General features: G+C 35.7%; 1 protein-coding gene and 1 long non-coding RNA gene across 2 annotated transcripts; one reads left to right on the top strand and one right to left on the bottom strand.

Annotated features, from left to right (window-relative positions):
* Positions 1-19,107: 19,107 nt before the first annotated feature.
* Positions 19,108-68,004, top strand: LOC104863185 (retinal dehydrogenase 1). Its single transcript, XM_010625517.3, has 13 exons — positions 19,108-19,231; positions 31,862-31,966; positions 42,113-42,253; positions 43,407-43,536; positions 45,083-45,144; positions 46,816-46,944; positions 47,479-47,592; positions 50,590-50,692; positions 52,283-52,467; positions 55,963-56,127; positions 58,620-58,777; positions 62,568-62,642; positions 67,509-68,004. Exons 1-13 carry the CDS (start codon positions 19,166-19,168, stop codon positions 67,579-67,581), a joined length of 1,506 nt encoding a protein of 501 aa, XP_010623819.1. The 5' UTR covers positions 19,108-19,165; the 3' UTR covers positions 67,582-68,004.
* Positions 39,395-44,610, bottom strand: LOC104863179. Its single transcript, XR_780506.1, has 3 exons — positions 44,364-44,610; positions 41,466-41,555; positions 39,395-39,631 (listed from the first exon to the last, which is right to left on the bottom strand). It is a non-coding gene; the product is annotated as an uncharacterized LOC104863179 (long non-coding RNA).
* Positions 68,005-72,089: the final 4,085 nt, after the last annotated feature.

The raw sequence follows: 72,089 nt of genomic DNA, 5'->3' as shown, positions 1-72,089 counted from the left end.
CTGGTGTAAATAGTTCTGTGGCACTTGCTGCTCCTTCGTTGCAAAGCTGAGCATGGTCAGTTATGAGGTCACCCAAGCTAGGACCCACCCCAGGGAGAGGGTGACTCACTGCTCTGCATCCCTGCCCACCACTGCCGGGAGTGGACAGGAGCCTGGGCTCTTGTCTTTGAAGCCTCTCTTTGGGGTGACTCCAAGCAGACCAGCAATTCAGCCTGCAGTTCCCAGAGTTACGAATGAAGGTGATTTCAGAGGGATGATGCCTCGTCTGTGCCGGGTACAGTCAGAGGAAACCTACATTGCCTTTAGGCAAACTTTCAGGATTAACCAAGGATGATTTGTCTCTTATGACAGGATAAATACAAGTGGCAAAGCAGAGTCTGAAGTGCACAATACTTCTGGAAAAAAGATCAGACTATTTCACTGTGTGCTAAAACTTATTCAAATCTGCATGCAGACACCAGGGTCTCAGTAGAAAGGGCGTGAGCAAGAACACACGGGCACAACAGTCAGACTTGCAGACACTTGTAGAATCACAGCAATTGAGTGAGTCTAAATTAAAACAAAACTGATATACCACTTCATTTCTGATAACTTGAGCAGAAAATCAAAATACTAAAGTAAAATCACCAATTTGGGAATTAAATATCACAATATAGCCAAAAAATATAGCCTTATTCTCACCCAACATTTCTATTCTTGAGATTATATTGTAAGACCATTATTTAAAGAGAAAAAATGCATGAAAATTTCATTATAGCATTCTGTACAATAGCAAATATATTGAAGAAAATTTAGCTCTTCAATAATACCCAAATGCATAAAAAAATCTACAAAAATATGTGTGGACATAAATAGAAAAATAGTGTGAAAATATAGAAATTAGTTATAATAAGTTTTGAAATAAAGAAGTAGTATATTCAACCACATATGTATTATGAATTTTAGTATCTATATTTGGATAAAGTTGAATCAAAGAAGAAAACAGAAAAAAAAAAGTAATGCAGGAATTGAAGGCCAATTTGTGAGAATAAAAAAGAAACAGGAACTCTTTGGTAAATCGCGTTTGGATAACAGAATGACAAAATCAGTTCTGAGTGAATGAAAAACTTAAATGTAAAAGGTGAAACTGTTAGACTTTCAGAAGTGAAAACATTTCCTGGCCTCAGAACCAGGACTATCTCCATTAAATTTTATTTTAAAAGCATTTACTATTAAAAATAAATTAATATTAAATTATATCATAAAATTAAGAAACTTCTGTCAGTAAACAATAATCAAAGAAGAATAAAAATTCAATCCAACAATGGGAGTAATATATAATATTGACCAAGAGTTCATATGTAAACTATGCAAAGAATTGAAAAGTGAAAAAATTCATGATATATAATTTACAGATGAAGAAACATAAGAATTAAACGTGCATAAAGATTCTAAAATTTATGAATAGCAAAATCATTTTAAATTAAAGCTGCTCTGAAATATGTTTTGTACAAGGACTGCTATGCACAGCTGTATAGCTTATACATTGTTTAGCTACCAGGAGAACCATTCATATGCGTATGACCCAAATGACATCCCCTGGAATTGTGCAGTGATTTTCCCTCACATCCACTAGACTGGCAGAATTCAAAGTTGCAATAGCAAGTTACTACAAAGATATGAGACAATGGAAATCTTAGCCACTGCTTACAGAAATATAAGGTGACTCAAATCCCTTGGAGAACAATTGGTCATTATCTACTACGACAATTGGAAAACATAAAGGGGAACTGGAAAGAGGGTCGCCCAGTCATGAGCACAGAATTGAGCAGTGGTCCAGAAATATTCAAACTAAAAATGCACAATAACATCAATGAGCGTAGCTTTTCCAAACATTCTTGGAACCTGGCAACAAAAGTGAAAAAAAAAAAGCAGTTTATAAAGAAAATATAACATTGATAACAAAGGCTAATAATAGTGGAAAAGGTTAAGGCTCAGGAGGGCCAGAAAATTGAAAGTGTGGGGAGAAACAAAGTGGAAGTAATTGTCCACTGTCCCATACTAACACAAAAACTAGGGATGAGTAAGCAAACTATACCCCGTGAATCAAATCCAGCCTACCACCTGTTCTTGTATTAAAGTTTTATTGAATGCAGCACATATGATACATGGTTGCATTTCCTTAGCAATAACTAGAGGGACTATATGAACCACAAAGTCTAGAACATTTTCTATCTCACTCCTACAGAAAAAGTTTGCAATGTCTAGGCTAAGAGATTAGGGAAAGCAAAAAAATCATAAATCTTGGTGGAAGAAAGTCCAATATCGTATCGTATAAATATAGATATGCTTGATTCAATTAAAATATTTTTAAATAACAATAGTTTGAATTTGTGCTATACTTTCTGTTGCCTTTCTGATCATTGTAGTTATAACTATAGTCTACTACTGGGGGATCTGTTCACAGACCAGTTGCTCTTTTCATAATGCTAAACTAGTTAAAAATGATGTCCAATATCCAGTGGCCTAATGATAAAAGCAGACCATATCAGGATCCTATTAAGGTCCATATAGTTTATGCTGTTTGCAAGGCTGCCCTACTCAGAAATCATTCAAAGATCAAATTTCTTACAGATAGGCACACATTTGCTCTTCCCTTTGTCTTGGGGAAGAGAAAATGTAATACAGTATTTTCTCAGCCATTGAAACCTCTATATATGCAGTTATTTTAAATATGAGAACAAAGTGAGCAAAATGACAACATGGTCATAGAACATACTAATCTCAACCTAAATGGAAGACACTATTGTAATCCCAGCACTCGGGAGGCTGAGTCAGAAGGATCACTGTGAGATAGATGCCAGTCTGGGCTACATAGCAAGTTAAGGACAGTCTAAACTGCCTAAACTTTCTCCAAAAAAGAAAAGGAAAAGAGAAAATATACTTGCAATGTGAAATTGTCACAAGTTAATACTAGCAAGGTGACATGCTCATGGTCTCTCTTCTTACAAGGCAAATAAATGTAGGTTTGTGGGAAATACCCTTGTCTAGTAACTAAAAAGTAAAAGCAGGTCTCTTATTTTGTTAAAACAGTTTAACCAAAGTTCTGGAAGTGAAAAACTGTGATGCTAACTAATGACTTTTTAAAATGCTTTGATAGAAGTGAGCTAGTTGGGGATGTTGTTTACTGTAATGTGAGCATCCCATCTGTTCCAACCCATATTCGACCATGGTCCAGGAAATCATGAGCTACTAGCTATGCATCAAAAGATTCCGTGGTCTATCCTCAAACCCACGTCCTTTTCTTTAACATGAATTTAACATGAACTTTTCAAAAATAATTATGAAAGAGTCTGTCAAATGCAACGTATTTCTCCTTGCACTACACTTGTTACAAAGCTGGGCGTGACCAGCTGTCTTTCAAACAGTTGGAAGGATCAGTAAGGGTGTGAGTGGAGGCTGGACTAAAAGATATAGATCAAGCTAAAAGTCACACAATTTATAGTGGGTGTCAAGTTATAGAAAGTAGCAACTAAATTGAACTGGAACTGGAGGAAAGGTTAGGAAGACAGTAAAAATTTGAGGGTATCACTGATGCCTCAAAACTGCACTATTCTTATCTGTGCAGTGGACAAAAGAGCACCCTGAACTCAGAGGTAGAAAGCACTGAGAGAAGACTTATGCTTGTAGCAGTTAGAAATAACTGAATCTCATTGCTTCTGTTTTCGTCATGGTTGACTTAATTCTTTGAAAGTATGGTTTTGAATAATGAGCAATACTCCAATGAATGATAATGATAAAAGTGTACAGTGCTAGATCGAGGGACTAGAATGACCAGCTGCTGGATACTCTTGGTAGGCATCCAGCATACCTCGGGGTGCAGTGTGGATTTACTAAGCAAAATAGCTTTCCTAAACCAGAAGACTAAAGTGACTCTGAGGCACGAAGATTTACATATATATATCTTGGTCTATATTTAGAAGCAATGATTTTATCGACCCAACTTGATAAATTTCCTGTTTAAATCTTTAGAGGGAGAATTCCAGTAGCCTCTTTCTGCATCGTGATTGGTGAAAAATAATTATTCCACAGACATTATCAATGACCACTGACATATGAAAGCACATAAGAAACACTTCTAATCAGGTCTTTTTTGGGGTTGACTCAATTGGCAACTAAAATAAAAATAGTTACATAATGTCAACTTCAATTCCCTTGAAGTAGTGTACGTAAATCAAGTGACAAGAAAAGAATAATTCACAATTCAGTGTAGCAGAATGAAATATATGTACACCGTGCTTCTTAAAACCCAAAGAAACTGTTTGGCATTAGCTATGCACTTCTTAGAGTTTTTCAGTTTGGAGGGACTAAATTTCAGCCCTAATATCATATGTGACAAAAAAAAAAAAAAAAACCTCATGAAAAAAATAAACTAGTTAGTTTTAAATGAACTGTCCAGAGTCCTTCCCAGACTTTAAACTATTGAAGTTCATTTCCTTGGAGAAATAGTTTGGATTACTCACAGATAATTTTAGAAGATTATATGTGTTTGTGGAGTTTATGATCCACGAATTTGAGAAATCGGATTTCATACAGGGATGAAGGGCAGAGAATTGTGCCATTTCTTTTTGACTAAGAAAGCCATATCCTACAAGAGGCATTTCCTGATGGTTTGTTTAGAAGGAGCCTTTGAAATCTGGGTCCATGATACTATCGCCTGAGAGAAACTATTTCCTATGTTCACACACCATTTGTTTTCAAAATGTTTAAACTCTGCATGCTCAATTACTATCTTATGCTTTAAAACTTTAATAGTGTGACTTGAGAGAAAAATGGATTCCTGATTCTCAGAATATTGCCCAAACCCTTTCCAAAACTAATGTGACTACTTATCAATGATTTTGGATTATTATTTACTTTTGTTTTCAGACTTTGAGAGAAATGTGAATGAACTTACCTCCTCCTTCAGAAGTGATTAGAAACAACAATAAAAATACACAAAAATTTCCCTTTTAGAATATTCTTGACGTGCTATTCAATGCATGCTAATCATTATTTATATTGTCATAACATCTAAGAATTGCAACAAAAACAATAGGACGTGGGAGCAAAACATCTTTTAAAAATTGTGAAATTCATACTCCCCGAGGGCATCCACTCCTGGTGCAGTTTGAAAATAATCAAAACTGTGTTTCTCTGGCTCTTGACATCCACGGTGTTGCATGGTCTGCAGTCCTCATCAAAGAATCATCCACAGCTGGGGTAAGCCTTGGGTTGTCACACATCGTCAAAATGGACATTTTGCTTCCTCTTTATAGTTTTAAAATAACCAAGGTGAAATTCACAGGCTAGAAACTTGGAATTATAGAAAGAATTATTTTAAAGCAAGTAATTCTGTGCCCTTAGTATATTCATAATCTGGTACAACCACCACTTTTATCTAGCTCTAAAATATTACCATCATTCCAAAGTAAAACTCCTTATTCATTAAATATTTTCTCTCCATTCTCGCTTTCCCTAAGCCTACCAATAATCTGCACTATTTCCCATCTCCTTTCCTCTCCCATTCCTTTAGTAAGCAGTCTTACCAAAGCTTTTGCTCTCCATACACCCTTCTCACAGCATGTCTCTGCTGCTGCCATTTACCTTAACAGAGTTGCTACTACAGCAAAAAGCACAGTCTCTCTTGGCTGCTACTAAACTGCCAACACCCACCCCTGTACTATATTATCTCCCTGGCTACCCTGTTTCCTGGGCACTGCTGTGGCCCCTGCATCTCTACTGCCATGAGTGATTCATAGCAGTTCAAATATGCCACTGATAATGTATTTTCTGGGTTCATTAATACTTCTCAGCCACTGTGAGGAGGAGACTCTTCCTGTCTCATCTCCTTTGTTTTTCTGTTTTTCATATGGGTAAGAGATAAAGCAAATACTCTTTGAATTTCTTTGTCTATGTGGAAAGGATCGATTAAGGAATTTTCATTGACTAAATTCAGCCAGCTTTATCCCTACCATTATGACCAGAGACCATGTTCGGAAGAGGGACACTAGGTCAGAAGCCAATTCCAAAAGCAATCGGCCAGTTGTAATGAGAGTCAACTCTCATTTCTGGCAACCAAAGTCTTATTAGAAACCCAAAGCCACTTTACTGCTGGTATCTTCAGTCAGTGTTCTCCTAGGGAGATCTTCACCCCTCTCTGAAAAATACACTTGATAAGGCAATTATAATTATCTCCACACACATTAAAAAAATAGTCGAATACTGGAGGATTTTTAGTGTGAATTGGTGCCCAAACTTGGACTCTAAACATAAGCATAAAACTTCATTTTGCAACAATAACAGCCTGAGATAATCTGAAAAGGAATAGGCATATCAAGATGTTTCAACACTCTTGCATCCATGCATGCAAGTAATTATTAAGCAAAATAAATCTATAATGTAAGAGAGTAAACATCTTCAGATACTGATTGTTGTTCATAACAGAAACTTTCACAAAATACGCAGAAAATAAAAATAAACCATAAAAATTGAGCATTTTAAAAATAAAGTAAGTTTTTAAAAAATGACTGCTCTCAAAGGCTGGGAATTTAGTTCAGTGGGGCCTCGCAAGAGCAAAGTCCTGAGTTCGATATCTGGTACCAAAAAAAAAAAGGCTGCTCTCTTTTTTCTGATTTAATCAGCAATATCCATTTCAGTCAGAATAGCAGGCCAGATTACATGAGAATTCATAACCAAAACACAACTCAAAATGTAAGCTAAGGACATCACAAGTAGGCTATGAAATGCATACTTGTTTCAACAAGAAAGGAAGAAAAACTTCGTCAGAAGAACAAGAAATACCAATTGGTTGGTAAACAAAGCATTATTGTCCTTGACAATTTTCAGCCTTGATGGAAAAGGGTTCAGTAGCTGAAAAGGAAGAGCAGCTAAGGTTGTATGAAGACATGGTAGAAACTAAAACCCTAGATTTTTGAAGGGCATATTCATTAAGGAATGTAACAGGCAAATATATTTGAATGATTACAAGAGGAGGCAATATGGCCGTAGTTCTTCAGCCTAGACTGTGGATGGGGGAAAAAAATCTCCTCCAAGTTTTCATAAACAAAGACAAAGACTAATACTCATTGTCAGTGTCCCAGCCCTCAGACTTTAAACTGGAGTCCTCCCAAATGCCAATGAAAGGGACATCAGAAAGATAAGAATAAAATGTTTCTTCTTCCTGGACAGTAACTGAGTGTCAGATATAATTTCATATCTTGAATTTAGTTGTGATAAAGTGATAAATTGAGAAGACTTATACAAATGTTAATATGATTCTCTTTCCATATGTGTAATCCTTCCCTAAGTATGTAATCCTGCTTGATTCCCTAACACATTCTTGGAAGTGTTATTTAAACAAATGAGCCTTTTAAGATATACAGACTTTAGAGATTGTTGCTGTGTTTTATCAAATTATCTTTCTCCAAATGAGCTTATACGTATTTTGTAAAGCAATGCTGTTTAAACAGATAAATTAGTTTGAGATTTTATTAATGTTAGTCCAGAGAAGGACTTTGGACTTTCTTCTTTACCATTCAAACATAAAAATATAACACAACTCTTAACCCTCTTCAATCCTTCAGTTAAACATTGATTTGAGACTATTTGCCTTATTTAAATCAACTCAAGACAATCTCATGTACAACATTATAATGTTTGAAAGATCAAATGATGCTCTAGGAAAAAAGTCATTGAAATTAAAAATGCAATGGATGATCTAAGCAGCAAATTTAAAATGGCTGAATATAAAATAAGCAAACTAGAGTCCAAATTTGATAAATTTACACAGAATGAGGAAGGGCAAGATCAAGATATGAGAATTTTGAAATGGATTGAAGAATACAGAGATTAGAGATAAAAATACAGGCTAAGAAACGTGAAAATTCAAGGAAGGGCAAGAAATCTAGGTTCAGGAATCAAAATGAATCCTGAAAAGAAAAAAGTAAAGCTGGACAAGGTGGCACTCTCCTGTAATTCAAGCACATGGCAGGCTGAGACAGGAGGATCCCCACAGGTTCCAGGCCATCCTGGGCTAAATAGTGAGTTCAAGACCAGCCTGAACTATCCAGCAAGACCCTGGCTCAAAAAATAAAAAAATATGAAAAAACGGAAAATATACATTTAGACATATTGTAGAAAAAATGAGAATATCATTTAAAAGGAAGAGAAAATAATTATAATATCTGGGAGAAAAAATATGGCAGTAACATAGAATTATGATTTTTTACCTAAATTTTTAATCAAAAAGATTTCAGAACAAACGTTGAATTTTCATCACTTCTCATTCTGGTAATTGCAGAAGAAATTACTATGGACTGGAACCTCCACTGAAGGACACTTACAATGATTGGATAAAATATTTATGTAAGCAAAAATCTTAAAGGTATAAAATTTGCTAAATGCATGTTCAAGCTCTGTCAAGTCACATTCTGTATGTAGGAGGTGTTCCTGAAAAAACGGGCTGTCTTTTCCTTAGGGCATTTTCTTTGTGATTGCAGAAGGTACAACTGAACAGTTGAGAAGCTGTGTTGCAGTCTGCAGCCTCGTGGTAGGTGGCCCACAGCTGGAGAGAAGTGGAGGACAGCTCCAATAAAGCTCTTACTTTGACCCCAGTCTCTTGCTGGTGTTCACAGTTGCCGGCACAACAGAAGGGAAGGGAAGAAGATGGCAGTGAGATCCTTATTAGATACTATTCGAAATACAAGAATGAGGTAAAATAAAGTTATCTTCAGACCAAAAAGTTTGATAGAATTCATCACCAGCAAACTCACAGTAAAAGAAAAAAAATAAATCACTAGGGAGTATTTTCTGGTGTAAATAAAATTATTTCCTTGCTATGGACTTGGAGACGCAGATATAGAGAAGAATATCAAGAAAAATGCCAGTGCGTCTAAACAAATATAAATGAATGATGTATAAACCAAAATAACTATGTCTTGTATTTGAAAAACCTGTTTGAGGTGTACTTGAACCTTGGGGCTCATATAGTGTATAAATGATTAAAAATTTTTAAAGTGAAGGGCTGGGGCTTTAGCTCAGTGGTTCTGCCGCCTGCCTCATAAGCGCAAGGATCCAAGTTTGACCCCGATACAAAAACAACAAAAATTTTAAGTGAAATATGACAGTAGATTTCTACTTCCAACTAAGTTTACATTTAAAAAAATAAAACTTGCTTTCCGGCCTGTAAGTTAGCTTTCAGCTACTTTAGCAAAATATCTGAGTTAGTTGGAAAAAAAAGAGAATTTGTTTCATTGACAGTTTTAGAGGATTCACGTTCATGGCCAGTCTGTCTCTTTTTGTCTGAGCCAGTGGCAGAGAAATAGATCATGGAGAGCAAGGGTAGTTGTGGAAGCTGCTTGCCTCATGGTATAGGGAAGTCGAAAGGGACACAGGAAGAGGAAGTCCCCTTCTAGGGCTCTCCCCCAATGACCTAAGACCTCCTGTTAGGCCTTACCTTTTAAACTTACCACCACCTCCAAATACTGCCAAACTGAGACCAAGCCCTCAACATGCGAACCTTCAAGGGTCTCTCCAAATATAAACTATAGCAAGGTCATAACCAACTCTACGCAAATGCCTTCAGAAATTTGAAGGGAAAAGAAGACTTTGAACTTATTTTACAAAGACAGCATGACACTAATTTCTAGAACTTTCTCAAAGGGGAAAGAAATCAAGAGAAGGAGGGAGGTGAGCATGAGGGAAGGAATAGGGCTGAAAGAAAAGGAACTGGGATGCATCATGTGTGCACCAACCTCACATATGTCACCGTCATGTACTACAAACGTGCTTAAGAAGAGGAGGGAATCAAGGGATGGGTGGGTGAAGGAGGGAGAAAGCAAAGCAGGCTGAAAAATGAAATTAATATGCAGTATACACATTACCAACTCTCCAGATGGAATGCAAATATAGTTGACTACAAACATGGGATAATAATAAAAACCTGAACAAAACTGTAGACTAGGATCCTTCTGAAACAAGATGTAAGCATTCATAATTAACTATTAGAAATCAAACCCCAAAATTATATAAAAAGAGTATTATGTTATGATCAAGTAGAATTTATCCCCCAAATAGAAGTTGGCTCAACTTTTGAAAATCAATCAGTACAATTTATATTATGGTCACCTCAACATAAAATCCGCCACTCACTGATGAATAAAATTTCAAAAGAACCCCTCAGCAGGCTAAGAATAAAAATGTCTTCTGCCTCATAAGAGACACCCAGAAAAACTTACGACCAGCATTTTAATAATGAAAAAGTGAAGGTCTTTCCCTATGGAAAGAGATATTTTCTTTCACTAATCCTACTCAAAATTACACTGAAGAGTCTAGACAATGTGATCAGGTAAAGAAAAGAAATAAAAGACACAAATTAGAAGGAAAAAAATAAAATAATCTCCATTTGCTGATGATATACTTATCCATGTAGATCAGAAGGAATAACAAATCTATATAATACTGAAAATGTGTGTTTTGCAAGGTTTCAGGCTACTGACCAATGCACAAAAATTGTTTGCATTTCACATGCTAACAAGGGATATGAAATTGAAATTAAAAGTATCATTTATAATAGTAAAAAATGAAATATGTAGAGATAAATATGGAAAAATAGGAGGTATAACAAAGACCTACACAAAATATTAGTGACAATTCCTTTAGATTCCAGCATTTCCACTTTGGAATACACATCCAGAGGAAATAGTAATTTCAAGAGTCTTGAAATTACTATCCATGCAATGGATAGCACATTCATGTTCAACACAGCACTATCCTAAGTGTCTGTCCACATATGGAAAGATTAAGAAAATATGAGGTGTATATACAATGAAATATTATTCAGTATCTAAGAAGAAATTCCTGCCATTTCCAACAACATGGAAAATCTGGAAGACATAACGTAAAGTAAAATGAGCCAGATACAGAAAGATAAACACTGTACGATCTCACTTATATAGAATTTAAGCACATTAAGCTCATAAACTCAGAGAGTTGAATGTTGGATACCAGGGTCTGGGAAGTGGAAGAAATGGGAAAATTTGATTGAATTGTACAAAGATTTAGCTATTCAGGATGAGTAAGTGTTTGAGACTTGATGTAAAACAAAGTGACTATAGATAATAATATTATTTCACATACTTAAAAATGTACTGAGTTGTTTTTTAGTGTTCTTACTAAAAAACAAATTAAAAAAAACAAGTACAACAGCTACAACAGAGGTGAAACAAATCTGGCATAGCAAACAGTATTCAGTATTAATATGAACTCAAAAATTTAAATATATTTTCAAGGACACGTACATTGGGAGTGATATAAATGAAATTTAAAGTGTGTTAAGATATTTGGATAAGCCAATTATTAATTAATTTTAAACTTTGATAAGTAAAAAATACATATAATTTCTGGAATAACTATTAAAATACTCACAAGCACAACATATAATTTCCAAGCTAATAGAATGAAGAATTAAAATCATAACTATGCGAGATAATTTATATTTTAATTGGTTTCACTGTAGTTATTTCACAATGAATATGTTTATCAAAACATAATGTATACTTTAAACATATACAATTTTTATTTGTCAAGTATTCCTCAGTTAGGCTGGGAAAAAGAAATTATCAAAATCAATTGTAATATTTAGTCCATATGTAAACAATACAAATATATAATTGTGATAAAATTATGGAAGAAATAAATAGAATTATATATATCCTTTGTGTAGATATATATGAGTATATATGAGTGTGCTTACAAATTTCTATTCTGTTCTCTTCTATTGTAAGTAAGAACTACTTGGGGATTATTTATTTATTGCTACAATACAAAATTGATAAATGTACCTCAAATGCCCATAAATCAAGAAAGAATAATAATCAAAATTAGAAAATATTTGAATTGAGTGAAAAGGAAAATAATATATCCAAAATTGTTGATGAAATACTTAGATGAACATTTAAAGCTTTAAATAAAAAGGGTGCCTGAACATAAAATCTAAGTATATAGGAATTAGAGAAATAAACAGCAAATGATCAAAAGAAATTAAAACTGGAATTGATTTGATGAAACAAAAATATACAATAGAGAGAACTGATGAAGCTAAAAGTCCTTCAGAAATTTAACAAAATTCACACGATCCTGACAAGACTGATCAAGAACATGAACTTCTGACTCTCAGAAAAAGAAATTAAGCTCAGAAGAAAATGCTGAGGTCAATGACTAAAGAGCAGACAAAAAAGTTTTCTAATAAATAGATAAAATAAAGACTGACTAGATATAATAATAATAATAGAATCATGACTAATGGAAAGGTCTAAACCAAGGAGGAACAAAAAATTAATGATAGATTGGAATAACATGCAAAACAGGACTAAAAAATTTATGCTTTAAGTCCTCGAATGAGTGATGAAATTTAAACACATCTACAAATATGTTCAAATTTTGAGGTTTAAGTATATAAATAGACAGCATTGCTTACAGACAACTATAGTTAAATTAAAATAGGAAAAAAGACAAGGAGACGAAAAACAAGGGACAGAAACTGCTAGTTATCTCTGCAATAATCATCCTTCTCTGTCCTCATTACTGTAACTGCTGTTTCCTATGTATGAACCTGCTACTTAGAAAATGCTTGCAATCTTTATTTTGCCTTGCAACTAAGTGTGGACATGTGTCTAAGCTCTAGTCAACCAGTTTTAAATTTGGGGGAAAATTCAAAATGTAGAGAGGCTCTTGGTCTTTCTCATTTTTCTTCCCCTTTCTCCATTCTGGATCCTGGGTTTTGAGGAGCTTTCTCTTATTAAGAGGCCAAGAGCAAGACCAGGAATGCCTGAGCAGTAATCTTCAAGAAGCCTCACTGTATGTCTTTCCCTTCTGCAACCAGGTCTGCCCCAGACAACCCACTAGCCATCCCTCTTTATGGAAGAAAAGATTCCATTCCTACCTAGAATATTTATTTTGGTCTTTCTATCACAGGCAGCCAATCCTAATCATAACTGATTTAAAGACAACTTATATAAATAACCGTAATAGATATAAAAAGGATGAAATATATATACACACATATGTATGTGTGTCTGTGTGTGTGTTTGGAGAGAGAGAGAGAGAGAGAGAGAGAGAGAGAGCACATCAGTTACGTTTTCTTTAAAATCCAGACCTAAAAATATCAGAACAATAGAAGAGTGAAAGTAACCAACTAAATAAAATAATAGGTTTATAGAAAAAGAACAAGAAATCACCAATGCCTGAAACTCGTTTGCTGGTATTTTGCTATAATCAGAAATAAGAAATTCAAGTAAAAAAACTGGGTTTTGGAAAAAAGGCAAGTTGGGTAACTCAACTGAGTGAAAGATAAGAATAACAGAGGTAGGTGGGCACTATGTGGTAGTACAGCACACACTGAAATCGCCGAGAGTGTTCTGTTACAGGTGGATGGGCCCCACCTCATTATTTCTGATTCAGTAACTCTAAAATGAGGCATGGGACTGCAGTTCTGAAAGATGATGAGCAATGTCCGCATTGCTCTAACTTTGAGAATCTCTGCTACGCTTCTCAGTGCCTGTTGGCTTCACAAGAGGAAGTGGAACCTGGAGCTGCTTCAGGGTTCCTGAGAGCCGACCACACGTGTTAGAATTACCCAAAGAGCTCAGGTGCACACACCATACCTGGGCTCAATCCACACCTATTGAATCGGAATCTGCTTTGTTGGGATTTTAATTGATTGTGTGATTTCAATGAGCAAACGGGCTGTAACGACTCTTCGGGTCTTCCAACTTTTAAGTTAAAAGCTGAGACTTTATGTAAATGTTTCTAATTTGCATGATGTTGCACATTTCATCTAAAACAAACATGCTGCTCCCAAGTTTGTCAATCGAGCTGCGTGACTAGATGTAACATTTAGCTTCGTAATCCAACAAGTAGCTAAGTGGTAAAGCTAGGACCTAGATGGTAAATTTGCACCATGCTCACAATCTGGGTATGTACGTAAAAGTTTAAAATGGGAAAACAAATTCAAGCAACCAAATGCAGACCAAAACTTTGATATTGTCCAAATAAAATGATTGTTAAAAAAGCATAGCTTTCATGAAAATTGCTTTTCATTGCATTTTATCTTTGCAATAAATATTCATTTATACTTCAATTGAAACTGGAAGATTTTCAAGATATCAATGCCTGAGGAATTTTTTCATCTCAAAGTAGAGATAAAAAGTTGCCTTTATTTAAATCTATGTGTTTAAATATTAACAATAAACTAAAATGCTCTGCAGTGTGCCTGTTGTATGACCAATGACAGAATGTACATTTTTTTACATCTCTGAATTTGAGCTGTCTGTGATTAGTATATTAATGTCCCATTGCTATTATAACAATTACTATGAGCTTGATGGTTTAAAATTACACATTTATTCTTACAATTTTGCAAGACAGAGATCTGAAATCAACTTCACTGTCAGATATCAAAAAGGTGAGCGGATCTGTTCCCTCCAGAGATGCTACCGTTCACTTCCTTACCCTCCCCAACTTTTTCATTCTTGGCACGTGGCCCGCTCCGCCAGCTTCATCTCAGTAGCCACACTGCCTTTTGTTTTTGTCTTTGAGTCTCCTTTGTGTCCTCTTATAAAAATATTTATAACTGTATACAGAGCCCACCCTGAAAATTCAGGAAAATTATCTCAAGATACTTCATATCACTTAAGCAAACTTTCTTTTGTCATATAACATTCAGTTTCCATTTCAGTTTTTTAAAGGGGATTTTCTTAGAATAGAACAACTATATAAATATAATCAAGGAAACTGCACCATTTTTATCATGCATAAATTCCTTGTACCAGTAAAGGCAGTGAAGCACAATTTCAGCAGTTAGAAGCAAAGGAAAATCTAAAGCCATCCACTTTCCTTGCTTTTAATTACTCACTTTTAGTTACAATAAAAAGCACTCCATTTGGCGGGTACCCAAATGAGTATTATATGCTTAGTCTCTCGTTGTCTTTGCTGTCAGTGAAACCTCTGTCATGCATATTATGATGATAGTGGTTTCCTAGGTAATGTTTTATAAACATGAAACTTTCGTCAGAAACACTGCATGCCTCATATGTGACCCAATGACATGAGAAGGATGAAAACTCCACCCTCCCATCATGCTAAGGCTGCCATTTCTGAATGTGGATAGTACAAACAGGCGTGGAGATTGATTAGATGTGTGCAGACCACTGATTACTTCACCTCCAGTCACCTTTCCACACATCTCAAATCAACCAGCTGCTTTATCCCATAAATATCCCTAAACCATATATCCAGAAGGCAGATTGGAGACTTGGGTCTCCCCTTCCAGCCTCAGTTGCCTTGAAAAGAAACTCTTCTTGTTTACAAAACTTACTGCCTCAGTGACTGGCATATTGTGCAGCAGGCCAAATGGGTCTGGTTTAGTAACACGTTTAGCTTTCCAAATGCTGAGTTTGGGAACAAAGGGAAATTACAGATTTTAATCAAATACCAGGCAAGAAACACAATTTCTTGCTATCCTTCCTTATACCCAGATTCCAAGGTTATAACTTGCTTTTAATTAATTAGCAGAATATCACAATAGTTTAACAGGATCTTCTTGAAGTAGTTTTCTATTTTTTCACCTAATCATTGGAGATATTTTTCTATTTAAAAGTAATGTTAAAGTTGTTGGCCAGGCACAATGGTACATGCTTGCAGGCCCGGTTCCTTGGGAAGCTGAAAAGGGAGGAATACTCAAGGCCAAGATTCCCTGGCCTCATGTTGAGACTGTCTCAAAAAGCAAATTAATGTTATAACTGAAAAAAAAAAAAAAAGAAAGAAAACTTTAGCAGCAGGGAAGAGGTCGGGAAAAGGAAAGAAGGGAAAGGAAAAAATACGAGACTAGGAAAAAAAAACCCCAAAGTCTTTGTAAATATAGGGAGAGGTGGAGAGGTTGGAGGGAGGCAGGGAATGGGGAAAAAAATTAAGAACCAAGATGTATCACGAAAAGGCACAAATTCCCAATGATGAATGCAATCATACTGTATACCTAAAATGTACCAATAAAGTTAATGAATAAAAAAATAACAAAGCTGTGCATATTTGATTATTTTCTTAAGATAACTTGAACAAGGTTTTCACTATTTCTAGTATTTTGATATCGATTTCCACGTGCTATCACTACATTCTGACAAACCTTATAGGAACACAGCCATTTCTGTGTAGCTGTATATATTTTATTATTGAGATGAAAAGTGTCCCTAGCTGATAAAATTGTCAGCTCATGGCTGCTTATTTTTCACTTGTGGTTTATATTTATCAGAAGGTAATAATTACCTCTCTGGTTATACTGAGGTGGGACGTACTCCCTGGAAAACATCACTTTAGCTAACTTGTCAGAGTACTTTGTGCTCCCTGGATTCCCTTTGTAGAAACATTCTCTTTGTGTGGTGTGGTTATATCAGATTCAAAATGAGGAGAGAGAAGAATGCAGTGCACTTGAAATTACCATTCTGATAATTTAGGGGAGAAAGAAGAAAAGGAAAAGAGCAGACAGAAGTCTCTCTCTAAAAAGTGGTCAGAGTAGACTATCAAGTTCTGGCATTTCATTTCTTGACCTGGGTGATGGCTGTGTTGTTTTTCTGATTTTACAGCTATCCATTGAATTATGCACTTACAACTTTTGCAGTTTTCTCTACATGATGTATTTGACTTCTACGCAGTTTTAATGAAGTTAAAGTAAGTGTTCTTCCTCTGTTGGTTAAACCTGTCATACAATCAAAGTAAACAAACCTGAGTATAATCTTGAGGTTGGCTTCTACGGCTCCCGCGTTCTCATCAAAGCTGTTTTTCTCCTTGTAAAGGGAGGAAGGGTAGAAATAGTCTTTCACCCATGTAACCATTCCCAGGAATATACAGTATTCTAGAAAATAAGGCAACTCTTCCCTCAGAAATTAGAAATCATAGATCTTGTGGTTTCCAGGCAGAAAAAATCTGACCTTCAAATGAGATTAAGGATGAAGAATTACTGGTGTATAAATGATACTTGGTATATATTTGTTGAAATTAAATGAGTAGGTGTGGTAACCCGTCTCCAAAGCTGCTGGTTTTACCTACATTCAGTGAAGCCTGCTTTAAAGAAGCTATTCTTATGTAATTATCCAGAAAATACAAAGATGTGCTCATCCAAAGAATGAGATGACATGCCAAGTATGTTATGAAGCCTAGTGATTTCACTGCCTGGACATCAAATAAGCCAGTGTTTGAATCTCCAAACAAGTGTGAAACTGAGGGCAGAAAAAAGCAGCAAAACACAGCTGCCTGGGCCTGGCTGCAGCACCCCCTGCATATTATGAAACAGCTGTTGTGTAATTGTGCATTTAACTCGAAGCACATTTATGAAAGAGAAAACAATTAGACTCACCAGAAAGAAAAGATGAAAGAGAAAAGAAGAAGTGTTGAAATGACACAGAAAGTTCTATCTGGTCTTCCAGCAGGAGGGTGAGGATAGTCTAGGACTTTGGAATGGAATGGAATCGCCTTAGTATCTAGAGGACTGGCACATGCCAACAAAATCTGGCCTGGCTTCTGGCTTTTTGCAAATAAAATTTTATTGAAAAACATTACAGTCATTAATTTACTTGCTGTTTACAGTTTCATTTAAACAAAGTACAAGAAGTTATAACAGAAATCATATGGTCCAGAAACTTGAAGATATTTATTATCTGTCTCAAAAGAGAAAAAAGAGTATATGTGAATTCCTACCTCACATGAAAGGAAAGTTAAGCTTAAATGCTTGTGAGGGTGAGAATTCACTTGGAGAACCAAAGCAGCTGATTCTTGAACCTGAGATTGTTCTTGCGAGCAGGGGTTTGGGGTAAATAACAGCTTGGGGCTTTGGAAACAGACAGGCCAGAAATGAAATTAAAATTTTGGCCTTGTACGCACGAGGTCTGTGATTGTAAGTAAGCTACTCACCCTCTGTGTATCTACAAAATTGGGATAACAATTGTGGATGGAAAGAAAACTGAGACTCCCACACTTGCTTTGGAAACTCAGCAAATTTTAGTTTCCCTATCTAAATCCCATATTCAGGGGAACTAGAAATTTCACTAAAAAGAAATGTTTGTTAATTCATTAAAATCAGAGCACCAAAAAATTTTTGTCTTGTTCCTATTATAACTTTAGCTATAGCTTCAGTGAAATAAAGCATTGTACTTAGTATGAAAGTAGTTCACTTTCAAATAATCCTTTTTGATAGTTCCCAGTTTGAACATCAAGAACTTGAATTATTTGAGAGTCCTGTTTTAAATTTTTATATGCTTGTCTATAGCAATGATTGATAAAAGCAAACACCTTTCAAAACTCGAGTTTCCTTTAGTTTTAAATGAGTTTTCACAGGTGATATTGTCACGTTGCTGGTTGTGGTGACTCTACCCTATGTCAGTACTCTGAAATCCCTAAAAGCCCTGCTGACTTTACTGTTTCCACATAGAAAAGGAATATAATTTAGAGCTTCTGAAATCACAGTAGCTATAGTCACCAGCACTGAAAATATAACTGAATGATTAGGTTTTAAAAAGCTGGCTTAGGGCAGCACCTAAAAGGCTTTTATTCCCCTCCAGCCCCTGGTTCTCTGGGAGATGACTGTTTTGCTGCTGGCCTTGTCCTGAGACTCCTGGCTAGGGTTCTTTCCTCCCATCTAGTACTGAGAACAAGTGCCCTTTTGGTCTCTCCATTCTCAGATTCTCTGATTCCAAGTCTGTCAGAGAACAGAAAGTTACACAGTAGCACAAAAAGCCAAAAAAATAATAATAATAATAACTGGGTTTAGTGGCCAGAGCACCTGTGCTGCATATCCTTATTACAGGTTTCGGCTTTGTAAATTAATTCATCTGCAAATAGTGCCCTGTCTCCAGATGCAACTTCAGTGTGGGAGTGTTGGTTTCTTAAGGATTTAAGTTTAAAGTCAAAGGCTTCCTGCCCTAGGTGTTACAAACAAGTAGTGTCCTTTCTCTTTTGCTCCGGGTCTGTTCATCCAATCATATCCCAATATGCAAATAAACTTTAGCCAGTGCAGATAAAAAGGAACAAATAAAGCCGAGTGCTGTATCAGAATCAAATTGCTGAGCCTGTCACCTGTGTTCCAGGAGTCGAACCAGAAATGTTGTCCTCCGCAAAGCCAGACTTACCTGTCCCACTGACTGATTTGAAGATTCAATATACTAAGGTTAGTACAACTTGTATGTGCTGCTTTGCCTTGGGTTTCCATAAGGTTACATCTGTTTGAAGCATAAAAGGTCAATCTAACTAACTTTCTATGAAGAGCCCTTTGCAAATATGAAAACAAAGACTTGTTTAAAATGAAGGTCTGAGTTTGGTGTCCTAATCAAATAATAAATTCTAAATCATTTCAGACAAATTTTCATAAATTTCTTAAAATATTTCTACCCGAAAGGACTCTTCTTCTATGCTAAATATTCTTATACCAGCATTTAGTGTACTTTAGTAAGCAGTTTTATTATCTCAGGATAGCCAGCACATATGATGAGTGGGTCAAACACTCATTAGAGGAACTTACTGGATACTGCAAGAAACCAGAGAGAGAGAGAGAGAGAGAGAGAGAGAGAGAGAGAATACTATAATAATGTAACTTTTCTATATGCTTTATAAAATGAGTGTAAAATCAGAGGACTTAACTCTGATAATTAGATGAAAGATGTTTAAGAAAACTTCAAATCAACTTGTATCATTTTGCATATTTTGGTTAAAAAAAATACTTATTTATTTCTGCAGCCAAGTTTGTTGCTGCTGCAGCAAATGTGTAATTGTTAACTGATAAATATTTAGAGAAACAAGGACAGGAGCCAGGCACAGACTTCAAAAGCCACATCTAGGGAGAACTAAGAAATGGGCCAGAGTTGTCCTGGGATTCCTGTCCACTTTGCCTGGTTCACAGTTACATGCCTGCTTTCCTGTTAGACGGTAGGACTGCAAAAAAGAAAGAAAAATCAAGGAAAAGTAACAAATAACATACCAGTCTAACTCAAATCACTTAAGGTTAGATTTATGCTATGACAAAGAAAGGCAGGAGAAAACAAAATCTGTGCAACTCAGAATGAGCCATTTTGCCTTCTGAATTAACCAATTTAAGAGAAAAGCATTAAACCTGCTAACATAAAATTCTCATCTCTTGTTTGCTTATTTCTCACATGCAGCTTGTGTGGTTTTGAAATTCTAAGTTCTGTTGCTTTTGTTGACATAAGCACAGAGCTGAGGAAGCTGCTCAGTGGATTGGGAAAATGTCAGCAGGGATCAAAGTATGCCTTTAATAGGGTAGAATTGCAGCTCTGACGTGTATAAAGATATTATTATGCCAGGATTAGTTGAACAGAAAATCATTTTCCAATGAATTTTACTATAAATCAGAAGATTAAATATGTAAATAATTTTAAACAGTTTACATTTGAAAAAGTTATGTCTAAAACATCACAGGTCCAATCTTCTTGACTTTCTCATCCCAAGTTTGCTGTTTGCAAGCAATTTCAACTTAAAGTAGGTGTATTTAAAAATACATTCCATGATGATCAAAATTGCTAGAAATGTTTTGACTATTCCACTAAAATTATTGGAAGGAATGTATTTTCTGTGATTCTACCTGCATAGATATTTGGGAGTCCAGATGTCTCCTCACACTTTATTTAATTTGGCTTTGCAAAAGGTTTGCAATGTCTTTCTGATTTGGATATCTCAGGGCAGCTATAACATGAAATAATCTCTCTAATGAATTACACTTTATTCAGCAGGTATTAATCAAAAATGTAAATAACAGGACTACACAAATGAGATGTTCTTTACAAGCTAATATACAAGCATAGAATTAAGCATTCCTTAACATAAAAAGGTATTTTTAAGATGATTGAAATCTGCTTACTTTAAAGTCAATGCACAACACCCTTCTGGGGAAAATGACTACCCTAAGTGTTCCAAAGAAGACAAGACTGAAAGAACAGGCACTTGCTCTCTGTTGAAGTACATCTCTGGGTAAACACACACAATGCAATTCAGTGAATTTGGTATCTCATGCATCATTTGTATCAATCTAATCTACTCTGATAGTGTTTTATTGTTTGACTTATGGATTACAATATTTTCATTCTTGGGAGGATGCCAGTTTTGTATGTAATTAAATATAAATGGGTGAAATTTTTCTTTTTTTTTTCTTTTTATTGAGTTTATTGGTACAATCTAGGTATATAATACAGTTACATTTATTATTGGGATCCTGTACCTTTACATAATAGGTCTTGATTCTCATTTTTTCCCATTGTCCCTGCCCTCCCTTCACCCCCTCCTCCCCTCCCCATATGAACTTTTTCAGATGCCTTTGCATTTTCTTCATTCTCTGTCCCACTGATGAATTATACTGGACTGGCACTTGCAATAAGAGTTGGGAAAATGTGGTTATTAACTAGGTTTCCTGTTTGCAAACCGAGTAGACAATGGTTTTATAGTGACTGAGGAATTACCTCCTCTGATAAGCGCCTAAACTTCTGTATTATTTTCTTTATTTTAATGTCCTACATTATTATCTGTAGAAGTATATTGGCTGTTGGGGCAAAGAATAGATAACTGAGAAACAGGGTTTTATACAAAAAAAAAATTACAACTATCTGCATACTCTTAAGCTTCAGACTGTTTTTCTTCCAAACAAAAGAATTCATTGATGCATATCTTTTAATGTCTTATGTTCTAGTACAGTCGGATTATTTCTTTGTTGGGGTAGATGAAACAGATTAGAGTTTAAGAAATATTTTCTAAAATGATGCAAAACCTTTTGGAGCTGAAAAACCTCAGTAACATAAATCCACACGAACTTGGATCCCAGCCCTGTCCACACTATTCCTCTTTCCAATTGTGAACGAGTCTCACATCTGCCAACCCTTCCCTGGTAGTGAGCTTTTAAATGAAGAGCTGCTTTGAAACTTACATGATCACTAGGCAAACTACATTAGCTCTCTCTGCCTCCTTTCCTTACACCTCAAATGGGGATTATCAAAGTCTCTATTTCTTGAGCTTGGTGAAAGTATTAGATGGGTGGGATATAAAGCACTTAAAACAATGCCTAGCACAAGGAAGTGGATGATTAACATTAGCGATCCTAGTCCGAAATATATTCCTGAATCCTATCCAGTTTTTTCAGAATTTCCTTTCACCCAGCTTTTCCTCTACCTGTTTCCCATAACTGCTTTGCCCATCCCACGTTTTTTCCCAGTGTCCCTCTCACTAGTGCACAGTCACGTCTCACCTGACAAAGGTGGCACTGGAGCAGAGTTCTGGGTTTCAGAGCTCAAGAATTTTACCGGGTTTGGGTGAATGTTTTCCATCTTTCTTTCTCAGTACTGCTTTCTACATTAAAAATAAAAATGACAAATAGGAAATTCAACTTAAGAGGACAAGCTTTCTTAGATAAGGTGTAAACCCAAAATGTCTCTTATTATTAAACTTAACTCATTAAGCAGAGTTTGCTAATGCCAGGAAAAAAAAATCTATCAAATAAAGACATTTTTCACACACACAGACTCACAGAAAATAATCAGAGCTAAGATTCATGGGGTTTACTGTGCCAGTGACTGTTTAAATTCTTTGCAATGATTGCACTGATGCCTACAACAGCCCTACGAAGAGGTTACTATTTCCTCCTTACCTATGAGGGAACTGAGGAACAGAGGGTCTAAGTAAGCTGCCTAAAGTTACACAGCTAGTTCATAGCAAAGTTAGACTTTTAATACTGGCAGGCTGATACCTCATACTAACAAGTCACTTGCCTAAGGTCAATATGCTACTTTGGGTTGTGGAATTGCCGGTTTTTTGTTTTTTGTTTTTTTCTGTTTTTTTTCCGATTTTCATTTGCCTACTTGTCATGACCAGATGACGCATGACAGTGAGCCTTTCCAGTTGCTGCTCAGTGGCTTCCAGGCCGACAGGTGAACATTTGTCCCCAGTTTAGAAGAAAGCCCAACAGTAGGGAAAGTTGGAAGGAAGCAGGCTTTCTGCTTTAGATGGAAAGATAGAATCTGGGTCTGGAGAGGCTGTGAGGAAGAGCCGCAAACTTTCTCTATTTCTTCAAGACGTATAGATTGCACTTCCATTATGGTAAGCTATTGCTTTCCCAAATTTTTGGTTTGTTTGACATTTCTGTTTTAAAATGTTTTTCACAAGAAAAAGTTACTCATCATTGAATACTTTGTCCCAGGCACAATTTGAACTGTTTTTTTTTTCTCCATTCTCTATTTTTAAATTTTTAATAGACAAATTCAAGCCACATGCAATTACAAATTTTCTCCCTTCATTCATTCTTTTCCCAATTTTTCCCTTTCCTTTATCTATCAAAGTTGTTTAGTGAGTGCCATGTGCTAGGTATTATGAGACATGAATGCTAATTTGATTTTTGTCAGCCAGAGATTTTATTCCTAGAAGATATGTGTGGCAGAAAAGAAGGCAGTAAGGCAATACTTTAATCACAAACTGTAAGTGCTAAGACAAAGAAAACTGAGAGCTGAGGGAATCCGAAGGGTAGAGCTCACTTCTGATGAAAGTTGTCAGGAAGAATCCTTTTAAGAAAGGGCATTTGAGGTAAGCCTGCGGGTTGCAGAGAATAAAGTGGTCACGTAGAACAGGGAAGAACAAAGATCCAGGGTAACAGAACATACAGGACTCTGCAGACAGTGGCTTGTTGTCTTTGAAGAACTGTCAAAAGGCTAATAAGACCGGGGTAAAGTGAAAGAGGGAAGGCATGTGTGAGAGGCGGGTGGAGAGGCGTGCCGGGGTCAGGTTAGCTCGCGGAGTCTATCTGAGGGAACCACTCCGGGGTGCTTGCAACAGGACAGGACTGATGTTTCCCGCAAAGCTGAGTGTGCTGCAACACCGCTTTCAGTCGAGAGACCTTTTTAAATTTCTGACTGAAGCAACATTTTGTTTGCCTGGGGCTTGGAAGCAGTGGAACAAGTAGCTGAATGTCTGCAGGGGCAGTAGTTTAACGAGATAAAACTGACTTCAATTTCCAGTCCTTCTACATGTTTAATAATATGACCTTGGGCAAGCTTGTAATCTCGTTCAGCATCAGGTCCCCTCCTGTGAACCTGGAATAATAATGACCGCCTTAGACAGTGGCTGTGAGAATTAAATCAAATAAAAATTGTGAGAAGTGCCTAGAACTTGTCCAGGTGGTCCCTTCTTGAGCTCTCCTTCCTTGAGTTTTCCTGAGAATTCCAGAATGATTCAGGTCCCAGTGTTAATGAACTCGCTTGTATACTGTCACAGCTCAAACTGATTCCATCCACTTATCTCATTTGAAGTTCATAATTAACCAGTGTGAAGTAGCTGGAAAAGATGTTACCAGGTCCCATTTTACCGCTTAAGCAGCTGAAGCCAGAGAGTGTGGCTGATTTATTTGCTCATGGTGATCCAGATTTTAAGAAGTAAGCCCAGAAAATATTGGACTTTGAGTCTTATCATTTCAGAGCTGATATATTTCTACTTGAAATCATTTTCCTCCTGATTTCCAAAAGCAGAGGTACTCTAACCTCACTCAAGAAAGCCAATGATACTGAAGTGAGGAGCACAAACTCTAAGAGACGCTGTCATTGCAGTTGCTAAGATCATGCATATTGCTTATTCACATGACTTTTTAAACATGAATCTCACCTATAAACTTTTTCACTCACTCCTTGCCAGAATGAGAGAGATGGGCAAAAACATCTCTCCAAGACTGTGAGACACAACTCACTTGGAGAGCAACTCAATGTTGAGGTAATCCCTCTGAAATGCATTATAGGATGGCATAATACAGATCAGCAAAAAGAAAGCTCATGGTAATTCACACTGATAAAATGAAGATGCTTACAGAGCAATCATCACGAGACTATCCTAAGTGTGGTCAGGGGATACATCACATGCTTACCACATGTAGGTGCCAACAGAGAGACATGCTGCAAAGAACTTGAGAAATGATTTTCATAATCAGACATTTAATTAAAATCTAATAAATCAGAAAATAAACAAAACAGTCCATCTCTTCTTATCCAAAGTTTGACTTCTTATGTTTTGGGTACCAATGGATAATGACTATCTGAAAATATTAAAGAGGAAGTTGCAAACATCAACAATTCATAAGTTTTAAATTGCATGACATTCTAAGTCATGTAATAAAATCTGGCCCATTCTACTGTGTCCCACTTGAGAATGGAATTGTCCTTTTTTCCTGTGTATCCACAGTACAAAAGCTACCTACCCGTCAGTCAAGTAGTAGCCATCTATGTTATCAAATGATTATTGAGGGATCACAGTACTTATGCTCCAGTAACAATGGACTTTGTAATGGACCCAATGTCTAAATGTAGCAATGCTGAGAATTTGTGTTTACCAAAGAAAATGCAGAAAGTAATTTCTTTAAGTAAAGAGGTAAAAGTATAATATGACATTATGAGAAAAAGATTATGTAACTTTTATATAAATATGTGTATGGCTAAGATTGCTCTATTTTATTTTATTATTTTTATAAACATATTTTTTTCAGTTTTCAGATGTTTAAACTGTTATAGGCCATCATGGTTTAAATAAGAGAAAAAAATTTTCAGAAAGGATAAGAAAATGTGTATAGAGAATATAAACTGTTAATTCACACTTAAGAAACAACAACCAAAGTCACTGTATCTTTTTTCAATGTGGCCTGGAAAAAATCATTTTTTCTGAAATTGAACGGAGATGTACATTGAGTGCAAGAAGATAAAAAGTAATTTTCATTTTCTTGAGTCTGACTTGATGAAAGGTCATATGATGTTCCCAGAAATGTCTGATGAGTAAGGACATTAAAATGATTAAACTGATGGATATATTTAATGAACTCACAATGAAAAGGATGAAGAGGATATGTCTCTGGATTCAAGGAATGATATTTCACATATAGAACTACGCAGCAATTCTCATTCAGGAATATTGGTGAAAGAAATCAAAGGATCGAGTGGAAGAAATAAAAAAATGAATACTCAAATTGTGTTGCAGTCATTTCTTCCCATGATCTATTTTGTATAGTTGTTAATATCTTTGCCTAATTTACAAACAGTTATCAGAGTACAGGGAGAAACACGGTGTATAAATGGCTCAGGCATCCACTGGGTGTCATTGATCATTTTCCTTATAGTCAAGGGGAGCTCATGAATTTATATAAACTTGCAACTCACGAAACAATTATAGTTTGAGTATGTTTATGTGCATTTACGTATGTACCTAAGGTTCCCACAAACTTAGCTACATTGTTCATAAGTGATATAAGGAGTTGATAATAGTCTTTTGATGATATAGCTTTTCGTGATTTATTATAATATTGAAATGTTAAAGGAATTTATGCCTTGGGAATTTACACAAATGTCACAGCTCTCAAAATTTTGCCTGCATTTAGCTCTGCAACCTAAGTCCCATTATTTAGCTCATTTTCCCTGATCTTGCAATATATTTTTGAAAGTTGAAGAAATATGAACAAACAGCTGAATGATGCTCTATGATGTTGTTTTAGAAGGAAAAGGACTTCTCACAAGCTATTATTTTATGAAGCCTTAAATGTGAAATATGTACAGAATTTTGAGTGCTTGTACAGCTTAAATCTTCAATGCATGACAAACACATATGATATATATATATAGATATATATATATATGTATACATATATATGATGAACAGTAATAGCTGATGATTACTTTTGTAATGATGACAAAATAAATGCTGTAGAATCTTTTCTTTTTCCCTGTCTAAACTGAAAAGACTGAGGCCATTTTAAATAAGAAGGAAGAGAGTATATACTCATACTACTTAACTCAGACTGAAGTATAAAAAAGAAATGTAAGGAAAATTGTATTTCCCCTATTTTTGTTTTAGGCATTCACTTTTGTTTGTATTCCTCTGACTACAGTTAAATATTTTTCTTCCATCTGTTATTTCCTCTTTAATTTCCTTTTACATTTTTCTTCTTTGAAAAATAAAAATGTTTTCTACTCAATATTTTGCTTTGCCTCAGGGTTTGAGCTTGAAGTCACTGCCAGAGATCTAGCTTTGATTCTTTTGTGGGTTTAACTCCCCACCTAACTGTGTTCTGTGGCTTCCTTATTGTTTATTCATCCTTTTCTTTTGTCTGGTTTTTTTTCCTCCTTTTCTCCTTTCCCCCATGTTCTTTGATATTATTTTAGGTTCTTAAGGTTGAGGCAAGATTTACAACATACCTTACTCCCACCCACTTCTCCCTGTGTCAACACACCTTTCAGGGTTGGAAATCCACATAGCAAAGGTACGAGGACACTCGATATCTTCCCTCTCCTTTGGAATATCTTAAAAGAAATCCTTTGTGCATGGAAAATGGGATTTTATCCAGAATCTCATTCGAGTTTCCTACATAAGGGATTGAGATCCAGTACAAGACTGCTGCATTTCCATTGTCAGAACTTTTCTATGCCTCGATTCCAAAAGAATTCTGTTTGTGGTCAGTCTCTTTCGTTTGTTGCCAAAATCCCCAGATAAGTCTTTCTCTTTGCTCATAGTTTTTCTTCTCACCACCTGTTAGGGTTTATGTCTACATGTCTCCCAAGGCCTCATGCAGTCATAGGTGAGGCTTTTTCAGGGGTGGCTGAATCTAAAGTGTGTGACCCTGAGATTAAGGATGTGTGATTACTAAATCAGTCCACTGATTGGTTTAGCACTGCCCTAATGCCGGTAGCCTAGAGAGAGTATAAAAGGGGCAGAAAGAAGCATTTACCATCCCTTACTTTCTTTGCTACCTTCGGTCTGCCATGAATTGTTCTCCTCTGCCATTGTGCCACCCTTACGTGGGGGCAGCAGATTATGGACAGAAATTTTTACAAACTGTGAGCCAAATAAACTTGTTCTTCTTTAACTTTGGGTGTTGGATATCTTGTCTCAGCAATGAGAGAAAATTAACTAAGACACCACCCATCTCATTCCACTCTATACTTCAAGAATACATTGTCCAGCCCTCTCCTTCTCTTCCACAAATCTCACTGTACAATGTATTGACTAGAGCACTGCTTTGGCCATTTGATTCTACAGTCTTTAACCTTACTGGCTGATTTCAATACAAATACAAGTGCCTCTTATGTTGTACACCCCTGGAGGCAGGGCCCTGACACGTATCTCAGATCTTCCACTGCATGTTCCAGTACATCTCAAATGTCTGCTCATTTCTTAACAAAAACTTTTCCAATAAAAAAGAAACTGACCAGTCAGGATTATGTAAATTTAAGCACAAGTTCAAACAACACTTGGATTCAGAATGTTCTCCCGTGTTAAAGGTTAAACCTGAATAATGCAGAGCAGTGGCTGATAATTTAGGATTATCTGTAGCTGGTCTCTCCAGTTGCCTGAAAGCTGCCAGATAATTCTGTGTTTTTACTTTGGGTTAATACTGATCTACAAAACATCAACTGACTTTATTTTGAAGAAGGACCATCATGTACAGTTTAGATGCATGAGTCTGATTCTAAAATGGTATACAAATAGTCTATACATATTGTAATGTTTCTTTCTACAAAAAAGGTTAGATGAAGGGAATAAAAGATGTATAGAGAGCATATTACTGAGTATTCAAAATACACAAAAAGTGTACCACAGACCTGAGGGTAAAAGGACTCAGGTAAGAGCTGGAAAGTCCCATCAAAAGTCACACAAAATGTAATCAATTCTGTGTGCTGCTTTTTTATTGTTTAGTGAAATTATACTGTCTAAGGGGAGAGTTTTGAGTACATTTCTAACAGAATGAGATTTACCATTCTTTCAGTTTAGAGAGGTAAAGTCTGAAGATAGATAATACAATCTTGAGGGTAGGGGGATGGCAGTATTAACCAAGTATGTGAATCTGATGCAAGCTTTGAAAGGCTAGTTTGAAAAATCTAGGCAGGTAATATCTTTAGGTCTTTGTTTGTTTGTTTGTTTGTTTGTTTAGAATCTCATGGGATGATACATGTGTGTTTAAATTTAACACAACACAGAGCTTAATAAGCCATTTAGTAATGGAATATAACAGCACACTCTTTTGAGAGAAGAGAATAGATACAGCTGGCAACAACAGTGAAATCTCCATAAAGAGAAGCTAAATTAAGCCCAGGTTTCAAGCAGAGGAAAACTCTCACTTGAGGAACTTTATGAATAGAGGTGTGGAGCAATAAAGCGCATAGCAATAATGGCAGTAGAATGAGGGTGGAAACAAAAGGTAATGTGAGGGAACAGACGGACCACGGATTGGGAAAGGATATGGGGACCAAATTATAATCTGCCTCAAGCACCATGCTAAGGAGCTTGAGGAGGGGAGTCACTGACGTGCACTGGGGAGGCAGGTGAACAAAAGTGAACTTCGATAGGTGAGGGAGATTCTAGTAGTAGTAATGAACAGAGTGATATGAAAATGTGAATAGGGATTACGTGTGTAGAGAGAGTGGAAAACGTGAACCGGGATGATGGGTGGGGGGTAGAAGTCTTTATTAAAAAGTTTTTTAGAACTTTAGTTTTGAGTGAGAGCAACCAAAATGTAAAGATAACACTGAGTTGAGTCTGGGGCACATTGACTGGCGTGTTTTCCAGTCATCCTCTGGGAAGAGAAATACCAAGTGATAAGGGCTAAAGACACATAAGAGAATATTCTTTGGAGGGCAGGGACAAGGGGAAAAAAGGAGCACCGAGACCATCTGTCATGTAAAGGTGCAAGATCCCAACAATGAATGTAACTGTACTGTATACCTAAAATGCACCAATAAACTCAATGAGGAAAAAAAATCAACAATGAATGTAACTGTACTGTATACCTAAAATGCACCAATAAACTCAATGAGGAAAAAAAAGAAAATATTCTTTACGAATGATTATGTGACTCTGCAAAATGTTCCTGATAGCTTATTGTTTCACTCTGACAGATGCTTCATAAGTCAAGATTTTAAGTTTACCTTTCTTCACTTTGAATGAAGATGCCAACTTTACTCTTCTCGAGGAATAATATGAATTTGTGCTTTTCATTTGCGTTCAATCACCCTGTCAGTGAAACAAGGATTTGCTTGGTACTCTTTCTCGTACATTCACAATTCTATCTTTCCACATCTAGTCTCTTCATTGGAACTGCTTAGACTCCATCTCCCTTTACTCATTCATGCATACAAGCTTTCCTAATTAATTTTACGTAGGCACTGCCATTCGTTTGAACTCTCCCACAGAGATAGTACGATGTTGTTTTGTTGTATGGGTAATTTTATTGATGAGAACAAGTAAATAAGGAAGCTTGTCCTCCACCCCATTTTGCAGCAAATCAGGAACACCATAATGTACTTATGTGCAGAATGCAAAATCTTGATAAACATCCCTGGAATACTTTTACTAATTATGATGCTCTGTTAGCATAGCTACTGATTAAAACCTGGCCAAATGGTATTTTGATATATGCAAGATGGAACAATGAATTCCTATCTTTAAATATAAAATAAGGATGGATATCTGAAGTAAGACATATGTTATAAACCCAGTATGTAAGATAACCTTCTTTTAGAGTTATATTTTTCAATTACCTGGGATTTGAAGTTAAATGAACTACTTCACGTTTTCATAAAACTCACAAAAAGTTGCAATACATAATATTCAATAAATACTCATGACTGCTTTCATATATCAATAATAATAAAAGAATAAATAAAAACTAAAAAGATAAAAAGTGAAAAAAAAAAACCAATATTTGTCAGAAACGGGACGTAGACTTACTCATCACAAATGGGTGCTCTTTGATTCGGCTTAGACAGTTATTTTTCTCCAATAAAAGAAACGAGTGTCAGAGATAGTTTATCAAAGAAATGAAATGAAGAGCTGCATAAGTTGAAATTCAGTCATTTTAAATTCCAGATTGATGGTTTTTAACATTTCCGTTCTGTTACAGTGGACCCAGAATACAATTCCAAGTTTTCTGGATGCACTTTAGATACATGTCTATTTCTCATTGGTATTACCAAGCAATCGAGTACCTGAGCTCATCTAAAGACAAATAAATTAGGAGGTGCTCTGATGAAAAGGAAAACTAAATCTTTATGTATTTAAAGGTCAATGAAAAAACAGGCCACTAGCCAAGTTTTTCTAAGCAAATTTCTTATGAAATTCCACTCCAAAGCTACCTTTAGGACAGCAAATTAAAGTATCAAAAATAATCAGTCATGGGACTGGTGATTTAGCTCAGTGGCACTGTGCCTGGTTTGCAAGTACAAGGTCCTCAGTTTGATCCTGGTACAAAAAAGAAAAGGAAGGAAGGAAGGAAGGAAGGAAGGAAGGAAAGAAGAAAAGAAAAGAAAAGAAAAGAAAAAAAGAAAAGAAAAGAAAAGAAAAGAAAAGAAAAGAAAAGAAAAGAAAAGAAAAGAAAAGAAAAAAGAAAAGAAGCCATCATACCAAATCATGGTATCCTGGAATGAGCATATTCAGAATTTGGAGGGATAACAGGAGCAATAGTTTATAAAGATCCTGCCCAACAAAGCTTCTGCTCTGGCCTCAAATGAAGAGCTACTTGATTTAAAATACACCAATTTCTAAGTTGTTTTCTGCAACCTGTATTTTCTACACCTTAATGGAACTTTAAAACTATTATTTTCTTTTAGTGCACAGACATGCTTGTATTACATATGTTTGCACTAAAAATGTAAGATAAAATCAAATATTTTGAAGTGGGACAAATTTTTCGAGAGTGTGTAATGCTTCAGTTCAAATGCATAAACATTTGCAAAGTGCACTGCCTGATTAAATGCTTCTTTTATCTACTTTCTTCATATTCCTACAGATCTTCATAAACAATGAATGGCATAATTCAGTGAGTGGCAAGAAATTTCCTGTCTTTAATCCTGCAACTGAGGAGAAAATCTGTGAGGTAGAAGAAGGCGATAAGGTGAGTTTCTGAATACTAGCTCCATTTTATGCCAGATTCCTCTGATTCTCACCCTTCTGAGTTCCTAAAACCCACTGCAAATTCAATAAACGCCTGTATGCTTGAGGTACTGTAGTGATTTCTTTTCATGTAGTTTTCCCTGATTTTTTAAAAGTGATGTAATGTCCAGATTTATTGTACCAACAGATTCTATAAGAAAGGATTAATCATAGCTTTGAAAGAGGAAATACTTTTACTTCTATGAATGTTTTTAACTTAGGCACAATTTTAAAAGTTAATAAATCATTTTTAGACAATCTAACTATTTTAAATAATACATTACCAAGTTATTTCATTAAGAATCGCTAAATTAATATGAACTGATACATTTTAAATGAATTTTAGTGTCTTGAGTAGTTAAAAGTGTAGTTATACTCTAGCTAAAATATTAACAAAAATAAAGACCAAATTCTTTAGTGACAATTATTCTAATTCTAAATGCTCTATTAATTTAAATATTGAGAGCAACCTTATGAGAAAGATAGTATTTTTAGCTACATGTACAAATGATGATAAAATGGCAGAATAAAAATTGAGTACTTTAGTCAGGATGGTACTGCCTAATAGATCATGAGATCAGCATTCAAATGTCCTTCTCACCCCATAGCCTGTGCATACAGGGATTATTGCTCTACTTCGCAATTTTTATAGAAGTAAGGTAGGGTGAAAGTGTTTTTAAAAAGTAAGGGAAGCAAGAAAATTAAAAGCCTTCTGAATTTTTATCCAAACATGAAAAGTGCATGTATTATTAATTTAAAGTGATTTGTCTGTTCTTTAGTTGTTCAAATGTTGTTACCAAGCTTTAAATACCTGCTTTTGAGATTACATACACAAAGCAATAAAACGTATTGCTTCATGAAAAGACTGCTGGGAGATGAACTCAGCGAAATCTAAGGATAATACCATTCATAACCTGAGGTTTCAGTTACTTGGCTCAATCTCACGTTCCTGTCCAGTTTCCGTTCTTTCTTTGCCTTAACCTCAATCCACAAGGTCATAAATCTCAAGGTACTGAGCCACACAGACCTATTCTCAGAGAGTCATAGGACTGCTTTGGATTTTCTAATTTTCTAGATGGATTCCAACTGGAGAATTAGAACAAAGTGAGGCCCAGACCCACGGGGCCAGTATAGAGTTTGGGCACAGAGGTCAACAATTTGAGAAGCAGAAACAGAATAAAATGGAAGAATACCACTCACTTTCAGACTTCACTTTCTGTATATACTTCAGAGTTCACCCATGTATACATTTTTCACTCAGCTTCTCATTGCCTTCTGGGAAAAGTCCACATGCAAATGTCCTTCCTTTATTATACTACTCAGCCATTTTTTATGGCTCTATCCCAGGATACCTCACTATCCTAAGACTTCCAAATTCAACGTCCCCACTGTCCCTCACCTAATATTGTTGGCCTGTCACCGTCTCTCTGCATTTCCACACCACAGCCTTCAGGAACTAGTCCAAGTCGCATGTGCAGTGGGAGACAAGGATTCCACTTTTGCGATTACCTTGTGGGGCACCTGTTCCATTTCTGGAAAATGGGAGGATAGAAATATGTGAAAGGTTAATTAAAATAAAATACCCAAAGATCTTCAAAAGTACCCGGCACGTAAATCCTCAACCATTATGGGGTTTTATACTTCTTTCAAAGCCTTCTTAAGCTTCCCAGGTAGAACTGCTCTCTTCTGTGTGATTATAGAATATTACATCTGCCTATATAACCCTGGTGTTTTAAGAATTTGAGTACTGATGAAGTAATCTAGATAGTATCCTTTCGTAGAGATCAACACTGCAGCTCACATTTTCATAGCTCAGATTCTGGTACAAATGCATCAGTGAAACTTTCTTCTCTTTAATTAAGCTTTGAGTTTCTACATACCCCACATACCTCACCCTAGGAATCTAGTACTCACCTGTTTGCTGACAAAGATAGTGATCCAGAAAACGTGACATTCATCAGAACTTCATGGAAACCTAGTTAAGCCACAAACTCTCCCCCAGTCCTAGAGTTTGCTTTTATAATACTAGAGTGAAGCCTGGGAATTTGCCTTGCTGGCAAATGCTCAGGTAAGGCAGATTGTTGAGGAGAAAGTGGCGGAGAACATTTTGAGAACATTGAACTAAAATTTTAAATGATAAGTTGTTTCTCCTCTCAAAGTTTAGCGTTTAACAGAGGACAAGTGTTCTTTTCTTAGCTGCCAATGAGGTAAGCTATAATATATTTATAATGTATTTTATGTAATGCAAATGAAATTCAATATATGTAAGAAATATGTAATGATTACAGTATGAAAATTACAATTTCCATCTACTCACATGTTTATAATTCCTTTGGGTTTAGAGCTTCTTCTAGTTCATATAAAACATATAGCAAGTTAAAACTGTAAACTGCAGCCGCGTTAGCATGCTACAGAGAGCCACAATTTATCCCTCTTATCCAACTGTATTTTGAACTCATGATTCAGACTCTTTTCATTATCCACTCACTTTTCCTTCCCAGACTCTCTCATCACCGTGGTACTTTCTTCTCTGAAGTCAGTTTTGTGTCCTCCATCTATGAGTGAGATCATACCAAATTCGTCTTTCTGTGACCGCACTATGTCACCTAACATAATGTCCTCTGGTCTCATCTGTCTTGCCACAAATGACAGAAATCATTATTTTTTATAGCTGAATAATATCCCCATTGTGCATGTGCTACACGTCTTGGTTGAGTCCATATCTTTGCTCATATAAATAGTTCTACAGTTACCAGAACTATAACTGGGAGTGTAGGTACAATTTTAACTGATTTCATTTTGTTGGGAGATACATTTAGACGTGGGATACCTGGTTTACATGGCGATGTAATTTTTAAAAAATTTTATGGAATTTTCATGCTAGTCTCCATAATGACTGTACTAATTTACATTCTCATCAAGCATATGTAAGGCTTTCTTTTTCTCCATACCCTCTCTAATATCTGCTATGTTTGACTTTTTTGGTAATATTCATTCTGTACAATCTAAGAAAATATCGATCACAGTAAAGTTTTGACATCATTCAGATTATTTGCCCATTTAAAATCAGATTATTTGGGTTTTTGCTGTTGTTTCATTCATTCTAGATATTAATTCCTTGTCAGAAGTACAGCCTACCTGCTGTTTGCTGTTCATAATAATCAGTTAGATATAAATTTATTTGTCTTTGTTTTTAGTGTGTGTGCTTTCAGAGTTTTGTCCAAAAAAGTCATTGCCTACACCAATATATTGAAGTGTGTGCTGATTTGGTTTGACAGTTTAAGATCTTTCACTTATGCGTTTGACAGTTTATACTGATTTATGTGTATTGAGACAGATGTAGGTTCAATTTTATGCTTTTGCATATAAATATCCAGTTTTCCCAGTACGATTTATTGAAGAGGCTATCTCTTCTCTAATGTATGTTTGGGGTGTCTTTTTTGAAAATCACTTAGTAGTAGGAAGATGGAGTAGGACATGGACTTGGAGAAGTAAAAGGAAGTATGGAAGTCATGCGGTGAAACTCATTCTGTACCTCTGAATTTTTGTAAGACCAAACTTGGACAGAGAAATATTGATCATCCCTGGCAAAGTGCTACTGAAGATTTGGAAGCCTGAATCCTATGAGCTATTCCAAGAGATAAGAGAATACGTCCTTCATATTTGAAAGAGAAGAACAAAGAACAAAATATCAGAGATTTCTAGAGATCCACACATAACTTTATTCATCTCAAACACTCACCTAAATGGTTCTGTGGCCCAAGCAAGCCTAAGTAAAAAATCAGTGAGGCTCAGAGCAATAGTAGAATGAGGCTGTGGTAGTCATAGTCTTTCTCTACATAGCTATGAATGTCACTTGTGGAGAGGCTGATGATCTGTATGTACTTTGCAACTAATAAAAGAAAAAAACCATAGCCTTCATTTTTAGCTCTGGAGCCTTGAGCACTTAGCTTTGTCACTGGCTTCCTAGATAGCACCTTGTTTTGCCATTAGGATTATTTCCAAGAGGAAAATCTCTACGCCCATGTTACAGCTGAAACCTTCTCAGAAAGTCTGAGGCCTTTTCTTGGAATGATTTATGGAGTTTACTTTCTTCATAAGGAGGAGTAAGGCAGAATTGACAATTATACCATAAGCCTTTCAAGTTTATCATTGAGTTGCTCTGTGCTTATTAACAATACTCCTATCCAAAGAAAAGATCAAGGACGTGCAGTGATACCCAGCAAAGCTTTTAGTCAGGTCATAATCATGCTGGAATTGGCTAGACATTTGATCACCCAAAGTAAATTGTGGGTGATACAAACAGTTCAAGGAAAATAACTGTTTGTTTGACATCCAGCATTCCTATCACTGAATTCCTTTTAGAATTATTTTTTTAAAAAACTTTTGTCTTTGAAGAATAATCACTGTTTAAACAACTTTGCCAATGAACGTAAACTAATATTGTTTAGTGAAAGGCACAAATTTAGTTAATTGCATAGCCACAGTAAGCCTAATATTCTGGAAGTGACTCTTTAGATAATGAGCCAAAAGTTTTGGGATTTAATGTATGAGTGGAATGAACTAACAATGGGCTCTCAGTGGTATCAAAAAGAAAAGAGGAAGAGCAAGAACAAAGGGACGCGACGGAACAAAGCACAGATGTGGGTGGGAATTTTTTTCACTTCAGTGGCTCCTGTAGGTTATACGTATTGACTATTCCTGAAAACGGTTCTGATATTAAAGTATGAACTCATGAATAGTTGGTAGGGATAAAAGTAGGTCTCTATTAATGTAAGAGCTTATGAGAGGTTTAAGAGTAAAACTGGTCTGATAACTGTTTTTTTTATATCTGAATAAATATTTCTTAGCAATGTACTATATGGGAGTGAATGAAGGGTTCAGTCTTCCTTAACGGCTTGTGGATCTTTACTTTTAAAAAGGAACATTTTTCATGCAACATTGCCCATAGGCAACAGTGTTACTGCTGATAGCAAATCTGAATTAATGAACCAACTTGTTTTCTGGCTACAAGAAATCTTTTAAGATTACAATCTTTTAAGATTGTATCCACCATGACATTTTTTGCAAGTGGAATTACTTCTATAAATTAAAAGAAAGTTAAAAATAGCTTTAAATGCTCTCTGTTTTGCCTCCATTTCCACATTTGGATTCATTAATGGAGGCTCCCCAGAGCTCTAGTGATTTCTACAAATTCATCCTTTGGAATCAAACCTCAGAAGTCTTTTGGAATCCCAAAACTAAGCATGAGCACAAAAATAAGCTTTGGGGGACATGGTGGATAGGACAATACTGGTCAAAAATTTCAGTTAGGAGGAATAAGTTCAAGAGATCTAGAGTACCATGCAGTGACTACAATTAATAATGATGCCATCTACCCAAAAAATGTTTAAGGAGTAGATTTTAAGTGTTCTCATCACAGATAAATGATAAGTATGAAATAGAAAAATAAATAAATAAAAGATTATATCCCTATACGTGCCAGGCCTATAATAAAAATCTTAAACTTGAAATTTCAAAAGAGAAAAAGAAAAAATAAGCAACAACAATCTTTTGTGCCTACTAGCTATGAATAATGTATAAGCTTTTTAAACAATGGATTCAGTTAAAATATGACTTATGATATAAATGTCCAAATAATTTAGTTAAGATATAACCTTATAAAACATCAGGGTAAAATAAGTTTAGAAATCATTAACAAGATTATTGCATGTTTATTTACTTCCTATTGTAGGCCCAGAAAAATTAAAAATATAATAACTTATAATACAGAAAGTAAATATTATTTGCAATGGAGATGTTATTAGAATAACTCTGCAGAGCTATAAGAACTAGAATTGGGTCAGATACAGGATGGCATTTTGGTTCTACTCTGGGCTGGATTTCATGATCATGAGGCCTATGTATATTTAAAACCAGTTGCATAAAATTACAGTAGTAACAAGGCTGTAAAGAACATATCTCAGTGCATCGAGCTTAGTAATCGCTTAACTAGTAGCTATTATCAAGCTGATTGCAAAAATTAGGATTTAGTTAAATTGTAGTATTTGAGTCTTTTAAAATGTGTAGGATTTTGATAGCACAGACCATTCTAGTAGAACATTCTTGTCAAGGAGAATCATAGAGTAATAAGGAGCTGAGTCACTATGACAGAAAAAAATGTGAACATAATGTTTGGGCCAGTGGGGGCAGGGTGGGGCAAAGAATATTGGACTTTGATTTTGTTTTGTTTTGTTTTGTTTTTTTTGGTACTGGGGATCAAACTTAGGTCCTTGAGCTTGCGAGGCAGGCGGTGGAACCACTGAACCAAATCCCTGTCTATTGGACTTTGAAAATCAGAGGAGCCTGGCCTTGAACTGTAGGTAAAAAGGAACAGTTATAAACATTGAAGAGAGAGTGATAAGATAAAACTGCATGAAAAAGATTAGCCTGGTACCAATAGGCAACACAGTTAGATAAGGAAGATAATGAACTTGGTAAGGCTGTCAACAATATAAAAATTATAAAAGCCTGTAATTGTATCAGGCAGTGAGAACTGAAAGCAAGTATTGCAATACACTGGAATTGCTGAGAGTTATTTTAACACTAGTTTGACTTCTAAGACTATACTAACAATCGTATCTGTATAAGGAATGACATAATGTTACTTACAAGGAGATATATATCCAGGGTTACCTTAATTAATCTTCCACACAACCCTATTATGTCACTTGCTTTGAATTTATGGATAAAAACGCTAAACTCTAAAAATGTAGCACAATATATTTCACCTCTGTTTCCCTCTGTGCCCACAAATTCCTCATCATGGTGATGTAATTGCTGCCACAAGCTATGCAGTTAGGCCTACCATGGTTATGTCTATACTGAATGTGTATAGGCATTCTTCTTATCATTATTCTCTAAGCAATATAGCATAGAAGCTATTTGTATGACATTTACATTATAGTAATTATTATAAGTAATCCACAGATGATTTAAATTATATGTGAGAATGTGTGTAGGTTATCTGAAATATTATATCACTTTGTATAAGATTTTATCATCTGTTGACTTAGGTTATGTGTAATGTGGTTCTGGACCAATTCCTCTGGAATACTGCTCTTCATGGTATATAAGAGAGTGGGGTAATGATTTGGCTGTATATCCCTCCCATTTGAATGAATATCTCAGAAGGACAGTCTGTTCACTTCACTATTCTATCAGTAACAGACTGATGAGAAAAATATTGTACAGAAGACTGGGTATGAAAACTTTATGTGGATGGATGGATTGATACAGTTGGTTGGGTGCCTCCAAAATTGCATAGCTAATAAGGAGGACTTAGAATTTAAATCTACATTGTTTTATTCCAAAACTATAAATTAACTACTAGTACTCTATTTCCTGAAAAATTAAATGTTAAATGTGAGTAAAGGAGAGGTATAACCCAAAACACTCAACCACAAGAGCATCTTTATTTATAACAGTGTTCTCTAAGGATGTGCTCTTCATATGGCACAGTAATTGTCTTGAAGCCAGTTCCTCCATATCCCTTCGTGGCAGGACACCTCTGATAGCACATTCTTGGCTGAGGCCAGTACCAGAACACTGGGCAGAAGGACTAAAATGAAAGCTGTGTCACACTGATCTGTTTAAACACAGAGATGCAAATATTGTATAAGCCGTGGTATCTACACATCATACTGACAATCTCATATTCTTGTGATTTGCCTCTCTCTCTCTTTATTTTATTTTTATTTTTTTATTATTATTATTTTTTTTGGTACCGGGGATTGAACTTGGGTCCTTGTGCTTACAAGGCAAGCAGCAGAACCACTGAGCTAAATCCCCAGCACCTCTCTCTTTTTCTAAAGAGTACTTTCTAAATTTAACATGAGAAAGGCTAGGACTTATGGCATAAAATAATGTCCAAATGTAAGCAATCCATATGACTAGTTGAATGCTGAAAATATGCACTGTATAGGCAATTCTCAAGATAGTAATCAGTGAACCCATACATATTGTTAAATATATATATCATTCATTCAACTTTGATGGTGAGATTCACGTATTACACTGCAAAATCTTTGTTTGTGTCTATGATTACTTAATCAGACCAGATTATACTTTTACGAAATCTCTCTTGCTTCAGATCATCTTAGTTTGGTGATTAATATAGATGATCAAAATTGGCAATGGCTCAACTTCCAGTTTTTAACTTTACTAAGACACAAAAGCAATACACATTCAATAGAAATCTTACTTGAAATTTTGAATTTGATTTTCTCTGCAGGCTAGCAAAAGGCAGTACAAAATTCTCTTGTGATGCTACAGAGCAACAGCAAACCACAATTCCCAGTCAGCTACACAATCCAAGTGTAAACAGTCAGGGCTATATAATGTATTGCATTAAACAAACTAAATGAGATATCCAACACTTTATTATAAAGTAGACTATAAGCATTCTGAGAACATTTCGGTCAATCTAGGATAAACTATGATGCTCAGTTTATCAGGTCTGTTAGATGCATTTTTGCCTTACAGTATTTTCAACTTGGCCTAGGATTATGAAGACTCAACCTTATCATAAATTAAAGAACATCTCTATTTGAAAACGTTTTTTATTTATTGCCACTTTAAAATTTTTGAGACTTGTAAGTCTGGGGCTTCTTAAATGAATACATTCTAAGGAGGAGATCCATGGCTCTCCAAGAGGGAGTCATCATCTTTGGCCGGAATTCAGTTTAAATGTGAACAACTTAAAAATTAAAACATAGTCATATTTTTCTTCCCACCCTAAATCTCAAGGGTAATTACATCTTCTGCAAAATGCTGTTACCTTCTGGCTTGTGATGTTGTTGAGATTTGTGAACTTCCACATAGCAGTGAGTTCATTGTAGCAAAAGTAAGGCAGGGGTGTTAGAAAATAAGGCATTTGCGATTGATTTGGTGTGGAAAAAACACATGAACTAGTAATGTAAGAATGGTGATATTCATTGTAGGCATATTTTGTAGATGAGTGGGTGCCTGCACAAGGATCCATAGGGGAAAAGAGTAACTGGGGTTGATTAGCAGAGAACTAAAGGAGTATACCTCGGATAGAAAAGTACAGCCCAGAAGAAAGAGTATGACAGAAGGCCACTCGTGTGAAAGCAAGGAGGCTACTTAAAGAGACTTTGTTGGTGTGGATTCACTCTACCATTTGACTTTTGTTTGAATCAATGTAGGTTTTTTATTTGTTACGTTATTTATTTATTTTCTATTAGTACATGTTTGCTGTCTTGAGATTCCATTCATTGTAGGAATCAGCGTAAATAAAGCATTGTCAATAAAAGGCAGGTGATTTCTTTATTTAACTAGGCATTGAAAAAGATTTCTTTGTACCCTGCCAGGGAACACAGGGTGTTTCACCTGCAGAAGCATCTGCAGAACAGTTCCATTTCCTCTCTGCCTTTGGCCCTCTATATAGGATGAATGAGTACCTGTTTATAATGTTTACTCTTCAATAGCAAAGAAAAGTGCTAGTCAGTCTTCAATAAGTTCTTCGTGAGGGCGCACAGATTATAGAGTACCTGGAGGACAGAAAAATATTCACTTTTGGGGATCTTGAGTTTGCTTGGAATTTTTGTATCCCAGTCACCAAAGGAGTAGAAAGTGTACTAAAGAGCAAGGGATCCTCCGCAGTCAGATGGACTCCATTAGAACTCAGTTCAGCCACATTTAGTTACTGAATTTAAGAAAAGCTTTTTCTCCTCTCCTCTTTCTTTCTTCGTCTATTAAGTGGAGAATATATTGGCTCTATGAAATTACTGAGAATAAATTGAGTTAGCATGTGTAAAGTCATTAGAAAATTCCTTGAAATACAGTAAACATTCAAAGAATAGTATAGCATGTATAATCTAGGAAATCAAGCCTATATCAGGTGTGAGGAGCTCACCCATCTAAAGAATATCAGTAGGTGTCAGTCCTACCTACTGTAGATGAATATGTAGAATGTGGTAGTCTTGGAGCTAATGGAGACACAGCGTCTGTTTATGAGTAGCTACAGCCTGTTTTAAGGGGTTATTCTCATTGGATTTGCTCTGCCCATGTGTTGAGCGTATTGAATTGAATTCCCTCCGACTTACAGGCAGATGTTGAGAAAGCAGTGAAGGCCGCAAGACAGGCCTTTCAGATCGGCTCTCCATGGCGTACTATGGATGCTTCAGAGAGGGGTCGCCTCCTGTACAAGCTGGCTGACTTATTTGAAAGAGATCGACTGCTGCTGGCAGTGAGTATAAGGAACCCGGACGCACAGGGAAGCTCTCCAAAGCACTCACTGAATTGGTAACTTGATTGGTTTTAGTGAGAGCTACACGCACGCTATGAACAAAGGAGAAAACTCCATCTCTTTATACTATGGGACTGCCAATCCTTGAGGTTATTCTCAAGGAGTTATCTGCTCTGTAGTTCTGGAGGATGTTAACTTCTGCTCTCATAACTTATTCTACAGGAAAAGCTTTGGAAATTCCTGAATTAAACCAAATTAAAGAAATATCTTTCCTTTACTCTAGAACTGTAACAGGTCTTTAACAAGGCCATATGTAGTGTGAATTTTCTAGAATATTGTGCTGAGTTTCTCAAGCTTACTTGGCCCTGAAATCTTACTAGGAAATCTTTACTTTGTTGAAAGTGTCCAAAATATTTCTCTATACTATATCTTATTTCTCCATAAATAATTTCTTACCAAAATATTAAATGTAGTCGCCTCCTACAAGCTGGCTGACTTATTTGAAAGAGATCGACTGCTGCTGGCAGTGAGTATAAGGAACCCGGACGCACAGGGAAGCTCTCCAAAGCACTCACTGAATTGGTAACTTGATTGGTTTTAGTGAGAGCTACACGCACGCTATGAACAAAGGAGAAAACTCCATCTCTTTATACTATGGGACTGCCAATCCTTGAGGTTATTCTCAAGGAGTTATCTGCTCTGTAGTTCTGGAGGATGTTAACTTCTGCTCTCATAACTTATTCTACAGGAAAAGCTTTGGAAATTCCTGAATTAAACCAAATTAAAGAAATATCTTTCCTTTACTCTAGAACTGTAACAGGTCTTTAACAAGGCCATATGTAGTGTGAATTTTCTAGAATATTGTGCTGAGTTTCTCAAGCTTACTTGGCCCTGAAATCTTACTAGGAAATCTTTACTTTGTTGAAAGTGTCCAAAATATTTCTCTATACTATATCTTATTTCTCCATAAATAATTTCTTACCAAAATATTAAATGTCTGTCTATTTGTGTCTGTTGTTTTTTAAAACTCTTTGCAAGTGTCTCTTTTTTAAAGAGGAAATTAGACAAAGTAAGATTTCTTCAAAATCATGTATTTTTAATCTAAATTTTTTGTGGAATTTTAAATTTTGGGATTGATTAATCTGTTTTTCAGACAATGGAGTCAGTGAATGCTGGAAAATTATTTCCTAATGCATATCTGATGGATTTAGGAGGCTGTATAAAAACATTACGCTACTGTGCAGGCTGGGCTGACAAGATCCAGGGCCGCACCATCCCTGTCGGTGAGAGACTTCGGGAAACCTCCATGGTGGGGCTAGGGCTGAGGCGATTACTGTAGAGCTGAGTAATTTCAAACTCTCCTCTAAAGCTGCCAGCCAAATGAAGTAAAGATATTTTTTCCAGGACTTTAAACCAACGCGGATCTAAACTAGGAAATTTTGTGAAAATTCATTGAATGGCCTTTAAAATTGTCCTATCATAGTCATGGGGAAGATAACACCATAGGTGTTTTCGAAACTGTTAATGGAGGAACATTCTCACAACTACAGTTGATGATCTGAGACAGCTACCTAAGGGCCCACACTCTTCAAAGCTGGCCTTTGAGATTATTTGGGTTTCATTATCATAGTGACATGTATACCCTTTTCATAATGCAATTAATTATTTAAGCCTTGTTTGCATGCTCCTCTATGAGCCAGCTATGGTTATCTGTGCCTGTTCAAACTCAGTGCAGTTTGACTAGAATAATTAAACAAAATAATTCATATGATTTATTTCAAATAGCTTCCAAACAAGATGAAACTATGCTAATAGCTGGGTTAAAATTTGTATGTATAAATATAGTAGGACATACACATAACAATATAGAAAGATGAAAAATATTTCATATGAAGAAGCATCCATTTGGGAAATAGTGTAAGTATAATATAACTCGTATAAAGGTATCACCTGGAGCAATAAAACATGCCACCCAGACTGGCCCTGATTTCATTTCTAATCTATTTGAGCATCCAATATTTTACAACTGGTAGTCAGGAAGCTAAAAGAGGAAAATTAAACTACAGTTATGCCAAGAAATGTGACTGTATCAGTGAATTTCTGTCTTTACCTTCAAATCTCTTGGGAAAAGTCATTTAAGTACATGAGGATCTTCAGAAAGACAGTCCTTGCTGTTGGTGTGAAACAGAATTGAATATAATGAGCAATGGCACTCTTAGAAAGATTTCATCAAACCATGCAACACATTAATTAGTCAGCGCTAGGCAGAAAAAAAATTATCCTTTATTTTGTGCATTTTCCCCCATGGATTAAGGGAGCTTGTATTTTGTTAAGTAGGCCAAAAAAAATTTTTTTAGACCACATAAAAAGGCTTATAATACCTAGGAAATCTTTTTAAAATTTCATTATTTTTAAGTCATATTATTTTTAAAGGGATTAAAAAAAGAACTTTGAGCTGCTGCATTTGAATATTATTCTTCTTTTCGCTAGATAAGAACTGAACTCCTTTTTCTTTTTTCTATAAAACTTTGAGAATTACATAATACAGAAAATAACCCACCTTTATTGTGAAAAACAGAATTATCTTTCAGATATTTCCTAATCTTGAGTCTTTACTTTTATCTAACTCAGTTTTATGATTTCTATCATTCCAGTTTGCTATTTGAGGGCTCACATTCTTGTTTTGTAAATTGTTGGAGAGATGCTTTTTTTCTTCTTGCCAATTATGTATTTATTTCACCTTCCTTTCATATCAACTTCAAACCTCCACCCTACAAGTGTGGAATGTATCAGTTCTCTGTAGGGCTGCGTGTGTGCTTTGTTTTCCAGATGGAGACTTCTTCACTTACACAAGACATGAGCCTGTTGGAGTATGTGGCCAAATCATTCCTGTAAGTTCCTTTCCTATATACTTTTTAAAAAATGAGTTCTATATGATGTGGTGACAAAGATTTCTTCTACAAGTGGATGTTTGTGTATTGGTTAAATGTGATATAAATTTCAACAACTAGGACTTGTTTAACCTGCTCTTTCCGTTACTGAATTTCTAGGATATGAATTAGGCAGTACAGAAAACTATCTATACCCTGACATAACTCTTGAACATGTTTCAGTCTTACTGCGTCAACAAATCCTAAACTTTTACTCTAAGGGTTGTTTTCAAAAACTTTGTATTACGCTCTCTTTTAAGAGCTGTGCCTTATAACCGTATGACAGAGATGACCACGGGCTGCTCTGATGTAGGACAACTCTTCCCTGATTGTAGTCAATCCTGTGGCTGACTCCACTCCACCACTCCATCTCCTCCACGATTTCTCATCATAGACAGTAGTAATAACAAGTGTTCAAGTCCTTAAAAATACTTTTTAATTAAAATGGAATAAATGATACCAGAGGTATTTGGATCATTATATAGAATATATTGTACCTTTAGATAAGAGGCTCTCATATTCCAAATTCCCCTACTAGAAAATTTTATTTTAAAGTGAAATTAGGGAAATGGGGAAAAAAATAAGAACCAAGATACATCATGTAAGGTAGAAGATCCCAATAATGAATGTAACTGTATTGTATACCTACAATGTACCAATCAACTTAATGGAAAAAAAAAAGAAACTATGAAAATTTCCTTTTAAACTCAACAATGAGAAGCCTGCCTAAAAGTAGATGAAATATTTGAAAAGTCAACTAAAGAGAAGTTAGTGTTCTGAAGTTTTTAAATGAAGAAAGGACAATCACTTATTTTTTTGTTTCAATGAGTTTGCAGGGCAAACACATGGACATTTTTACTGAAATTTCTGGTTTGTTAAAAAAAACTACATAATCTTAAATACTAATGTTAGCTAACATGGTTCAGCATTTACCCCACATAGTTAAATCTCAGGACAACCTTCTGAGGCAGAGAGGATATTATTAGCACTTTCAAATGATCAATTAATACACACGGAACAAGTAACTTGACTGAGTTCACATGGCTGGTTGTGATTCCTGATCTGAGCCCGAACACTCTTGCTAATAACCCTAGACATCATTTTCTTTATCAAGATTTATTGCCCTGGGCCAGGGGTGTAGCTCAACGGGAGAACATATACTTAGCATGAGCAAAACCCTGGATTGGAACCCCACATCAAATAAAAAAAAAAAGAGGATACTTTACTACAGATAAATGTTGCTAACATTATTGAGTAAATATATAAATGACCTACAGAAAAGAAGAGATAATCACACCTCTTAAAACATAGATAGTTTACAATATGCTTGATCGTATACAAAAGCATCCAGTGACATTTTTTCCTGCAGAATAATAATTCAAAATAACAGCACTTGCTTAAATTCAGGGGCTCCCTCCTTTTCCCATCTTCTGTCTGCTTTACTTAGAGTGTTATCCTTTACTAGTTTCTTCTGTCTATGACTTTAAATAGAATACATTGGATGCCTGTACAAAACTGCTAATTGTTATTTAACAGCTACAGGGGAGGGGGAAGGTTTATAATGTCAAAGTTACATCAGTAACCGTGCCTTTGAACAAAACAAAGACTCCAATGTGGAATGTTGCTTTCCAGTGGAACTTCCCATTGGTTATGCTGGCCTGGAAGATAGGGCCGGCCCTGAGCTGTGGAAACACAGTGGTTGTCAAACCAGCAGAGCAGACGCCCCTCACTGCTCTTCACGTGGCATCGTTAATTAAAGAGGTAAGCTTCCTGGGTCAAAGCACGCACAAGAATGCAAGAGCCCCAGGTTAGGTAGGAAGCCTTTTAGTGCTACTGTCAGCTGCACTCTCCTCAAAGCCTCCGTCCAGTGGTGAGGGTGCCCTGAGCAGGGCTGCTAGTGGGAATTTGTGTCCGTCAGTGCACAACAGACTCCCCCAAATGCAGAGTAGAAGCCAGATGGGAGGCTTGGATTCAGTCACCTGATGACCACTGTTTTCTTGCTTTTGTCCAACTCTCGTGAATACAGATTCATGGTGAAACTAATACAGCATCCTTCTAATGCTGTAACGTTAAGCTGGTTTCCAACTGCCAGTGCTTGCCTCCACTGAGGATATTTTTATATAGGCTAAGAAATGAAACAATAGCAATGAAGAATAAAGAATAAAGCCACTTAGATGCATTTTTCTTGGTAGAGCAATTCATAGGATTAGCTCAAAAACCCAACCTCCATCACATGTTCCCCTTTTTTGCATCATTCTGAGTTCTGTTACAGATGTTTGGCTCTTATCCTCCTAGGCAGGTTTTCCTCCTGGAGTGGTGAATATCGTCCCTGGCTATGGGCCCACTGCAGGGGCAGCCATCTCCTCACACATGGACATTGACAAAGTGGCCTTCACAGGATCGACAGAGGTAATGCTACTTATCCAGCCTGGCCGCTAAATATGGCCACATCTCTAACTAGCCAAAGGATGTTTATGTAACTGTTTTGAAGCCAAAATTTCCTTAAACAAAAGTTCATTTTAATGTTTTATTCTTTATTCTAGTTTTCAAATCTGTTTATACAACACAAGCATTACAGTTTAGTTGAAATGAAATATTAATTACAAACCCCAAAGGACAAAACTATTCTGAGTATATTCATTACTTTCCTTGTGAGGAACAGAGCTACTTGGACTGTGTCACATGATTGGTAAAGTTTATAATAGGAAATATAAATTAGGCCCCAGTGATTTGTGTGAATGAATGCAGTTGTACCTTGTAAATTATGAAAATTAAGTAGCAGCGCCTCACCCTGAGCTCCTTATTTGAGACTCTTTTTCCTGCACCTTCTGAAAGGGGAGCCAGAAGCTCAGTTTCACTGTTATAATATTGATAGTATCACTCAATTTTTCTGTGTTCTAGCTCCTGGCTGGCTATCTTAAACTTACAACACACACACACACACACACACACACACACACACACACACACAAACACTGATCTCCAAATGGCTGCTAAAACTTCCTCTGGGTTTTCAGGAATTGTTACATGTTGAACACCCTGAAGATTGAGAAGAAAACTAGACATTCCATAAGTTTCTCTAACCTGCAGCCACTGGCCATTTTTAAAAAGTCTTAATAAAAAAAGGAAGTTTTATTATTCATGCACATCGTTATATTTTACACACACACACACACACACACACACATGGAGCCTAAGAAAACAATTCCTCCTCCTTCAGAGGGGCATGGAAAAGCCAGAAGATTGTGCACCTACATAGCTAGGTAGTGAACTGAGGGTAATTTCATTGTTTTATAAAGCTACTAATCCATCGCAATATGTTTCTTAAAAAAACTATTTATATAGAAAATTGTAAAACTATTTACATAGAAGATGAACAATAAATTTGATTGTTCTTGATTTCTAAAACTAGGTAAAAGAAAATATATTTTTCTTTGCTTTTCACAACATAGAAATAGGTTGCTTCGTGAAAATCCCTAAATGAGATAAGGAAAATTCAACTCTGCCTCCAGGATTTTCTGTGGACAGTTGAGAATGTTCAGGAAGTAGCAGTAACTATTGAAATGACTGAAACCGTAGCAGAGAAGGTACAGGAGGGAAGGCCCATGTTCCCCGGCCTGGAGTTGTAACCTCTCCCTATAGAGGCTCCAGGGACATTTCCAGGTCCCTCTCTCCCCCAGTCCGCTGCTCCCTGACCCCACTGCCAGCGTCGCTTCCTGTTCGTCTTGGCTCATCCGGAAGCTCCTGCAGCATTCAGGGGATGCTTTGCCTACCAAAAAGAAACCCTGACAGAAGCCTAGGAAACCTCTGGGTTCACATTCTGACGCAGCTCCTCCTAGCAGTGTGTCTCAGAAATGTTAAGTATCCTTGTTAAATTTGAAATTGGGGAGTTTAAAGGGACAAGGAAAAAATTCTTAATCACCTTAAATGAAAACTCACTTTTTAAATTTTTTGTTTGTTTGTTTTGTTTTGTTTTGTTTTGTTTGGTACCGGGGATTGAACTCAGGTCCTTGGGTTTGTGAGGCAGGCAGTGGAACCACTGAGCTAAATCCCCAGCCCAATTCACCTTTTTTAAATGGTCATATGAAATATGTTATGAAAGAAAAATGGACTGTAAAAGACATTTCAGACAGGGTTTTCCTAATATAGGTTTACATTTAGTTTAGTTTTATTACTCTACTTTTAGGGATTTGATTGACTCCTATGAAACCTTTTCTGCAGATTCTCTAATACTCTGTTCTGTAAGGCAGGGCACCAGTTACTTCAGCAACCACGTGAAATGTAAATGCACAATTTATCTTTTTGTCTAGTAGGTGTAGGACCCTTTTCTGACACATGCAGTAGAAAAAGAAATCCAGACTAAAAGACTTAAAATAAAATTATTACATAAAGAGAAATGCAAAGATTATTTTTGTGGATTTGTGACAATAAAATAATAAAATTATTAAAATGTTAGGTTTTGAAAGTAGAAAAACAACAACAAAACCCAACAGACAATAATCTATGGGAATATAATTTATGGAAGTGATCCACAAAGAAAAAATAAGTGAGAAGAATTGTCTCTGTCTGAGAAAAGGCTGCTGGCATTCAGGAAGAAATCAAGCCATTAGAGTCCTCCTAACTGAAGTAATAGCACAGAACAGATCCAATTTCTTTCCTCTGTCTCCACTGTCCAGAGGCATGGTGATGAAGGGAGGAAGGAAATGTAAGGAAAAAGAGAAACATCAATCAGTAGTTAAACGAGCGCATAGTGACAGACACTGCTGGGCAGAGGTATGCAGTGACAGGACATGGGAATTAACTACCATGGAGGTGATAATTTATGGTAAATTTATGCACAGGTATACTTATAAAACTAATACATTTTGGGGAGGTCTTAACTATGAAAGGGTCTTCATGAAGCTTATTGGGAACCAGGGAAGAAAATATTATGTGTAGTCAGTTATAAGGGAAGGAATCAAGAAAAAGCTGGAATCATATGGGTTGCAAACAAGGAGCCAGGCTTGGATGCAATTCAGGTCGGGATTGGTGTAAAATGAGGAAAAGACAGATGAGACTCAAGAGGCAGAGAATACACCAGTCAGCTGGATAGAGCTCTGGAATGTCTCTAGAGGAAGTTGAAAAGCCAAAGAGAAACCTCTCTAGGCGGGTACATCAAGACCCTATGGTGCTCTGTATCTCTGCTGTGTTGCCTATGAATATTTTTCTGGTTTGTCTTGGTGCCTAAATACTCGCATGGAGGACCATTTAAAATCTTCAGGTGCCAATTGTGAAAGAAGAAAAAAATCCTCTATGTTTCTTCCAAATGAAATCTAATGATGCCGCAGACATCATACAAATTTAAAATGTTAAACCTGTCTTCGTGAACACATAGTGAGTCTCCTCCTTCGCAACGCTCCATTTCAGGTTGGCAAAATAATTAAAGAAGCTGCCGGGAAGAGCAATCTGAAGAGGGTCACCCTGGAGCTGGGGGGGAAGAGCCCTTGCATCGTGTTTGCTGATGCTGACCGTGAGTACAGCTGCCTTTCCTGTCCCTGCACCTTCATCCCTCCTGGTGTCTGAGAACGCCGTGCAGGGAACTTCGATCTCACAAACAGGTTTGCCTCGTAACGTAGGGAACTCATCAGAGACCAAAATTACCCCTGAAGATTTTTACTTTGTCCCAAAGTTAGAACACATAGATCAAAAGATACGTTTTTTTAAATAATGCTTTGTATTTAATTATTAGCTCTACACTTAGCACGACGAGGTGCCTTGGATATGTCGGGCCTAGACCAAAGGGGGAGACAGAAATTTTACACTTGTTATCTCCCTTTACTCTGGATCATGCACTCATTAAATGAAATAGTCAGAAGAGAATTAAACCTGTTTAAACAGCTTCTTTTTTCCTGCGTCAAGGATAACTGAGTTTACATATATTTATTATGATGTGATCCCACTATGGGTTCATTTTGATTATTTTACCAAATGGAACTCAAAGTTACTACCTAATTAAGAGTTAATTAGCAGAAGCAGATGATCAGACATTCCTCTAATTCTTTGTTAAACTCTTTTATTATTGGTCTAAACAAATGGCTTATTGGAATTGGCCTTTAGTGCTTTCATATCTTAATTAAGTTTTTTTTATAGTAAACTGCCTTCTTAAACAGTCTGTAAACCTGACAACATTCCTAACTTTCCAAGCCTGTCAAGAAATTGATTTCAATAAAATTTAAGTCAGTATGATTTGTTCTCAAATTCACACCCAGTTGCTTTAATGTTAAAGCGAATCTTCAGCATTTAGAAAATTAAAATGCAAATAAATCTTTATTATTCTTGCTAAAGATCTATTAGTGAAGCAAACTACTCTTTTACTGCCACCTAAACTAATTAGATGGATTTCTGGCATGTATGAAATAATATGGTACTTTTTTAGATTTTTGAAAATGCTTTTCCTACAATAGTAGGGGTAATAATTCTGACTATTGGTAGAACTAGTTGTTTTTATGTTGTAGTTGGTGTTTTCCATTCAAAAAGATCCATTTTTTACTAAGCAGGGCATTTAGGAATATCATTAAGAATTTCACTATCACTTTTGTTCACAAATAATTTGGATAGCAAACAGAAGTATTTGGCAAAATCTTGTTTTGGTTTGCAAACTCTGCATTGGATAACAAACATGACTGTGGCCATCTTTCCTGCACAAACACAAATGTGGCTGTAGTTTTTCAAAATCATAGAATAAAGTAAGTTCATGAACCGAGGTAATATTGTACTTTAAAAGAACATGCATTTCTAAATTTTCTTTCTTCTTGAGTTAAATCCTGATGGCTAAATGAAGTATTAACAGTCACTTAATTATTAATGCAGAAATTTATGAAAAACATTTGTGATGGTATTCAATCTTAGGATGAAATCCACATTCTTAATGATGCATATTTTAAAGTTACGTTAATAACCACCATTTTACCATTTAGATTTGAAGAGGTTGAATATATAGAGCCCATGTCTGACTTCATGGCCCATAAATTTATTTTAATACCATGTTGCCTCTGAGAACTACATGTAAATCATGTACTCCTCTTTACATAATATTTCTTCCTTATATGATCTTTTGCAGTGGACACTGCTGTGGAATTTGCACACCAAGGCCTGTTCTACCACCAGGGCCAATGCTGTGTAGCTGCATCCAGGCTTTTTGTGGAAGAAACGATTTATGATGAGTTTGTTCGAAGGAGTGTTGAGCGGGCAAAGAAATACGTTCTTGGAAACCCTCTAACCCCAGGTGTAAATCAAGGCCCTCAGGTAAGAATAGAAACAATGAATTTCAGATAACCCTTTTTTAGAATTAATTTTTAATAACTAAACTTACTTCTAATCTACACAAATTTTTAGGTAGCAATATGATACCAGTTCGATGATTTAAAAAATCGAATTCTCAACTGTAAAAGAAATGATTCCATTTTTTTATTGTCTGTTTTTCATTTCCAGAAGCAGTATAGGATCATTCTGGGAGATAAAGATGTGAAAACAAAAATGATTAAGAGAATAAATTTCTTCCTTTCCTCAACCTACAAACTTTTGGTTCCAGTACACAATTATTTGTCCATCCCGAAAGTTCATTCCAATCATTTCTGCCTCAAAATCAGTCCTTTGTCTCAGCTGTCATTCCACAGCTAAAACACTCTTAAATCTTTTTCAAAAGTTTCCATCGCACTCACCTAGGGGTAGGAGAGGTGTCTTTATAGATTCTGGTTTCCAGATTCCTGACAACTTCTCAATTCGTTGTGAAAATCCAATTATTTCCCCGGTTTTCTTCTGTTTCTTTAGAATCATTTTTAATAAGATATCTCTGATGTATTATTCAAAGGTCATGTTTCTCTCTTTCTTGCACAGTTCTTTGTTTATGATCTGCTATTCAAGCTCTTACATCTTCTGTTCTGCGTTTTCTCTGTCCATTTGGTATCTTACCCTAGAGCTGCAATCCTCAACTAGGGGCAATTTTGCTCCTCATCCCAAAGTACATTTGGCCATATCTGGAGATGTTTAAAGTTTCACAGTTCATAGGAAGGTATGGTTCTACTTGTAGTGAGTGAGTAAAGGCCAGAAATGCTACTCGACTCCTTACAATGTATAGTATAGCCCTATGACAAAGACCTAACTGGACCACGGTACAAGAGGACCACTGTTGATAGATTAGGCCCTAAAGGCTGGAGGCTTTATTCTTTCACACTAAATATTATACACTGTTCAATGCTGTCGACCTGAAACCAAACTATTCTTGATTAATTGGCTAAGCAAAAAAAAAAAAAAAATTAATCTATGTTTTGTGAACACTGCTGTTAACTAAACTCTGATAAGCCCTGAGATAAGCACAAAGCAATGACAAAAAGAATAAGAAAAAATATTCCCTGACCTAATGGAGGTTGCTGTCTAGGTAACTTAGAAGACTATCTTGGATTGGCCTGTTCATCCTAAATTTCCCAGTAAGAAAACCTTAGGATTTAGATAATGCCGAACAATGACAGCTCAGAGCTCTAAATTAACTGGCAAATGGAGTTATTATTTGCTTTATTTTAAATGTATTATATTTTATATTTGTCTTTGAGTTTAATGATTACATATGAATAGTTGCCAATTTTTATTGTATTTGTAAATTCTTAAATGAGTGACAAGGAATACATCCAATTCCCATTTAAAATTGGTTTCACGTTGTAAAAAAAAGATTGGGCTTCTAGGTTTTCTGTTGAAATTATCTCTCTCTCTAAATACCCATCTATCTATGTATCTTGACATTAAAATCTTTTCTCATTAATACATAGGGAAAAAAAGAAGAAAAATTATCTAAAGATAATTAGTATGGAACAATGAATGAGGAATACTTTCCAAGAGAAAGTCCACATAATTCAACCATTGTTAAAAAAATTGAGAGATATGCCTCATTATTTTTCAGAGGAAGAAATCAAAGTTAAGATTCATAAATAGGTGGTCTAATTATGAATATGGCTTTAGTTCCAATGCATGAGTAGAGTTTGTTACAGGTGGAACTGAATGAGTACAATGAGTAGGTATTGGAACTTTCAGAAGCAAAGAACTGAAAAGTCCTTGGGGTTTTGATGCTTAAATTTTTTCATGTGTCATAAGAAAGCACTTATGGAAGAGAAGCTCTCGTTCACTAAGCTTTATCCTAGCATCTCAACCATTGGTGGTTAAAATGAGGCTAGAGAGCCTGCTTCATTAAATGTCACAACAAAATAATAATAGAGAAAATAATTGCCAAAAATATTTGTATAGGAAAATAATGATTTTTCGGAGGGGTACCAGGAATTGAACTCAGGTCCTTATACTTGCCAGGCAGGTGGCAGAACTACTCAGCTAAATCCCTGGCCCTGTACTAAAATTTTAAAGTAATTTTGATTATTTTCTTTTTTAGAAGAATACAAACTGAAAGTATCTGATTGAGCAATTTGTAGGATATTTATGTTTTATTATTATTTCTACTTGTATTAAAAATATGGATTCATATATGTATATTTTTCTTAATTTGTAAAGAAAGTCCTATTTGATTTCATAGACAAAAATGTGTATTTTCGTAAAATTTTTCAATAATGATATTTTCATTTTGGAAAAAGAAAATGATGCTAACCACACAAAATGTCATGGTAGGGAGACCTTGTAGCTGCCTTGAAAAGCACTGAGCAACACTGGACCAAATTTTTTAAAAATAGCACTTAATCTAGTTAGATATGAAAACTAACTTGGGGACAGTTAGAAATCCCCTTATGGAAATTTTTTCTGGGCCTTAGAAGACATGAAGGATTTGCCAAGGCAAAGAAGATAAAGGGTACCACTTTTTAAATAGTGAGGAGATGTGCATTAAATTGGTGAGAGCCTCCAACTTCCTACTTGGCTACTAGATCTCTTGTTTTTCCTTTAAACCTTAACATCAAAACACCTGAGACAGGCAGTCTCATCACTAATGTGAGACCAAGTGTCACTCGATTAATACAGGAACTGAGATAATAAATAGCCACCTCAGTTCAATGCATGAAGGTATATCATCACTCCTCATATTCTCAATCAGAGCTCTGAAATCGTTTCTCCATCCTGTAGAAGTATTTTTTTAAAAAAAACTCACTTAATTTCTTTGATTCTTGTCATGCATTTAGATGTGACCCACGTAACAAATCACAAAGTTGATAAGTGAGGCTGTCCAGAAATTGGAATCAAACCTACAGAGAGCTGAACTGGGAAGGGTGCCCGATACGTGGTCAGAATGTGATGTATGAAGGCATGGACCAGGCCAGAAGGGATGGGGCAGGGAAGGAAAGGCCCAAACAGATACAGGATAGGAGTCTTTCTAAAGTCCAAGCCCATCAGCGTCTCAACTGCCACGTCTAAGTGAACCAAAATCAGAGCATTCTTCGCCTCTCACTCCTTTTATTTCAAGTAAGACTCCACTGTCTGGGTAAATGTGTGAGATCATTATCAGACTTTTCTTCCAGAATGAACAAATGACAGTTGTGCGAAAGGTCCGTGAGAGTGACAGTGTCAATATGTTTTACTTGCAAGTCTGTAGATACTAAATATAAATATCATCAAGGAGTTTTCTTACAAATTCATGTAATGTGAATGTACCCACAGAATGATTCTCAAGTTTTTCTTAGCTCTTTTGTTGCAGTATTGCCTATTCACAAGATCCTAGCATTGTGAAGACTTCATTAACCAATCCAGCAATGATGTCCCTTTGTAAGTTGCTAGTTGGTATTTACTCCTTTTCATATGATATTTTTGAAACAGATTGACAAGGAGCAGCACGATAAAATACTCGACCTCATTGAGAGTGGGAAGAAACAAGGGGCCAAACTGGAACTGGGCGGAGGCCCCTGGGGGAAGAAAGGCTACTTCATCCAGCCCACAGTTTTCTCCAATGTGACAGATGAGATGCGCATCGCCAAAGAGGAGGTAAAGGCTTCATCTCCCACTGTTGCCTTTGTTTCCCTGTGTTTTTTATTTGTTTTGTCTCATTTTGTTTTTCCTGCATGTGTACGCTGTCCTATAAAATTCACCTAGCTCTTTGAATGTCTTTCTCAGAAAATTTCACCCTGGGTTTCTCCTATTGATAAAGGTTTAAATTATATATAATAAAGACTAAAATCAGTAAGGAATCCACTGGTCCTAGAATTTCCAATGAAACACAGCTCAGGGTACTCAACAAGCTTCAGAGACTTCCTTCACAGCTGTGAGGTCATGGAAAGGAATCTGTCATTTGTCGCAACACAGATAAACCCTATGGCTTTTTCTACACGAGAGTCATCCGTATATTTGATAATATTATTCATCCATGTCAATTCAAACTTTTGATATGCTTGTGGGCCTATAGGGTAAGATATTCTAATTTTGTATATGCAAATATAAATATGTTATACATTATATACATGTGTGTACACACAAATATATTTCTATATGAATGTACAGATATATTTGTATATATGTTGTAGTTAGATATTGGGTATATATCCATACCAATCTAGAATTTATATATGTATATGTACCCTTCAATATCCCTTCAATATTTAAATACAATTCACAAAATTAGAAAGCCTAACATCTGAAATCAAAAACACGTGAAGAATGAGGAGTATGCAGGGGATAAATTCTTATGTTTGGATATGATATATGTTCATATGTATAAGTACTTAACTATATTGTATAATATGTCACCTACTATAAGTGAAATATTTGGTGACCATCAACTAAATAACAACAACATCAATGTTATTTAGAGATATGACATACAACCAGGAAGAGCTAGTTTGCATTTTGGTAAATAATCAGCCTCATGCACACTGAGGGTTTTTAATAATGCAGAGATCGATGCACCGCCTTTGACCATGAAAGCGTTGTGTCACACACTGCGATAAGAAGGCACTGACAGCCCGAAGGCACTGAACCAAAATCCTTTCAGTCACTTGTTCTCCATGTTCACGTGATGACAGAAAATCAGGTTATTTTCCTTAACTTCAAAATGTCTTTAAACCAAGAGGAAAAGTGTATACTCAGAATTGCAAACAGATGAGAAAATGGGAAAAATAAATCTAATATATGTGAATGGTCAAACATCACCAGTTTCTCCACATCAATTCAGTAAATTGAATTATAATTTTTTTTCATTGATTGATTAAAAACTTTGCTAATTAGAGCTGCCCTTGCATGTATTGAATAGTAGGAGAGAGGGGAAAGACATCTTCAATCAAGGAAACATTTATAATGTGCCTATAATATAATAGATAGCTAGCTTGTTACTTCACACTGGGTACCTGGAGCCATGCACTGTGTTCAACTAAAGTTGCATAACATATGAGTGCTTTTGTCTGGTTCCTAGGTCACAGTATCAAGATTACATTTATAGCCTCAGGATTTGCACTCAGTTCCCCCTGAATGGTAGCCCCTGGGCCTATACCACTTAAATCAACAGTGAACACTAGAAAAATCATCTGTTATTTCTGTTTTTTTTTGTTTTGTTTTTTTTTTGCCTGCTGTCTCTCACATTTCCCAGAAAATTCTGGTAAGACTATGAGAAGCCTCCTTTTATTTAATTTCAAGTAATATTTTATTAAAATATGGATATTTTTAAAGAGAAAATTCATTTTTCTCCTGCCTGGAGCTGAAATACAGAATGAGTTGTTATGGTTTTGCTAAGTACAGCCTACCAAAAAATGAAAGAGTGGTTTAGACTGGAATAAGCCGAATGTGATTTTTATTTCCTGTTCTGTAATTATAGGCATGGCCAATGAACTTGTGGTGTTTGGTTACTATAGCGGGGAGGTGTCGAGATTTAAGCTCTTAGAGAAATGAGCTATTTCTTTTGGAATATGTAAGTCACATAAGATTTGACAACAGAGTAGAGACTAAATAAAATTGTATGTTGTTTTACCTGACTTCATTATGGATTATGAACACACCAAAGTACAGTGAAATACTTGATAATTCAATGGCACTATGGTACTTTAAATATAAATATTATGAACCATTGCCCATTCATTTAACCAACAGAGCAAGCATTGCTTTCTTGATATTACTATTATATGTAGTAACTTAAAAAACAAAGAAAGTTAGGGAGGAAATTCTAAATGCTTCTAAAGAGAAATTCTCAAGTTAGTGATTTGATCCACAATCAAATTCTTGGAAGCTTAATTCCAAGATTTAGAAAATAAATACTCACATATATTCGTATCCTACTTTTCTCCAAAGAGAATTTAACACATCAACATTCCTTGTTTTCATGTACCATGTCCACAGCTATCTATTTTGACTCTCACACACAGCTCAGAGTTTAGAAACAAAATAACCCAATTTAGGACAGTCTATATATAGAAAAAAAACTATATTTCACCACCACTTAAAATATTTCATTTTAACCTATGAGTTTATTTCATTCAATTATTATGCTATAGATATTTGGACCAGTGCAACAAATCATGAAATTTAAATCTTTGGATGATGTGATCAAGAGAGCAAACAATACCACCTATGGTTTATCAGCAGGAGTCTTTACCAAAGACCTTGACAAGGCAGTGACGGTCTCCTCTGCTCTGCAGGCAGGGACAGTGTGGTAAGTCAAGTGACCGGAAGCAATCGGTTCCTTTTCAACATTAGCCATATCAACAGGTTAATTTGAATTTTTTAGCTGAAATTAAATGGCCTGCCAGTAAATAAGCAACAAAACAACAACAACTACAACAGCAACAACAAAATGAGCAAAATAAATTGCTACAATGGAAAAAAATTGAGAGGGGTATTTGTTTGTTTGTTTGTTTGTTTTTTTGAGACAGGGTCTCACTATGTAGTTGAGATTGACCTGGAACTCACTATGTAGTCCAGGCTGGTCTCCAACTCAGCCATCCTCCTGCCTCAGCCTCCCGAGTGCTGGGATTACAGGCATGCACCACCATGGCTGGCAAGAAGGGTATTTTTTAAAATTCAGTCTAGCCTTTTGGAATTACTTAGCCAAAATATTTCATGGGTGTTTTATTTATACAATATAAATATTATGGGTAGTTTCTAGGGAGTTGGGACTATGATTTGTGCAAAGGAAATAAAAGAAGAATGTGTTTTAATCAGGTTTAATTAAGATAACATTTATTTGGTACCCATGCAAACATTTAATTCTTATTTCAGATTCTTATTCTGAGACTGTTAGAGATGCTTGAAGATCATAATGTAGAAGAATATATTAAATTTTGAGGAATATCTCTTTATTTTGACCTATTTTATATGTTTAATTTTTATACTTTACGCTTCAAGGCTTAGTCTCTCACATTTTTATACCCCTTTCCTAGTCCTCAGTGTCTGGATTGTTTTCTCAGTAGTTTTTGTCCCCCTTCTTTCTAAGATTAGTTTTTCTCACTCTTATTCTAGTTTTTTAAACAATTAGTTACTTATATATATCTCCCTATTGGTAGCTCTAGAATTTTTTACCCATCCATAAAGAAAGTAATTATTTAGTTAACATTTACTCCACGCTGTATTGTATTTTGTGTTAACAATCTAGTCTGAACTGGCTTTGAACTGTGAAAGCCCTTCCTTAGCCTCCTGAGTGTTTATGTTATAAGCTCATACCACTGTGTCTAGCATCAGCGCTATACTGTTACATTCATTATTTTACTTTACCTTAAACAACTATTTGTCATCTCAGATTTATCTGTGAAAAGATGAAAAATGTAGTGAGGTTAAGTAATTTATCAAGGTAACACAACATATGACAGAGCTGAGTGTCAGTTTTATCTCCGAGTCTAACGAATGGTTCACAACCTTGACTCAATATTAAAACAGAATATCTCCAATCCCAAAGTCCAAAATATAAAATGATTTGCAGTGCAGAAACATAGTGTCACCAGGAAATAGGGTCCTGACTCAGTGGAGAAGCAGCCTCTCACTTCCTTGGTCCTTGGCTCTTTGAGACCTTCGGGAAAGAAATCAGCCAAGACATGCATGGGTCCATGCAAAAATATAGGTAGAGTTTATTGCAAAATTGATGTGAAAGAATTATGCCTTTAAGAAGAAGGCGGACAGAGTCACAAAGGCACTTGCCCCAATGCAATTTTGGATATATTTATATATGGAGAAATTACTCCTGGAGTTAATGATGTTTGACATTTTACTTAAAAGTTAGTTTGGAATTACAAAAACATCTTCTCCTTTTTTAGATGGTTGGTGTTTCCTCAACAGCTTTAATTACCTACAAAACTTAGAAAAGTTAAATTCTTAATTTAAAATAGGCCTTAATTTAAACTATTCCAAGGCAGGATGGTCTTTAGAGAACACTTCTTTTCTTATATCACTGGGCTGTAGGATTTAGCATTCAGCAATGCTGTATTCCTTCTTCTGACACTAGACGGCCAATGGCCAAGAATCAGAAGGAATGTGCCCAATGTGTGACCTTAAAACGTCACTGGACTCAGTGGGATCTCTTTAGGACAGAGAACTACAAATGATTATAAATGTAGTATATACACTGAAATATTTGTTTCCTTCCTTAGCTGTTAATTCATGCCATTTGGATCACACACACACACACACACACACACACACACACACACACACACCTTTTGTCCCTCAGGCCCACTGATGTCCAACTACCTGCTTAACATTTGGCCTTTGGATAATTTTAAACTTTAAAGTTTGGAATTAAGGATATTCTACCAGTAAAGTCTATTCAGATATTCCAAGATCTGAAAAAATCTTGAAGAAAATCAAGCAAATTCTTCATTAAGTCAGTATGGCCAGTGATTAATGTAGAACTGTCCTGTGATAAATTATTAACACAAATCCTCATTGCCACTGAATTAGCTCCACTTATGAAGACTTACCTGGATACCAAGTAGTTCAATGAGCACATCTTACGCAAACCTAGGAACTCTGCTATTGAGAAGTATCATCTCCACAGATGAGGAGACACGTGGTCAGAGAGGGTGGATAGCAATTTGAACTCACAGTTTTGTCTAACTGGAAATGTCTCAGTCTTCTGTTAACTTATACTAAAAATAGCTTCATTTTGCATTGTGGAGTCAAAAGATCAAAACTATTTCCTGCACATTTTAACAATGAAAACCTTTAAGTGAACACTTGATAGAGAAGCTCATTATGACATCATCTCACTGAGTGGGGTGGAGTCGCATCAAGAATTTCTACACAATCACAACAAAGGGGACATATTCTTATTACTTTATATCCTAGAGCATAATAATATTCTGGCATCATCTCAGACCTAATAGCTGCTTGGTGTTTAGCAGACAACTATACAATTCCAGCATTGCTGGTATTTCGCCAGTGATTTTAAAGTGGGAATCTTATTCTTCCATTTAAAGAGCAATTAAAGCAGAGAAAAGTTTTGTTTTAAAAATGGAAATTTACTTACAGAATGATCCCCTTTGTAGGAGATACATGGAAAAGAACCTTGTGGCCCAGTGAAAATGTAGACCTCTGAGAGCTGAGATAGTACGTGTTTTAACTGAGAAAACATCTGAATGTTATTTCAAAGCCAAAGTAATGGCCAAAACCTTTGAGGAACAGTACAATTTATCTGGAGCTCACTTTGTTTTCTACATGTTATAATATCATGAAAGGAAGGAAAAATGTAAGAAGCAGAAATTTTTTCTGCTTTAATTATTTTCCCTTTTGTCTGTAATGAGAATCATATAGGCAGTTACATTTTACTGTTAATTTTGGCCACCAGGAAATTTAAAGGTAAATAAATTACTCATGGCCTGAAAAAGATGTAATAATTTTTCCTCATCTTTATTTCCATTGCTATTTTCTGAATCTGCTCATATTTTTGTAACTATATTTCTTCATATAAGTATCTCTAAACACAATGAAATCTGATAAACAAATTGATAAATCCAACTCTTACCAAGGCCCTATTTAAGCAATTTGAACCAGGTAATAAAAAAATGAGCTGATTATTATAATATACATTGAAATTGTAAAAGAAAATCAAATACAGCATGGTAAGTATATACATTTTGAGAGAATTCCAAAACTTATTAAATATAGGCAATAAAGAACATCTGAACAATGAATTGTGGTCTCTAGCAAACCATATTTTTGTTTGTGGGGTATATTGGCTCTTTTGTCTTAAAATTCACACTACCACTTCTTAAGGTTAGGATGTACTTATCGTTCACATACACTATTTATTTATTTTTAGATAGTATATTTGTATCTTCATATTCCTTCTGTGTTCTAATTTATATTACTTTTTGAAAAAAGCTCAATATTTTATATGAAAATGAATGAAGTTCTAAAAGAGTTTTTTAAAGCCCTAAAGTTTCAAATTCATGAGTTACTTCGTGGGTTAAATCTTATTTGTCATGTACATCATTTCTTTTTCTTTTTTTCAGGGTAAATTGCTATAGTGTGCTGTCTGCTCAGTGCCCCTTTGGTGGATTCAAAATGTCTGGAAATGGAAGAGAAATGTAAGAAAAATATTTTGTTGTGATAAATGTTTACCTTGATAAACGTGATTGTCACTCCCAGGGAATTAATTCATGTTTACTCTCTTAAATAAAATGTACTTTTATTCTTTCTTGGATATTTGTATCACCAACTAGTTCAATTAAATGATGGATCAATCCATAAATGCACAAATGCAAAAGCAGAAGATAAATATAATTTACCAAGCTTCTATTGTCAAAAGGTGTCATATTAAGTGCTTTACATTGTTGATAGAATTTTTCTATTGATTATTGTGTGTGTGTGTGTGTGTGTGTATGTAATCCAGTTGATAAACATTTGCAGTAAGAAGGTAGGAAATACATTGGTGATTGTAAGACATATAAAGAATACTTTAGCTATTTGAATATATCTCTGAAATAAATTAGATGCCTTATAGCAAAAGACTCTAGCATTAAAATGAATGATTCTCTTTTGCTAAAATATTATTGATGTAGTGTCTAAATATTTTTAAATTATCTGAATGATTTGTTTTTGGCACTAACATATAAACTTAGAAGAAAATTTGAGTAAGGAAAGCATGTTGTATAGCTGTGACTCAATTGGCAATATACATATATATGTGTGTGTGTGTGTGTGTGTGTGTGTGTGCGCGCATTTATGAGCTTTTAGTTTCTTTTGAATCCAAGATACATAGAATTGTTAATATGCACATACATTCTATACAAAGGAGTAAGGCACTTTATTCGATTAATTTTTTTCAAGCATGTTTTTTTTTGTTTTGTTTTTTGTTTTTTTGAGACAGGGTCTCACTATGTAGTTGAGACTGAACTGGAACTCACTATGTAGACCAAGTTGGTCTCGAATTCACAGCGATCCTCCAGCCTCAGCCTCCAGAGTGCTGGGATTACAGGCGTGCGCCACCACGCCCGGCCAATTTTTTTTTTGTTTTGTTTTGTTTTGTTTTGTTTTTGGTACCGGTGATTGAATTGAAGCCCTTGTACTTACGAGGCAGGCGGTAAAACCACTGAGCTAAATCCCTGGCATCAAGCATGTTAACCTTTTTATTTCTTAAAATATTTTTACATTTGGTAATAATGAAAATTTCCTTAAGCAAAAGAAGTATCATATACAAACTTTAGAAGTTTTCTGTTTTGTTAATAGCAAGTAAACTAAGTTTCTAAAAGCTATTTGCATATTAAAGTAGCCATAAACTTTGTCATTTGTCTTAATTAGCAAAATTACAAGAAAATAAACATCTTTGATGAAACAGAAATGGAGGAATGAAATAATGATCTATCGGTTTTCTCAATATACATTCTTTACGTAGTTCGTGTGGATAAGGTCTTAGGCACTATGTTCCATCTTGTATATAACTTTGGTAGCAGGAGGAAGACATAAAAAAATACAATGCAAAATGTCCACACACAGAATTAATTAGGTAGTAGCAGATGGGTGTTGATAGAGACGAAGTCAGGAATGTGGTTGAAGTGCAGAACAAAGTATTGAAGGACAGAAAAATCTGAATACCAATAGCGTGTACCATTGAATAAGCAAGCATTCTCGCTTATTTTCATCTGGAGAACAGTCAATCTTCGAGAGAGCACAGGGAGTAAGTAGGTCTTTGAGATTTGTTCCATGTTTAAAATCCTATGGTTCCAGCCAGGCGTGATGGCGCACGTCTGTAATCACAATACTCGGGAGGCTAAGGCAGGAGGATCGCTGTGAGTTTGAGAACAGCCTGAGCTACACAGTGAGGTTGACAAAGTAAGAGAAGACTTCGCAGAAAAGACACGACTTCGTCTAGGGCATGAAGCTAGTATAAGATGTCAGTAAACAAAGAAGAGGTCCTTCTCTGACTAGAATGTTACACGTGGCATGCTGAAGGGCTGGGGAATGTGGTTGGTTGCTGTGGATTTCTGGGCATAGAACGAACGACTTTAAAGTGAAATACGATCCAGATGAAGATGTCCTGAATCCAAGGAAATAGGCTTGGATCTCACCAATGGACTGGTGAAAAGCACGGCCATCCTCAGACCGCTGTGGGCTCACAGACAGTGCTGAAGGACGGGAAGTGCGCAGACAGAGAGCAAACTTGCTGGGAGCCTGACTGGCCTGCGTCTGAGTCCTGATGCATCACTGGCCCGACACGTGGCCTGGCTCTAGTCGTTCAGTGTCTGAGCCTCATTACTTATATTTAAACCAGAGATATTAACATTTCTTTTAAGATCATGTGAGAGTTAAGTGACCTTCTCAATGTTTAGTCACTAGCCTTAGAACTGTCCAAATGGGAACTCAAAAATTATTTTTTTCCTTCTCTAGTTTCTTTATGATGTTCATTACTGGATAATTCATTGGCAGAATTAATTACCTTGTACCAAAAAAAATAAATCTAAGTCAAAGATAGGGTTACTCTTCAGGGCTGCTGATCCATTGCTCCTCCGGATGTCTTACACGTTTCCCTGGGAATGCTGATAGAATAACCAAAATGATGAAATAATAATAGTAGACAAAACATGCCAATTTTGTTGAGTACAATTCGGTCAAAGTTTAATGAGGTTGAAGCGTGAGGATATCAAATAGGAGAAGGACTGAAAACAGGAATGAACTATCTATAATTTCTTTTATAGCCATAAAGTAGATATAATTTTTTCCTTCAAAAATTCTAGCTAAGAATGGCACTGTCAGCATCTATATAATACATTAGGTGAACCTAATGAACAAGTTATCTGCTGTAAAATGTTTACAGGGAATCACTGAAGCGATGGCCTTAAATGACTCCGAGATTTAAATTATAATTTGGCCTGAAAGGTAGAAAATCAATATTGACCAATTGGGAGCAGAGCCCTTAAAAAGCCGGAAATAGTGGTGTGCACACTTCAATATGTTTGATGGTAACACTGAGTAAACAGTTTGACATTCGAAGCTCCGCTCATTGGGTTGGCTTTGGGATGGGATCCATAGTAAGACTCTCTCCCTTTTGGCAACTGCACTCATTCTCACATGCGTTAACCCAGACATCTTGAGCCTTGATAGTTAGGACATTCATGTTTAATTAGTTCTCAGTACCCTACAAGGTAGATCTTGTCCCTTTCAAAAAGGGGAGCAAAGGTGAACAACCAGGTTTCTAGCAAGAGCTTAAATGAATGTCTTTTGCTTGATTATATTTGCCAAGTCAGTTCATTAAGTACTCCCTCTGTGCCTGCTTAACTAGCACAAAACTCATTCCTGGGCACAAAGGGAAAAAATAGACCTAACTTATCACCAGTGCCTTTTCTTATAGTGTGGCCCATGGATGGAAAGCATGAATATTATAGGAGCATTTACTAGAAATGCAGTGTCAGAACTAATTCAGACCTACTGAATCAGAATCAGCATTAGAATAAGATCCCCAGTGATTTGTAAATTGAGGATTTTAGATGCACAGAACTTGTAACTCACAGACAGCAAGATTAGGAGAAATGCAAGCAGATGTGTTGTGTTCTATCGTGGATATAGTGTATGTGTGGGACTTCTAAAGAAGAGGAACTGTTTCAGCCTGAGCGTGACAATAACCACTTACTCCTCTCCTGAGAGTTTCAAGTGCTCTTGAAAGTCAAAATACAATGAAAAGTCTATTGGTGAAGATCATGGGTTCATTTATCTACTTCCAGGAAATAAAATACATCCTAAAATCTATCATAGTATGGCTTTCAGACAGCTGTCTCCAAACCTTTTAATTACTCTGACAAACACTCATTGAAGCTTTTAAAAGGTATTTTCAAGAGCTTAATTGTAACCCTAAAAGTATTCTATAAGGGAATGAGGTTTCTCAGGAGAAAAGATCTACTCTGCATACATGTGCATATCTCAACAAGAGAGGGGAAGGAAAGAATCAAGATTTTATTCCTCTTTACATCAGCATGTGCCTAGCTGTTATGATTTCAAGTATAGTCTTATACCAATTTGATCTTCTCATCAAAACAATACAGAGAAAAACTAAGCTTAATCCCTCTGGTTAACCCTTCAACAAAAGATAAGCCATAATTTCCAAAAATGCTAGGAGATATAAACCTGATAACAGGGTCCAGGGAAGGAACAGACTGGCTGATGTTAACTGATGGTCCTTTAGGTGGACCAAAGAGTTACATCAGCAAATGGCAGAGAATCTTTTAAAATTTAGGTAAATGTCTTCTTATCTTAAAAATAAAACATGTTCTAGTAATAAAGTTCAGGCTTTTGTTTTGCCAAGATCAAAAGATGTTTTTAAAATATAACTGCAAAAGATAGTGGCAGTTAAGAATGAACACGGCAGGGCCGGGGATTTAGCTCCATGGTTCTGGCGCCTGCCTCACAAGCATAAGGACCCGAGTTCGATCCCCGGTACCAAAAAAAAAAAAAAAAAAGAATGAACATGGCAGCACGCTCTCCACTTATTCTCCTCTGTCATCAATTTGGTGCCAATAGCACATAGTACGTAAAGGCTCTCCCCTCATTTTATACTTTTATGGTATTACCCTGGAGTGACTATGTAATGCCTACTTCACTTTTGTATTACACCTGCTTATTTATTCAAATATAGACCAAACTAAAGGTGATAAAATTCTTATTGGGTTGAATTGGCTTTTGAGAGGTTGAAGCTTTTATAGTCAAGTACAATATTGTCAAAAATACAAAATGTCTGCCAAAGTTAACTGAGGGCACATAAATGAAAGACATTAAAATAAACCTTTTCAAGGGAGATTTATACATATTGAATTATTGCTATCTAGCTTCTTTTTATGTGGGAAATATTTTTCATTGTCTCCAGATAGATAAGCAAGAGCGTACTTGCACCAAATCAGGGACTATTTCATATTTGTAATACTGTGTTCGGTGGTGTTTAAGAGTATTTTTTTTCCTCTCTCTAGGGGAGAATATGGTCTCCATGAATACACAGAGATCAAAACTGTCACAATGAAAATCTCTCAGAAGAACTCATAAACCAGGAAATGGAGAGAGCACTCTTCAATGACTTAGCATCTCCTACCATCACCAATATAGTGGAATTTAGATATGAAATTTTTTTCAGAATTTTTGAAACATAAGTCTATCCACTTAGTATTAATCACCTCAATTTGTAGCTTATTGTGAGAGAAACATTTGGCTTTTTACAAGTAACTCCAAGTCCTATCCTCCGTGAATCTGGTGGATTTGGATGCAAGATCTTGCTAGTTTTGTCATGACTGTGCTTTTCTTTGTAGCTGTTTTAGGATAATCATTTTATAATACAGGATCAGTGGTCATTTAGGCTTTTGCCCTTAATAGCTTCTTGAAGTACTTACTTTCCATGTTAACTGCAGAGTAAGTTACTCTGTTCCCAGCACTTAGGATGTCTGTGGAGTGTTTTGAAATGTTTACTAGAATGTCATGTCTGCTTGTCAAATGAAATACTTAACTGTACTCTGAAAATGAAGATGAATAAAAATCTTGCATGAATCTTGTTCAGTTTGAATTCTTTTTTAGTTATAAGTTTGGGCTATGGTGATTTACTATCCCTGTAATTCAACAGAACTAAATTGAGCAAAAAGATGCATATAAAAATAAACATCTAATCTACTCATTTTCAAATGGGTGAAGACACATATTTTACTTTCCAGAGAAATCTTTGAAATCATATCAGTCCTTGAGATAGCTGGGATCAGTCCTTCCTAAGCATTTCCTGAGTTCCTATAAAGTTCTAAGGAGGTCCATTGTCTCTAGGTGTTACAGTTTAGAAGAGAACAGAGACAAATTCCTACAACCCCCCCTCAAAAAAAGTAGGTGTAAAATAAATAGGATTCTAAAAGCACTAAAAGTGCAATTATGTGTTAAAGGGGTGGTGATGAAGCCTAACTGAAGAATTTGAAGGTTAAACTTGACTAAATGCAAGGGGCAAATTTGCAGTGAATAACAGAGAGAGGGGTTTTATGAAATAATGTCTCAGGATGTTTCACTGAAAAATAAGTAGAGACATTCTATACAACACAGTCTCCCCTTGGAGTTTCACATTGCACGTCAGCAGCAGTGTAGAGTCTTACTGGTTGTGTTTTAATAGATACATTTTTCCAAATTTATTTTACCAGAGAGGTTACCTATCCCTCTGTCTTGTTTATTAATTATCAGTTAATCTTAAGAAACCCACTCTGCGATGTGCTAATTTTGCAATAGACGGCACTTCGTGTTCTAGTGAGAGATCTGAAGATTCCAAAGGAACGGCTAAAAAACACCGTCGTGTAACGTTAACTGCACCACTATTCCTCTATGTCCTTCCAACAAAGGCCTTCCAATTTTTCTGTTGAGCTCCCACGGAGGAAGTGACTTAGGCCCAAATAAAATCAACAGAATATTCTAAAATATCCTTAGTTCAGCATCTCAAAATTTAGTGATCTTTCTGATAACTGTGCTTTCCAGATTGAGATTTTATATAATAGTTTATTTTATCGTTGATAGATACCGCAGTGCTGCTGATGCTGCGACACTATGATATCTACCACTGTCAAGTATAACAATATAAGAATGAACAAAAATCATCAGTTTTGAGATTTGAAATAATATCAACTCCAATATAAGAATTTCTCAAACCTGTGTAAGCCTGTAAATGTGTAATTGGACTACCTCATGATAACTGGAGTAGAATTATCATTTTGGAAATTGGAGAAACCTAAAGCTTAAGGAAAACTAAAAAGTCTTTGGACGTTGAGAAGGAAAAATATCCAAACACAAAGGAGGATTGTGTTTTCCTAAAACCAGACTGTGCCTACATTTTAAAGATATGTTTAAAACCATGTGCAAATAAATTAATTATGTAGACAAGTTAATATTGCAAGTATCCTAGCACAACACTTCAATGTATAACAAAGAGGGCTGAACACAGGGAAAGACAAAAGCCAGAAGCAATAATTTTTTAAAATATTTAAATATTAAATCTTCATTGTATAAATAAGACATTACAGGATTAAACAGAAAATATCTGTTTTATATTAGCTTGTCCTGAGCCTCTGGACTTTATTTGTATTCCATTGTTTGTAGGAAAGTCATGCTAGCAATAATTCTTAAAACTTTAAAAAGTATCTTATTAGTCCATGTATAATTTGCAGTCATGAATATGATCTCACTGTCTTCAGCTCCACATGGTAGAAAATATTATCATCTCCAGGAATAGCAAACCAAGCAACAGACATTGGGATTCACTGTGAGGGGAGGGCCAGTGTCAGGTCTCAGACAGATTCTCAAATGTCCCATGCAGCGAGCTTCTGCTTCTTTTCTCTTTTTTTTTTTTTTTTCCTTTTAACCTGGCTATTTTTTTCAGAATATGTATTTGTGCATTTATTTTGAAATAGTCAACGAGAAATAGTGGGAAATATTGTTCTTTAATCCTTGTCATCAACTCAAAATAGACCCAACTCAATGTAGAAAATGTTAGCAGTTTCTTCACATAATTCAAGAGAGAATAATAAACTCAAAAGTACTTTTTCCCTGGGAAATGTATATCTAAATTTACCTGGTCCAGGAAGTACAATTATACATTGGTATCATCAACACTTATCTTCTAGTGGCTTTCTTGGAGTATTTGAAATAACCAGGCCAAAGTTTCACATAAAATCCAAATTCTCCACTATAATTTCACTCGCTAACTTATCTTGGGATTCCCTCCCCCACCTCTGGAGATGCACTTGAGATGAGCTTTTCTATTTTGATAGGTAATAAATAGAGGGGAAGAATTAGAGATGACTGATAAATTCCCTAGAAGCTTACATTTAGTGACTGCTGGGTGTGAGAACTGTTGCAGTACGCTAGCACTGTGACATTTCACAAAATAACATACTGGGCTGTGAGCATCTTTCTAAAAGCCCCAGAATTTTCTGCAGGGGATTGAGGCAGTGACAGGACATGTGACTGAACTGGCCTCTGGATTCTGCATGCAAAGTCCATCCCAGAGAAAAGAGCATTCTTGTCCATAAACATCAAGGATAATACCCAAATCACCTTGTGAAATATTTACACTAAAGAAATAGTAATGCTTTTGGAACATTTACTTTAGTACCATGTGGAGAATAGTTTTTGTAAATATTTATATTTTAATGCATATTTCTGATTCATAGAAATATTCACAGAAGGCAAACATGGTATCACTTTGAAGTGATTTCACTCAAGTTTTCACCAAGATTTAGGACTCTAATTTGTCTACTTTTCATTAGGTCTTTAATTTAAAGAGTCTCCTGCCCTAGAAAAAGGAACTAAATATTAAGGCACAAAACTGATCTATGGTGGAAATGGATTTTTAAAATTTTACATTTTAAAATAATTTCAAACTTTTAAAGAAGATGTGATAATCATACAAGAAACATTAAATTTTATTGACTCATTTTTATTACTTTCCTCATTTATCACTCCTATTATTTATATGGATTCCTTTTTTTCCTTTTAAATATTTCCTTTTAGTGCAAAATACTTTAAAATATAGTTTCCTTGAAATAATATCATTTTTTTTTTGCAAAGTACAGAGGAATGATCTAATGCAGGAAATCTAACACTGACAAAAGATACTAGCCCAAATAGCTAATCTATATACAATTTTCTCACTAAATGTCTTTTATAACACTTCTCCCCATGATCCAACAATCAATGAACAATCATGCTTTGCACTTGGATAACATTGTTTCTTTCTGCCTTGCTATTGCTTAGCAATGGGAAGCCACTTATCAGCATGTTCTGTGTTCTTTCAGTTCAGCCAAACTTCCTTGGCCTGTAAGAGAAACACAGGAAACACACAAAACTTGAGTTGTTGAGCTGACAATAATCAGTCAAAAGGTGGCTGGTGGTTTTAAAGAAAAGACTTCATCTCAATATTCAATTACCGATTGCCATCCTTGTGATAAACCAGGTAAGAATATTTATGTAACCTGAAAACATGTCTGTTTTCTCATAGACAATTGTAAAAAAAAATTTTTTAATTCCCTGAAGATATTAGTACTAGCAGATATAGTACATGCTTCTTAAGTATTTTGTCATAATACTGTCCTTTGTCACTTAATTTCCTAGCCTAATTATATTAATAATTTTCCTTAATAACAAATTACCTACATTCTGATGACACCTCGAGAGCACCTTAAAGTCAGCTAGTTACCAACCCTAGCTACACTTTCATTTCAAAGTACAATTATATAAGAAGGATCCTGATGTTTGGAGTCACATGGGTGCCAAATTCTGATTCTACCACTCACAATCAGTGTGATCATAAGTCAATTATTAAACCTTTCTTATGGGGTAATCATTTGGCAAATCAAGTTGCCTCGATATTTGGAAAGCAATAAAAGTTTTACCTAATCCCATGGACTCTTGAAGCCCCATTTCATCAGTTCAAATTCCTGTTTACTATTCAATGGCCTTGGGATTTGAGACAAATTTTTCTATCCTTCTAATTCTGATTTATTTATCTGTAGAAAGAAATCATAATGATGCCTATCTAC

This window comes from Fukomys damarensis, unplaced genomic scaffold (assembly GCF_012274545.1).
Source record: "Fukomys damarensis isolate Sample0158 unplaced genomic scaffold, DMR_v1.0_HiC HiC_scaffold_31, whole genome shotgun sequence".
NCBI classification, from domain to species: domain Eukaryota; kingdom Metazoa; phylum Chordata; class Mammalia; order Rodentia; family Bathyergidae; genus Fukomys; species Fukomys damarensis.
The sequence above is the reverse complement of the archived record's forward strand: the minus strand, read 5'-3'. Positions and strand labels throughout refer to the sequence as shown.

What these genes read in the sequence shown, in the direction of transcription:
- LOC104863185 (XM_010625517.3), top strand. Translation starts at nt 19,166, where the DNA reads ATGTTGTCCTCCGCAAAGCCAGACTTACCTGTCCCACTGACTGATTTG. An exon ending in TGAAGATTCAATATACTAAG is followed by an intron (nt 19,232 to 31,861) that starts GTTAGTACAACT and finishes ATATTCCTACAG; the next exon opens with ATCTTCATAAACAATGAATG. An exon ending in AGGTAGAAGAAGGCGATAAG is followed by an intron (nt 31,967 to 42,112) that starts GTGAGTTTCTGA and finishes TCCGACTTACAG; the next exon opens with GCAGATGTTGAGAAAGCAGT.